Consider the following 72,089-nt stretch of genomic DNA (forward strand, 5'->3'; position numbering starts at 1 on the left):
AATTCAGCCAAGGTCTCTGTAGATTCGTCCTGTGGGGCTGGTGCTGCTGCAGCTGGTTGTTTCCTCTCATAGGGCCAGAGAGTGGCTGGTCGCCGTGGACCTACATCTGCATTTGAAACTTTTACTATCAATTTTGGGATGAAATAAAAACAAAAAAATAAATAAATTAGAAAATGTTGAAAATGATTTTACCTGAGTCATCCCATTGCTCTCCTGGTGGAAGAGCCATGTCTAGGTCACCACGATAATCTACCCCAGCATAAGGAAAGTCCTGAATAGCAAAAACTTGGTTCTCCAACCAATGTAAATACTCAGGAGTGCATCGAACGACTTCTGTCCGCTCCTCAGGATGACGGGCCATAACTGCAACCCAACACACCAGTTTGGGCTCTCAGGGAAGTCCAGCTCCAATAGTGAGATGCTGTGGGACCAACATTGGAACCCTCTCCAAACCAAAGCTCACAACTAAAGCACCATATCCAAAGGTCTTCAGTTGTCTTTTCTTTGCTCTAGTCAGTTGGCCTTTTATATTAGCCAACACAGCATCGCACTAGTTGAAGATGGTCCCTCGAAAGCAGTCTACTGCCATCCGCATTTGGGATCCAGTGGCTATATGTAGTGCTACGCTTCCGCAGAGCCTGGTAACAGTAAATGCAATCACTTTCAGTTTAGGAAGGGATACGATTTTGATATCTATCCCTTTGTCTCTAGTTTGGTCCCGAATAGAGTCAAATGTTCACCCCTCTTAGGCAAACCAATCAAAAATTAAATATCTTTCGGCTCGATTTCGAGTTGGTGACCACCAATAAAGAAGCATTGGTCCTGTATATTCCATCTGTCTACTAGCCACTGCAAAAAGTCCACCTGTACCCTCATTCCAGGTATGGCCCAGAATTTATATAAGTCGCATGCCTTCAATGCATCAATCGAAGGTTGATGATTTATCGCGATGAGATCTACATCCTCGTGGTCCTGTTCTCGCCAATCAAGCATGATGTATACCCTACATTCAATAAAAAGGTGAATTAGAATATCTAAAATCAAAATTTTTGGTTGAAATTTGAGAAATTTAGGTTTAAAAACCTTTGCTGCGGGGACTGCACCCTCTCTGTTAGGGACAGTGCGTGGGTCCGCACTCTGCCTTCATGGCAGGTGCAGACCCCTGACTTTTTTCCTTTTACGAAAAAGTCAGGGTCTGCAGGTTACCTATGATATGCCTGCGGACCCGCACGCGCGGGTTTTTAACCTAAAAATTCCTTAAAAAACGAAATCAAAGCCTAAAAACAAATTTGAAACAGATGAAATGAAAGTGTAGGATGATGTAGATTACCTGGAGGAGACGGCATTCGATTCCAACGGACAAATTTTCCACAATCTTCACGGGAAGTTTCTAACCAAAAGCTCTCTTTTCTCACTCTGAAGTCAAACGGTAAAAATGAATTTACAAAAGCCCTTTTTATAGGCTTTTTTGAATAAATGAGTTTTTAATTTGTTTATTTTTCACTTTAAAGAGGTAAATTTTGCAGCATTTTTATCTATTTTAAACACGTATGAGTAATGTTTGAGTTTTTGTGCAGGATAACGGATTTTTCAGGCAAAATTGGTCATTTTCGACAAAAAACATTAGAGTCACCTTTAAGCTTTTTTCTAACTCCTAAAACATGAAAAGATTGCCGAGTTTTTCTTTTCAAGCTCGTTAAAATGGAACTAAAAAGACGGTCCACTTATAGCTCTTTTCTAACCTTAAAAACATGAAAAGATTTCTAGATTTTTGTCGTTTCAAATTCGATATTGGTTATAAAACGACATGTCATTGATTGCTATTTTACCTTTTTAGATCAAAGGCGCTAATTATGAAAAGTACTCCTTTGTCGTAATGATCAAGCAGTTCTCTCAAGTATTATTTTATACTTTTTCGGGCTTGGGAGACACAAATTTACGAAAAAGGACAACCATGGAGTCTTCTTAAGTTTTTCAGACTCTCTAAAATTGAAAAACGCTGAGTTTCTCCTATACTGGACTCGTTAAAATTTAACAGTAAAGGACTTGTTTAATTACAAACAGGAACGGACCACTCCTTCTTAGGGTTTGTATTTAAACTAAGTTGGACTCATCCGAAGGATGAGCTTATAATCAAGAAAATGTTATCCTCCTCAAGCTTGTCAAAAAATAAAGAGGTACTTGCCAGAAATGGTGGGGGAAAAGAGAGAAAAATGAGCTTGTTTGTCATACTTTGTAACCACTCTTGAACACGACACTTTTATTCACCTGGGTTGGGAAATACTTTGCCTAATAGTTGATCAAACCATATTGAAAGTCTTCAGCCTATTTCTGGGTATTAACTTTGGGTCAATTGTCACCAAACCATCTGCTGTGTCGTTATGTGTTCAAGAGGTCAGTGCAAATAAACCATTCATCTGCAAAATATCTGTCATCCATCTTGACCATCCCTAAATCAGTCCTTGCAACTAAATTTCTTCAAACTTGATCTATGATTTCATGTTGTGGGCTTGCCTACGACGGATTGCTTTCTATCGAATTCAACTCATTATCTAGAAAGATGATCTAGAAATAGTCAGTACCTTGGGATCTGCATGCCTCAATGGCAAGTTTCTCACCTTCGACGATAGGTTGCATCATTGACCTTCGATCAAAGGATTCTGTGACATGTTCGACATCAACACATCTATTCACATCTCATGGATTGTACTGAGTACTTTGAGAGCCATTGACATTACTGGTGGTTTCTCTCACACATGTTAACAGTTTACATCATTGACTGGTAATCAAGTGGTTTCTACCATGTTCGACTTCGACACATTCATTCACATGGTTAGAATCGTACTATTTCGGGAAGTAGAAATCAAGACCCTGGATCTAGTTTCCACCATCCTGGATGCAAGGAATTTTGTATTCATTATACAGTGGACTATTCATAAACAGATGGCTGCGTCCATACTGTGTCTGCATGTGTCTATACTTGTGATGTAGTACAAGATCATTCCTATATCAGAGCAGTAGTTAGTTTTCTAGTCAGTTTTGATCTGAGTATGGGAATGCCTACCTCAGCGATGATATGGTCTCATATATATATTTTGCATTGAACGTTTTTACAGGTTCCAACCGGGCTCTCCACAAGATGATCCTCGAAATTATAAAGTACTTCACTCTTCTTAGATGATAAATGAAATCCTCATCTACTACAGAATTCACACTTTAGGGGGCAATCTGTTACACAAAATATTGTCACCATGACTATTTGCAGTCAGTATGGGTCTATCATCATTCATACTGTCCTCTTTAGCAAGTCTCAAACCTCAGCTCTTCATGTCAAGCTTTGAAAATGAGAGAAAGACCTTAAAAATCAATAAATCTCTGGTTTTGCACTTTCTCTCACTGTTACCTGCGGTCCCGCACCCCTTGTTCATGACACCTGTGGACCTGCCCGCTCTGTCTCTAAAGGAGTGGGTGCGGACCCCTGTGAAAGTTAAAAAGGCGCAAGTTTATTCTTAAAAACTCACTTTGGGTTAATTCTAGATGATTCTAGAAGGAATCTTGACTTGGATGGTTCGCTCCTAGGTGGTTCATGCATCCCAAAACTGAAGGAGCTAATCCCTTGATGAGAGGAGCTTATCCCTTTGAAGGAGGGCTTTATCCCTTTAAAGGTGGACCTAGTAACTTCCCTCCATTGCACTGTAAATTAAGGCATTGGGTTGGTTGCTAGAGAGGTTAGAAGTTGAACATTTTTTAGGGTAAATGCTGTTGGAATTGAGACTTCCTAGTTAAGCTTGAGAGGAGAGATCACATACCTTTTGGCTTCATTGGGAAGAGAGTGAAACTTGTCAAAGTAGAGGAGACTTCTTGCTGGACCTTGGGAGGAGCTTGTACAACATCAAGTCACCAAGGTTGTAAAGTTCTTCTTTGATTTAAGTTAACACAATCATATTCATTTTTCTCAACGAATTGTCTTATGTGATTTGTTTCATGAATTTCTTGATCATCATGATAAGTATGCTTTATTATATTGGATTTTCAGGTGCTATTTAATGTGTGTGCTTGTTTTTGTTTGCAGATTATCTACAAGGGAGCTCATTTGGATCAACGGAGCGTGGCTTCCACAAAATTGCATTGGACCCAAGGTAGGCCTAAAACATTTGTTTTCCTTTATTTATAAATTGCATATTTATAGAAAGATACAATTTGTTTGGTTTGCTTGTCGCTAGATATCTTTAGATACTAGGGAGGTCGGTCTTGTCCGCAAGAACGACTTATCCGGGCCAACAAAAGAGAAAGATTAGATTCCCATATAGGTTATGTGAAGGAGAGCATCTTCTTCACCTTTGTCCTCTTATAGATAAAGCTTCCAAAGTTTTGGAAAACCTTACAGCTCCTCAAGCCCAACTCCCTATTGGTTATCAAAGACTTTCGTTTGACCCTCTCCTAGTTGGTAAAGAGATTGAATTGGATTCATCTCTTTCCCATCCTACTCTTCCTGAGCATGACTCTCTTGTGTCTATTCTTGACCAACCATTGGTCGAAAAGAGTGTCAACTTGGCTTTGCCTTCAGTTGTTCACTCTATTCCCTAAGAGAGTAGTGATCATACTGATCATGTTCTTCTCATCTCCTTATATTCTCATGAATCAAAGAGTGGCCCTCCCATCCTAGTTGTTCAGGAGAGTCCTTCTCCTATTCCTGTAACGCATGGGGGAAATCATATGATACCCCCACCAAGTAGTTTTGTCCTTTCTTTTTATTGGATTCAATTGACTACTTTCCACCTTCCTTCTTATGTGCCTTTCCAGATCATAGTACAAGCCTATAATTTCGTAGTACATGGCACTATACTAGATGAAGGCACATTTGTTAGCATCATGTCTTCTACTACTTGGAAAGTTTTGGGTTCCCCATAGCTTGTGCTAGTCACCTAGAATCTATTGGCTTTCAATAGATGAACCATTTAGCCCTTAGGGATCCTTCCAAAATTCCCTATTACTTTGGGAGGAAAGACTATCTATATATACACAATGGTAGTCCAAGGTCCCTTAGATTTCAATCCTCTCCTTGGACGCGACTAGGTTTATGTCATGGGAGCTCTTGTTTCTTCTTTTTTTTGTGGTTTGTTTTCCACATGAAGGGAGAATAGTGACCATTGAGCAATTATCGTTCATTAGTCACCAAGTGCTTCCTTTGCAATCATCATCCCCTATCAGTTCTTGTTTGCAAGAAGGACCTTCCCTGCCATAGGTCAATTATGTGGCTACCCGTTCCGTGTCCACATCTGTTGATGATCACGTAGACGGCATGGTACATTATGTATTGGGGGCATTGGAACATGGTCTGTCATTTGTACCAGTTGACATGTTTTCCTCCCAGAGTGTAGCTCTCCATTTAGTGAGGACCTCTTGGGGGCCATGTTCTCATATGGTCCATGAACAAAATACGAGGATATTTCTTTTTCTGTGTCAACCTTGTTAAAAAATGAAACAACGTGCAAGGATAGTTTGTTCCTGTATCAACCTCATTAAAAAATGAAACAGATGTTATGAGGATAATTCCTGGTCTTGTGACAACCTCATTAAAAAATGAGACAAGGGGTCCGAGCATAGTTCCTTGTCTTGTGTTAAGCTCATTAAAAAGTGAAACAAGGGGTGTGAGCATAGTTCCTTGTCTTATGTCAAGCTCATTAAAAAAATGAATCAAGGAGTCCAAGGAAAATTTCTTCCTGTATCAACCTCATTAAAAAATGAAACAGATGTCCGAGGATAGTTTATTCCTATATCAACCTCATTAAAAAATGAAACAGATGTCCGAGGATAGTTCTTTTACTGTGTCAACCTCATTTAAAAATGAAACAACCCCCTTTTCCAAATTGTGTCTTTGATTAAGATCTCGTAAAATCCCAATCGAGTCTTTCCTCGATCTCGAAAGTGAACCTTCATTCCATCCACCTAGCTGAATGAAATGAAGCCCAGGAGGCATGTACCTTGAATTGATTCATTATGATGGAGGCATGCAAACTTATCCCAAGCATAGTTTATCTTTGTTTCAAGCTTGTGTAAAATGAAACCAAATCCAAGCATAGTTTATCTTTGTTTCAAGCTTATGTAAAAATGAAACCAAATCCAAGCATAGTTTTTCCTCATGTTTCAAGCTTGTGAAACATGAAACTAAGTATACTCAAGAATAGTTTCTCATGTTTCAAGCTTGTGTAAAAATGAAACCATTCCCAATTTACATCTCGTGATTACTATTTTTATCAACTAATTTCTACTAGTTAAGCCTTGATTGTTTCATTCCATTGCCACCATCTCTTTGGCTGATCATATGCTTTCACTTGGTTGTTTTTCCTTTCTTGAGGAACCGCAACAATGAGTGGTTTTGCTATCTAGCCTCTTACCATTTCAGTGTTTTGAGCAGTTCCACCATGCCCAGAACCAATTGCTACCCTTTATACCACTCGTTCCTGTAGGACGAGTCACCTTTAAGCTCTTTTCTCGACTTGTAAAAACTCAAGTGAAAAGATCGCTGAGCATTTTTCCCTTTTTGTCTCATTAAAGAGATTAAAAATGGGGGGTATGCATTAAGCTCTTTTCCAACTCTTAAAACATGAAAATATTGACGAGCTCTTGTTGTTTTGAACTCCTTAAAGGCTATGAAATGTCATTTACCCAATATATGTTTACCCCATTTTTGGGCTGGGATAAACTATTTACGAAAATGATACTCCTTGGCTGACATGGTCAAGAGGTTCTCTCAAGTATTGTTTTCTACTTTTTTGGGCTCGAGAGAAAAATGTACGAAAAGGGACCTTTGGAGTTTTCTTTTCTATTTCTTTTCCAAACTCTTTAAACGTGAAAAAGATGTTGAGTTTCACCTTCGTCAAACTCATTAAAGGATTAAACGACATAGGACTTATCATTATGACGATACCGAGATACTCCTTCCTAGGGCTCATAAAACTTACTAGGTCAGATCCATCCGAAGGATGGACTTATATTACAAGCATATGCTATCCTCATCAAGCTTGTGAAAAAATAACTAGGATACTCGCCAGAAATGGTGGGAGAAAATTGGACGTATTTCATCAATTGTATTTCACTTGAGGTAGCATGTTGCTCTTGAGCATTCACACTCATCTATTGTTCATGTTGGGTTTTGGACATCCTCACTCTTTCATTTTCCTCCCTGGGTTTTGGGTTATCCATTTTAAACCTCTCATACGATCTTTGTCACGTCACCATGACCTATAATCCTATGATGTCAAATGCTGCCAAAATTTGGAGTTGTGTCATCCATATGTTCAAGATAACTCTTCGTACCTGTACATTTTCTGATCATACGTCACCATCTTGGATTACTCTCATTCATTGTGTTTCATATTTCATGTCAATGATGAAGCATTCATTATGACCTTCCTTCGACAGATCACTTCCTGTTGACTTAAGCTCATTATCCAAGAAGTTGATCTAGAAACTTTTTTCTAGTACCTTAGAGCTTGCATGCCTCAATGGCAAGTTCTTCACACTTGATGATAGGTTCTCATCATTGGCCCTCGATCAAGTGATTTCACAGGTGTTCGACTCCAGTTCCTTATTCACACTTCATGAATTGTACTAATAGTACCTTGAGAGCCATTGACATCATGGGTGGTTTCTCTCACGCTTGTTAATAGCTCACATCATTAACCAATAATCAAGTGATATTCTGGCATGTCTGACTTCATCACGTATATTCACATGTTAGAATTTGTACTTTGATCGGGTTGTGTTGGAGCGCAAGACCTTGGGCTTAGCTCACAAAAGTCCAATTTGCGAGGAGTGATGAGTCATTCATGATTATACACATGATTCTTTAGATGGATGGCTATGACCATACCGTGGGCCTTTTCGTTTTGATCCTCTCTATGTGGATGGTTGCAACCATACTATGGTTCTTTTCATTTTGATCCCTTAAGTTGAATGGTTTCATCCATGCCGAGGATCCATGCACATGATCCTTTTCTTGATGGATAGTTGTGCTTATACCATGGATTCATGTATTGTTATATGCCTCATGTTTATTAGGCATGACTATTAGATTTCAAATACGTACATGTATGTTTGAGTTGCAGGTCTTCGAATGCTGGTATTCCAAGTCCTCGCTCCATCTTAAAGCATTTCAGCCATCGCTCTCAGCTCTGACTTCATGCTTTAGGGGTCATCTGTTACACAGTAATTTTTCACTCTCATATCACTCCACGTTCCTGATCTCGGAGAACCCTAGTAGTGACTACTATGTTATACTTTCACCATGAAACCTATGCTATTGCATCCCTTGAAGTTTGAAGAAATAATTCCCCACTCCCTTCAGAACATTTCCAGAGAATCCTTTTTCAAACTCAATTTTTAAGATCAATTCTCTTTCCCAGTGTCTCACCCACGCTGATGGTAGAAGTTTACACTATGACCCATGCTGATTAGTGCTACTGTAATCCCAATAACCATGCCAATCTACTTCTAGAATTTTTTATAAAAGGAAATGGAGTTTCAAGTCTAGAAACTTCTAGTGGCAACGCTGGATGTTCATTTGGTTGGATAAGGGCCAAGAACTCCATATAAGGAGAATCTATCAAAGATAGAAAGGAACCTCCAATCATCCTACAAGGTGAAAAAGACATTCTTGTAATCTTGGGATCAAACTTCGGTGTAGGAGGCAGAGGGGAAGGCAACGAAGGAGGCAGAGCCAAAGATGAACCAAAAAAATTAGAGTCAAAACCATCATACTCTGGAGGAGAGGAATAGGATGAAGAGGATGAAGAAGACAAATATATGGCTGACCCAAATCTTGAATGGATGACTCAGGGACCATTGGCTCTACCGGTTGTTTCACACAAGATGTCGAGGTGAATAGAGGGAATGAACATCGAGTTCGACCTTGGAATCATGATAAAGGTGGAAGACCACTTAGACAACTTCTACCTATAACTGTAGACCCTTGAGGTACGTTATGATGATGTAGCATGTAGATTGTTCCCATGTACCTTGGTTGGTCATATTTCTTGGTATCACAGCCTTCCAATGAACTCTATACACCACTAGGTTGTATTCAAATGCATGTTCCTTGAGAAGTTCACTGATGACAAGACCCCAGCCATCCTACTCAAAGAGTTGGGAAGCCTCAAGATGGAGGGAAAAGAGAAAGTGAAAGATTTCAATCAGATGTTTACACATATATTGAACAAGTTCACAGTAGACACTAAGCCTCATGACTCCATCAGCACTGATTACTACACATCTGCACTGCCAACCAGCATCGTGTAGTTCGTTAAGCGAGTCAGGAAACCAACACTATTGGAAAACTTTGAAGAGGCTATCATTGTTGAGAAAGACTTGCATGCAGTCACAGTCACCAAGGATGACGAATCAGTGAAGGACTCCAAGGATGCGAGCAAGAAGTCCCAAGCAATGGAGAGAAAGGGTAGAGACAATGAAGCAATTGACATTGAGACCCTCACTCGTCTCGTCAAGAGATTTTCCACTAAAATGTCCAAACTCAAACAACGTAGAACATACACATTTGCAAGCAGTCACCCGCCTTGGCAGAGACAGGCAAGTAGCACATCAAGCAACAACCAGTTCGTTTCAAAGACTACGCAGAAGCCTGTGTTCCATCTCGAACAATTTGCAGATCTGAAATTTTGTTCTTTCCACAAATAATATAATCCCGAGAACCCTTGTTCAGGCTAGAAGCGATTCACAAATGCTTTTTACAGTCGTACACTCGATGCGGGAAGAAATATACAGGAGAAACTAAAAGACATGGAAAATGATGAAGAGGTTACACCTAATGAGCCATCAAGCTCTGGGCATGTGGTGAACATGTAACAGTGCTCGTACACGATGTCAAAGATGAACACTAAGAAGCAGCCCCGAAAGCAAACTGATGATTACAATCTTAGGAGTAAATGGAATCCCCCCACGCTTGGGGAGATGCAAGAAAAGGTTAGACTATTGATAAGGAAGACTAATCCATTAGCTGCCCCTAAGCAAAAAACACAAAGCAAGTCTAGGAAGACAGCGGCAGACAAAAGCACATCCATGAGCAATAATCTACATAACACTCTACATGATAACACGAACACTCATTTTACCCCGAACACCTCGGTGAGTCTTCCACCTTTCGATTACAACATTGTTTATGATATGAAGAAAACTCGGGAAAACATCAGCTTGTTTGAGTTGCCTAAGATCCAGAGCTAGCGAGATATCCTGTTGCATGCATTGGGATAGACAGTGACAAACAATGTAGCCTCTACTAGTAAGGGAGAAAACACACCTCCCAGATCACTTTCAACTATGCTCAATACACTCCAGATGGAAGAAGAAAACTCAAGGTATCCTATTGCATGCATTGGGATAGACAGTGACAAACAATGTAGCCTCTACTAGTAAGGGAGAAAGCACACCTCCCAGATCACTTTCAACTACGCTCAATACACTCCAGATGGAAGAAGAAAACTCAAGGTGCCCTCCATTCCTGCTATCCTTTGAAATTTTCAACTACAATGTTTAAAATTGTTTGGTTGATTCCAGTGTGGTAGCCAACGTCATGCCACTCTCCATCGCTAAAAGGATCAATGCAAAATGGACCAAGACATCCGTGTGAATCATCCAAATTGATCAAACATCGGTACCACCCATTGGTGAATTACGAGATGTGATCATTCGACTATATCATGACAGTCGATTCCACCAATGCATCAACATAGTGGTTATGGACATCCCAGAAGCATATGCTCTATTACTCAGTAGAGACTGATCCAGGAAGTTAGATGGATACTTTGCTACAGACTGGTCTCACATGTGGCTTACATATAAGGTCAATTGCAACCAAATCTGGGTAGAATCTGAGAGGTACATGATGCATAATGTCACTCCCATCAATGGTGAGAATGAACCGTTGGCCTTCGTAGAACTCATGTTCAGCAACTGCCTCCTTGAGACAACATTAGGGTGTTATCCTGCATGGCCAGCTCCAATCCCACAAGACACGCAATTGGGACTCCTTCCTTGCCCAACTTATGGTAATGAAACTTGTACAACACATTGTACCAATAGTAGCAATAGTAGTAGCAACAGTAGTAGCAGTAGTACTAGCACATCAAGTGGTCTGTGTACAGATGAGTTGTGGACTATGTACTTTGACAGATAAAAGACCTAGGACGGTTTTGGAGCTAGGTGTGTTCTGATCAACCCTTGCAACAAGAAGCATCTGGTTTCAAGTCGCTTGGAGTTCGAGTGCACGAACTATGTAGCATAATATGAAGCACTTGTGTTGGGCTTGCAGAAAGCCATTAGCCTCAATGTGGTCGTGATCAAAGTGGTAGAAGATCCATAGATAGTGGTACGGTAGGTACATAACACCATTCACTATTTATCACCACATCTCAAAAGTTACCAAGAAGAGGTATGGCGACTAATCTCAAACTTCCAAGCATTTGATATCATTGTTGTATCACGTACGCATAATGCAGCTATCAATGCACTAGCAAATGCAGCCTCAAGAATGTCACCGATTAGGGATAGATTTACTATTGAAATTTTGTACAAACCATCTATACCAGACGACATAACTAACTTACACATTTTTAATGATGATAAACAAATACTACATTTTATGGCCAATGCTAATGTCTCCAAATATGCAGTGATAGATGATGATGAGCACGAGCACTCTCTACGAGCTGAAAATGGTAACATGAAAGGCCATATTATCACAAAAGGTGTGGCATCATTGTAAAAGCTATATGACTTGCAAGAACGGTTATAGGGGCCAAGGAACACCAAGACCCATAGTTCCACCATGAGGCACGAACTGATAAACCTGGGAACAGAACAGGATCTGAAGTTTGTCAATCTTGGTACATGTTTTACACAGCAAGAGAGGGAAGCCTTTATCCACTTGTTCAAATAGTACCGAGATGTGCTTGTGTGGATGTATGATTAATTGAAAAATTATGACACGTGGATCATCCAACATATCATCCCAAGTAAAGAAGGGGTCAAGCTATATCAGCAGAAGCTGAGGAAAGTACATTTGTCACTTGAACCACTCATACAGAAATATCTTACTAAGTTGTTGGATGCACAAGTCATATACAAAGTTTGACATTCCACATGGCTCTCCAACTTTGTTCCTGTACGAAAGAAGTCTAGGGAAATATGCTTGTATGTTGATTTCTAGAATGTAAACCGCGCCTCGGACAAAGACAACTACCCCGTGTGGTCCATGGACCATATTTTACAAACAATATCTGGGGCACAGATGTTCTCTCTCCTTGAAAGTTTCTCAGGATACAATCAGACTCTAGTTACAGTACGTAACAGACTCAAAACTACCTTCTGTACCAAGTGGGGTACATTCGCTTATAGACGAATGTCATTTGGGCTTGTAAACACAGGCACAATATTTCAGCGCGCTATGGACATCGCCTTTTGCAGACTCATTGGGCAAAGCGTGGTAGTATAACTTGATGATGTGATAATGTTCTCAAGAAGACGAGAAGACCACATGTTAGTGTCAGTCTTTGAAGCCTTCCATCAGTGATAAAATATACTCTTAAAAAGTGGTTTTAAGTTGTCCAGATCAAAGTTTGTCATTTCAGTGAGTCTTCAAGAAAAATTTGGTCACTAGGTATTAGGTCTAGGGTTTTCTCTTACTCTAATCAAAGTTTTCTAAATGTTGGTCCATGTCACCATTCAGCTGAGTGTACCATCATTCAGAGGGTTTTCATCATCATGTCAGGTTCCAATGGGTCATTTTACACGTTGTTTATGCTTCAGTTGTGCCTAGGTAAGGTTCATTTCCCTCTCCTAGGGTTTTGAAGGCAATTTCTCTTGGATGGTCAAATCATCAGTAAAACTTGTATCCTGATGTTCATACACCTTCCTCTATCCTTAATGTACCTTATTAAACACTTCCCATCACTGATATCCCTCAAATTCCTCATTTTCGCACAAACCCTAGTTTCTTACTACAACTTGACAATTTTCTAGGCTAGGCCTGTGTTTTGCCCTTTTGGACCTCTTCCCCTCACTCAATCTCTAAAATTCCACTTTCTCCTACTTCCTAACATCCCTCCATACTTCCAAAAATTCTCTCAAGAATTTAGAAGCCCCTTATCCCTTTCATTTCACTTCATTTCGACAAATCCCTTATTCCACACAACGAGATAGGTTTTACTTCAATGATGTTTCTGAGCAAGAAAATATGAATTTGGGAAAACTAAGAGAGGTTTTTGTCCATAATACTCCAAGGAAGAAAAATCACCTTCACTCTTTACGCAGGTGTCATGGTTTTAGATAAAAGTCAAAAATACAGTTGCCTCAGCAGAAATGATGAACCTCTGAAGTGACCTTCGAAAAATCAAGTTTTCTCCTAGATTGGTTGGCCAAATGAATTTCCTGATGAGTACAATGAAAAATAGACACAAATAGCTTTCCAATGAGCTATTATGAGCTCAATTTGGGGTTGAGGAAGACCTTCAAAAGTTAACTACAACAACACTCTGCCTTGAGGAAGCCTCATTTTTCACATTTTGATCGGTCTTGGGATATTTGACTTTTGACAAGGCAAATGAACTCCAAATTGAAAAATTAAAGTTGGTTTGGAAATTAGACTCAATAAGATTTCAAACGAGCTATCCTGTGCCCAATTTGGACACCAGAAAGGCCTCCAAAAGTCTCCTACAAAAAGGCACTATGCATTGAGCTGGCACTACGCATTGGGCAGTGATGTACAGTGTAATTTTATAACTAGTGCTACGCATTGGGGCAGTGCGGCGCATAGGGCTAAAAAAGCCTGAAATCCATTCAAATCTTCCTCCAAAGCTCCAAAATTACAAATTCTTCATTCCACAAGTAAGTTAATACCTCCATATTGTCAATGTATGAGTTTCCATCAGTGTTTATGGTGTTTCAATAGGTTAAAAACAAAACCCTAGTTCCTTGCAAAGTTGTGTTGAGAAAATTGCCTCGGATTTACAAAATTGCAGTTTCGTTGTTGTATCCCCATTTTCATTTTTCTCTCACTACACTTCACTCATTTCACTTTCCATCTCTCCTTTCATTCACACTCACCTATCCCCTTATTCCTAAAACCAGAAACCCCAATACCTAATCCCACTATTCCCAAACCCTGATTGCTATCCCAAAGACTAAATACTATTCCCTAAACCCTTTCATTCCCCAAAACCCTACAGATAGCATCAGATCCTCCCCTCATTAGTCCAACTCATTCATGGAGCTCAAAAACATGAAAGCAACCGACAAGCTGCTAAGAGAAGGAAAACCAAGTTGACAACACTTGAAAGGGAAATTTGAGCTGAGTGTGAATCTTGGCTTGAGAGACAAACATGCACTTATAGAAGATGCTAGAGAAGGCCAACATCTAGAAAAACATGTTGAGGAACATGGAATACCACTACTTGTCAAGAAGTATGGTTTGCAAAGCAAGAATCAAGATTTTGAAGGCCAAGTTTAAGAAGGCATTGAGGAAGCGAAAAGAGAAAGATAGACGTCATATCTTGGCTGAGGCTTCCTTGGCCCAACACAACACTTGATGAAAGACACTTAGCCCAAATTTCAAGAAATTTGGGACACTTTTTGCAATTTTGGAATTTTTTCCTTAAAAAACAGGTTTTCTGTCTGATGCGCCACGCCACCTAGCGCTCGCTTTTGATGGGGACCTCCTTTTGAGGAAAACTCAGAATTTTTGGATTTTTCATGGAAAAATATGCATGCTCACAAATGGCCAAGAAATTTTGACAGGTTTTAAGCTTCCAAAAAGGTCAAAAACACCTCACAAATGACCTTTCTGCCCCTTTTTGGACACACAGGAAGCAGTGATGGGAGAACTCAGTTTTGGAGGGGTAAATGGATGCCAAATTCAAAAATTCCACTTGGTCTAGAAATTAGACAGATAGAAATTTCCAACAAGCCCACGTGGAGAAAATTTGGACACCAGGAAAGCCTCCAAAATCGGCTGCAAAAGGGTGCTATGCATACGGAAATCAGTGCGGCGCATTGGAGGAATTTTGCTCATTTTTGGCCAAAAACTCTGTTTTTCGCATAGTTTTTTTCATAGTTTGACTTTTTTCCTTATAATTGTCAAAATCATGATGTAATTTAATGTGACATGATGTATTTTTATGTAATTTTGCTAAATTTTCACTCATAGAGGTAGATTCATCCATCAAAAGGTATTTTGCAATTGAATGAATCAGTTTCCTAGTTTTTAGAGGCAAGCTGTTCCACTACCTACTTTTTAGTTCTCAGTTTAGATTTTTTTGGAACAGCTCCTAATATTATGAGCTCGATCCCTATAGGCTAGGATGAGTTGTTGGTTGCCTATATCTTGTAATTTTTCAGTCATTAGCATGGTTGGACTTTTGGGAAAGCTTGGAGCTTCATTGTATACTCATTTCAGCATTTTGGCTAAGGAATAGACCAGTGGTTTGCAGCACTTTATGGGATTCATGTGGCATCTTGATTTGGTATTGTGTTTTATTCTATAATTTTAAGTCTACATGTGTTTTATGTATGTCATCATATCTCTTTTCTTCATCTTAACTAAATCAAACAAGGATAAAGGTAGAATACATTGAAAGTGCAGTGTTGTACCTAGGGTTTGTTTAGTTATCTATGTTTTCAGCTGTTTGAAAAGGATCCCTAAGTTTTTCATGCCCTTTTCAACCTCTCACCTGTCTAAAAGCTCTCCATCTCACTCAATTTTAAGTACCAAACCATTTTCCTACCTTGCCCCATAGAGATCTCTGCAAAACTGAGTCTCATTCCCTGGACCCAAATCTGCCTTTCACATTTGAGCGAACAAAACATCATCAAATTCAATAAAACACCTTTCTACACATACCTAGCCTAAAATTAGTCATTACATCAGTCATCTCAAGCTTCATAGGCCATCTTTTCTGAGATTGACAAGGAGAGATCCCTCTCCAGACCTGATAGGGCTAGCTACCAGGTTAAGCATGGTTTGATGTTACCCTAGATCCTACCTTTCTCAGCCTGAGGTAGATTTAGGCACTAACACCACATACGCCATCTTAAGAAAAAATTTGAGTGATGCCAGAGATATAGGCTTTCCTTGAATCCCAAGAAGAGCATATTCACTGTGTCGAAGGGGAACCTCCTTGGACACATTGTTGTCAAGATCAAGATCAAGGTGGATCCAGACCGGGTCCAAGCCATCACACAAATTCCTCACCTAATCCACAAGAAATCCATGCAATCCTTCTTGGGCAAGATAAAGTTCCTCCGGAAGTTCATCTCAGATTATGCGCAGATAGTTAAGCCCATGCAGGACACGATCAAGAAAGATGTAGTGTACAACTGGGCTAAGAAAGAAAAGTATGCATTCTCCCGAATCAAGCATGCCATTGTAGAAGCACCTGCACTCTATACCCATATTTCAAGAAATATTTCCTACTATACACCTTCGCTTCCGATAACTCACTAGCTGCAGTACTCACTTAGAAAGAGAAAGCTAATGATGAACATCCCATCTCTTTCATGAGTGCAAGAATGCAGGGACTAGAGCTCAACTACCCCACCATTGACAAGCAAGCTTCTGCATTTTACAAGGCGGTGAAACACTTTAGGCCCTACTTACTGAAGAGCCACTGCATAGTCTCCATCCCCCACCTAGCAGTCTACACATTGATAGTACAGAAAGAGCTGGGAAAATGACGTACAAACTAGATGACAGTCTTGCAAGAATATGATCTTGAAATCAAGTTAGTGCACACAATCAAAGGACATGGGCTCTATAGACTTGCAACTGAAGTAGTGCACACTCTGGATAATGAAGAAGAGCTCGTCAGTTGGGAGCAGGAGATTGAGATGTATGACATAAGGCGAGCAACACCCACGGAAGACAAAACCTCTTGGTATGCAGATGTATGCTAGTACCTTGAGCACAACACCATACCCTCTCACATTTCTATCAGATAGAAGAGGGCATTGCACTTGAAATGCTTATCCTATCAGTCGGTGCATGGAGTGCTTTATAGAAAGCACAATAATGGAGTTTTTCTCAGGTGCCAGGAGGCACATGAATCAGAGAAGGTACTTCAAGATCTGCGTGACAGACCCGTCAGGGATCACTTTGCGGGAAATACCACTACACACAAGTTTATGCGAGCTAGTTTTTACTAGCCCACATTATTCAAGGATGAACATACCTATCCTCGCAAGTGCCTAGTCCGTCACTGATGCACCGACAGAACATGAAGATCAACAACCCCACTGTACCCTCTTGCAATGACCGAACTATTCCAACAGTGGGGCCTAGACATCGTTGGGGAAATTTTCCCCCATTCGTCAAAACAACGCCTCTATATCCTAACAACAACTGAATACTTTACGCAGTGGATAGAAACAGTTCCGTTCAAACAAGTGAATGGTTAGGAGGTTGTCAGCTTCCTCCAAAAAAATATCATCTCACGTTTCGGCATTCTGGTGTCACTTGTTTTTGATAATGCAACTTATTTTTCGTCTTTGAAACCCTATGAATTTGCATTACAGAGTGGTATTGTGCTAAAGCATTCATCGAATTACTACCCACAAGGAAATGGTCTAGTAGAGTCCATGAATAAAAACCTCATTTGCGTAATCAAGAAGATCGTTTTCTCTTAGCAGCGTAACTAGCATACTGCCCTAACGAATGCACTATGGGTTGACTGTGTAACACCTAATATATCTTTGAATACCTCACCATACTTCCTAGTTTATGGTAAAGAAGCCATCCTCCCACCAAATATCTACCTGCCTGCACTTCACCTTTCCCAAGAATCCCATGACAAGCTTTGCCAGCTAGTTTAGTGTAGGATGGATGCTCTCCATAATCTTCGAGAAGAAAGGATGAAAGAAACAGAAAAATTCACACTCCACCATAACCATATCAAGAGTCTGCAGGGAAGGCTAGCTTCAATGTGGGTGACTTAGTTCTGAAATGGGATAAGCCCCATCAATACAAAGGCAAACATACGAAGTTTCAGTCCCTGTGGATTGGCTCGTACACAGTTGTAGAGCATTGGAAAGGTATGTTTTAACGAATAACTTAGTGGTGTTTCAAGCAATAGTTGTAACCTTTTCTTTGTTATAAAATAAGGAGAATGTAATGAGAATGAGCACGAATGACCCAATCACTAATAGTTATCTTCTCTATGCAGGAAAAGACAAAAGTAGGAAGGCACGGTGCAAAACGAGAGTTCCATGAGGAGATAACGGTTGTCCCTCCAAAACCAAATAAAATCCAGACCAGGGCGAGTAAATCAAGGCAGATCAATCCGGGACGAGATGAAGGACTGTCAGTTCGGAAGGCTAGGCAGAGAAAAGAGAGGAGTTAACAGTTTAACAGATCCCTCAGGATCTTTGATCCTGAGGGATCGTTACTTTCAATTATTTTGTTGTTTAGTTAACTCCGCCATTACTTGTATAAAAAGGGGCAGCATCGAAGACTTCGGGGGACTTTTGATTATCTTGTATCTTTACTTTCTGTTTACAGACCTCACAGTTGGTTAAACTCAGACTATCGAGTCTCTTTGAGACTTAGTTTTGTTGTACTATCATTGATGCGTTAATATAATATATTTGGTGTTACTTTCTCCCTGCATCTGAAGTAAGTTACGGCGGTGTGCCATTGGAAGCTAAGGGCCTGGCTCCAACGGACACTGGCTGATTGTATCATTACAGTTTGGCTTTGTGTGGTTTGTTTATTGTTCTTAATAATCTGATATACTTACATGCTGTTCCATACTCGTTCATCAGTAGTTTTTCCTTTTGTAAACCTTTGTAACAAGTTTACATCATATTTCCAGAATTGATCACATAACATTGTTCTGAGCTGTTCACTTCTGTTACAGAATTTATAAGTGGAATGTTTTAGCTACATATGGTTGGAGTGACGATCATAAGAAGATGGAATTAACGTTGTGTGTGGACTACTGGTGATCATTTCAGATTATGTGTACATATGATTGACGTTTCCTGTTTATGGTGGTTTGCTGTTCCATTTGATTAAGCTGTCTACTTGTACAAAAGATTGCTCTTTCTTTGTATGTAAGTTGATGCCAAGAATTGAGAGTGTTGAACTCGCGAGATTTAGTTTCTTTACTGCCGTTCCTTTTACTGCTGTTCCATTTCTGAATTGCCGTTCCATTCTGCTTTCTTGTTGTTCCTTTTTACTTGCATTCATTGGTTTGGTGTGGGAGGAGGATCAAGGCTGTCATGAGACACAGCAGACGCTATTATGCTCCCAGATCCATGATCCATACTCTAATTCCTTTTCCTTCATCGGTTTCTAGAGGGATGGGTTACTATTTCCGTACCCTTGACTGATAAAGTTGCCGCGTGTGATTTCTTTATGCAAAAGTAATTTAGCCATATCTTAGCATCCGTTTACTCTTGTATTTCTGAGACCTATACTACTAAGCATTACTCTGACAAATAGCCTCAAATTGAGATACCCTTTACAATAACAAAACGCTCCCAGATTGACTTGTAATACGAGATAACTAGAGGTGAAAAAGACCCTTGTTACAGCTCTACATTTTGGCGCCGTTGCCAGGGAAAGGGTATAGCCATTTGTCTTTTAAACAGGGTAGTGTACGAATCTGCTAGGGGAGGGTTGGATTTTAAAAACGGAAGGTAAGAACCTGTGTACGGAGCATGTAAAATCCCTGCTCCACCGTCCGCTTTCCTAGTAGAATTGATTGGTTAAATAGGATTTAGCAGTTTAATTGGAGTGCATGACTAAGCAGAAAAAGCCAGAGAAAGATCAAAAGCCTCCATCCAAAGCCAAGGGGCCGGTGACCCTTGGACGAACGACCTTCATAGACGAAATCTATAAGAAAGCCGAATCTCAGCCATCAGTAGGTTATAGGAAAATCAATTCTAAATAGCCTACTAGTTCCCTTCAGGCCTCAGGATCACCATCTGAAGCCTTTGCTGAAGTGCACAGTCAAACAGAGGAGCAGGACTTTCAAGAAATTGAAAATTTGACTCCTGGACTATTGCACGAAGGGAATCTTAGTAACCTTTGCGAAGGAGGAGGAGAAACAGGGGAAATCGGGGAACCTAGATCTCCTATTGAACCAGACCAGCCTTTAAATAGCCCGGATAAAGGAAGCGCTGCAAAAATCCTCGTTGAAGGAATTCATTCACCTCAGACAGTTGGGACCATCATTATCCCTGATAAAGGGAGTGTTGTCAAAAAAATCCCTGTTAAGACTACCCCTTCTCAACCAAGGAACACTCTCTTGGAAATTCCTAAAGATTATTGGCATATATTCGATCCCATGGCGCAGAATCAGCCAAACACCCAGACCTCCACATTGCAATATCCTATAGTAGATTCTGCAGCAAATGCGCCCATGAAAGCTATCCATCTCCAGCATATCCCCACATTTCATGGCCTTACATCAGAAGATCCGGATGCATTCTTGTTCGAATTTGATGTATTATGTAGAGGATACGATTACACCACCGATCCCAAGAAATTAAAATTGTTCCCCTCCACATTAAAAGGGGCTGCTTTAAGATGGTTTATGGGCTTAGGTGGTGGGGTTATTAACAATTGGGATCAAATGAAAGAAGCCTTTTTAAAGAAATATCAGGATTACTGTAGGTCAAGAGAACTAAAAGATGAAATCTTTCAAATGTCAGCCAGACCAAACGAAACTCTAGAAGAATATGTGGAACGTTTCCAATATAACTTGCAAAGATCTCCCTATGCATCGTTACCTCTGCCTGATAACGTGTTGAAAACTGCATTAATTAGAGGTATGAAAGAACAATGGATTGAAACGTTGAATATTATGGGGAAAGGAGACATTTATCAGGAAAATTTTGCTGATATCATTGATCTGTGTATCAGGAGCTCAAGAGGCAGCACGAGGATAAAACCAGCAGAATATGATCGCTTTACCAGAGATAACAGAACATCAACAGAGGGAGTAACACGTGTGGAACTTGGAAATTTGCTAGAAAATTTTAAAACTGATATCCTGGGGACATTAACTACACAGCTTGATATTGTGCAGGCTAAATAGAAGCAAGCAGAGGCAGAACAGAATCTAGCGGTTTTCTGCCCTCGATGCAGGAAGAAACATAGCCACAAGGAATGCCCGCTGGATACAGTCCAAATATGTGCTATTTGTACCAAGGACCACCTGACTGAAAGCTGCCCCTCACTTCCTGGTTTGAAGGCAGTATACAAAGAAGCAGAAGAGGAGCCAGAATCAACATATTTTATTAACCAGCGTCGTCAATGGCAGCCTAGGCAATCTGGTATGTTTTCAGACCCCTCCTCTTCTTTTCAACCCCCGCAGTTCAATGCTCAGCAACAGAATATGTGGCAAAACCGGTCTCAGCCCCCGTTTTCGAATTGGTCACCTCAAATGTTTCCTACTCCGAATCCTTGGATGACCCAATTTGGTTGGCCAAACTTCCCTTATCCCCCACCATATTGGCAGAATAATTCATATCCTCCGCAGTGGACCCCTTCTACTTCGCAAGGTTCACCCTGGCAGACAAGCTGGCCAAAATCGACATATCAGCCAGCAGGATCAATTCCACTCCCTCAACCAACTCTGCCAGCCTTACAACAAAATCCGCAGCCTAATCTGAGACCGCAGCTCCCAGCCCAACCCAACCCCAATCCAAATAATAGACCAGTTCAATCTCTTCAAATTATAGAATCCTCAGAGATTGAATCTGATCTGCGGGAGTGCAATGATCTTCAGTTAAGATCTGGGCGAATAATAGAAACTGAGGGACATAGAACAACTCACATTGAAGATCAGTTACCTATAGAACAGCCGTCACAACAGGAAGATGTAAATAAAGACCAGGCTCATTAGCAAGTAATTACATCTCCTCCACCTTTCCCAGAACGATTGGCCATTCCACGACCAACACAATATCCAGATTTTGATATTCTGGGAGAACTACAAAACTTGTATATAAGAATTCCATTCCTTCAAGCTATACAGGATATCCCCATATATGCAAAAACCATAAAAGACCTGTGTAGCAGAAAATAAAAAAGAAATGTAACCTCTAACCCAAGAGTCCAGGTAGTCGGCACCTTATCCGACCTCCTATCAGGAAAAGAAACACCAGTTAAATACGAGGACCCTGGAAACCCAATTGTCACTGTTCAAATCTATGGGCAGACCTTGACCAACGTCTTAGTTGATCTAGGGGTTGCAATTAACATCCTGACAACATCGACTTGCCAGAAGCTCGGAATTACATCGGTAGAACCTACTTCCACTTTGTTAGAACTAGCTGACCGATCAGTAATTAGACCAGAAGGCACCTTGTATGATGTCATGGTTTCAGTGGATTCCTGGGAATATCTGACCGATTTCCTGATAATTAATCCGAAAACCCGACTAGATGGACATCCGCTAATTCTAGGTAGACCGTGGCTCGCTACTGCTGACGCCTACATTGGTTGCCGGCAGGGAAACATGACCATAACCAGAGGGCCGGATATCAAAAATTTAATCTTGTACCCTCCAGCGCAGCCAAGCATCACGATGATGAGAACCAACCTGCGCCCTGCCTCATATATCACTGACAATATTAGACCCCCATTAACAGTCCAGGAAGCGCTAGATTTCAAAGATCAAACGGAAGACGATGCCATCAATAAATTCATTAATCAAACAGAATCCACATCGTATACACAATGTTTTATGATAAAAGCGGCATTTGATAACAAATTAGAGGAGGATCCTCTGAAAGACGAACATGACCAAATTATACTTGTGACTTCTGTCGCTAATAGCAAAGTAGTGCAAATTGAACAGGGGAAAACTTTAAATATTAACGCTAATCTGACACCAGATCAAGAGACAAAACTCATCCAGCTGTTACGAAAGTATCAGGAGGCATTTGCATGGGACTATCCCGATATGAAAGGGATTGATCCCCAGCTATGCACACATCATATTTATATCGAAAAAGATGCAAGACCTGTTCGTCAACCGCAAAGAAGACTCAACCCCCATTTAAAAGATGTTGTAAAAGCTGAGCTTCAGAAACTTTTAGATGTTGATTTTATTTATCCTATTTCTGACAGCAAATGGGTCTCTCCACTTGTGGTAGTACCTAAAAAGAACGGGAAATGGAGGATCTGTGTGGATTATAGAGAATTAAACAAAGCCACACAAAAAGATCACTTCCCTCTTCCATTCATAGATCAGGTACTGGACACCTTAGCAGGCAAGAAATTCTTTTCTTTCTTGGATGGCTTCAGCGGATACAATCAGATTCAGATTGCCCCTGAAGACCAGGATAAGACTACCTTTACTTGTCCCTGGGGAATGTTCGCTTATCGAGTCTTACCTTTTGGTTTATGTAATGCTCCAGCCACATTCCAAAGGGATGTTCTTAGCATCTTTGCAGATTTAATTAATGATGGATTGGAAGTCTACATGGATGACTTCACACCATATGGAGATGACTTTGATCCAGCTCTAGATACTCTCGAAAAAGTCCTACAGCGCTGCATCGCTACCAGACTTTGCTTGAGTCACGAAAAGTGTTACATGATGATGACCGAAGGACTCATTCTGGGACACTATATTTCAGCAGCTGGTATTCAGGTAGACCCAGCTAAAATTCAAATACTTTTGCTTATTCCGACCCCCACTAATCAAACAGAGGTACGCAGTTTTCTTGGTTTTTCTGCGTATTATAGACGATTCATACAACATTATTCACATATTGTCGCACCTTTACATGCATTAACTGGAAATGTTGACTTCTTATGGACAGAGAAATGTGATCGAGCCTTCAAAGAATTAAAGAAGCTGGTATCTACAGCTCCAGTTCTCCGAGGACCTAATTGGAATTTACCATTCCAAATTTCAACTGACGCCTCAGACACAGCAATCGGTGCAGTTCTGGGCCAAGAAGAGGATAAAAGACCATACGCCATCTATTACATCAGCAAAAATTTGGCTCCGGCTGAATTAAATTACAGTGTCACCGAAAAAGAATTTTTAGCTGTGATACACGCTGTTAATAAATTTAGACACTATATTACAGGCTATCCCGTTATTTTGTATACAGACCATTCTGCTATTAAGTATTTAGCAAATAAGCCTGTTACAAATGGAAGAATAACCAGGTGGCTGATCCTGTTACAGGAGTTCGATATTACAATCAGAGATCGACTGGGGAAGGAGAACCCTGTAGCTGATTTCCTCTCACGAATACCAAAATCAGTTGAAGCAGCAGCAGTCGAGGACCAATTTCCAGACGAACACTTATTTGCTGTCGTTGTTCAGACTCCCTGGTACGCTGATGTTGCTAACTATCTTGCAGTAGGTAAGCTTCCAAAACATTTAACCCCCAATGAACGGAAGCAGATTGTTCAGAAAAGCAATCGATTTTCGTGGGTTGGGGGCTATTTGTTTCACAGAGGAGCAGATATGGAAATCAGAAGATGTATTTGAGAGGACGAAATCTTTGATATCTTGAAAGCCTGCCATGACGGGCCATGTGGAGGACATTTTGCTGAATGAAGAACAGCACATAAAGTATTACAAACGGGATATTACTGGCCTACAATTTTCAAGGATGCGAAAAAATTTGTCCAGGCCTGTGATAGCTGTCAGCGTGCAGGATGACCTGGTCCAGCCGACGAAATGCCTTTGCGGCCTCAATTAGTGATCGAACCTTTCGAACGCTGGGCTCTGGACTTCGTCGGACCCATCAACCCGCCATCAAACCAAAGAACCTACATTTTGGTGGCAATTGAATATGTTACCAAATGGGTTGAAGCAGAGGCATTGCCTAGAGCTACAGAAGATTCGGTAATACAGTTCTTGTTCCATTTGTTTGTACGTTATGGTCTTCCGAGGGAAGTAATTACAAATGGAGGACCACAATTTGTGGGGCATAAATTAGCTGCAACACTCAAAAACTATCGTGTCCAGCATAAAATTACTACCCCATACCATCCTCAGGCAAATGGGCAAGTGGAGAGCAACAATAAGGTAATAGAGTCTATTTTGACAAAAACCGTTGCCTCACATCGGCGTGATTGGGCCGCCCGACTACCCGAGGCACTGTGGGCTTATCGACCCACATGGAGAAGCACCACTGGCTATTCACCATATCACTTAGTGTTTGGAAAGCAACCCATTTTTCCTATAGAATTCGAGATCCAAACGCTGCGAACGGCCCAAGAAGTCGGATTGGATTTAAGTGAAGCACAGAAAAATCGATTACAGCAAATTAATGAATTAGATGAAATAAGGTTCTCTGCATTACAGAATACAGCACTCATTCAACAGTAGCGAGCCAAATGGCATGATGCGCTTATCAAAAACAAGATATTTCATGAAGGAGACTGGGCTCTGTTATATGATTCTAGATTTCAGGATTTCCCGGGGAAGCTTCAGACTCGTTGGTTGGGACCATACGAGATTCAAAAAGTCCATGACAATGGGACCCTTACTCTGATCACAATCGATGGGTCTGGATATACATTTAAGGTAAACAGCCACCGAGTTCGTCTGTATCGCAAACCGCTCACTCGGGAATCTTTTTGTCAGCAGCTACGCCAAGATACTAACATTGAGATTATGGGCGAGGAAGCAAAAACTTCCTCACCTATAGATCAGTAAGAAATTCATCTTTTATTACCACATATTGTATATAAGATTGTAAATTTTGTATATATGTTTTTAGTATTTGTGCGTGCTGTTCCTTTTCAAAAGGAACAGCACTTGAGTGTTTTTGTTGTTCCTTTTCAAAAGGAACAGCACTCGTGTGTTTTTGCTGTTCCTTTTCAAAAGGAACAGCACTTGTGTGTTTTTGTTGTTCCTTTTCAAAAGGAACAGCACTTGAGTGTTTTTGCTGTTCCTTTTCAAAAGGAACAGGAACAGCACTTGTGTGTTTTGCTGTTCCTTTTCAAAAGGAACAACACTTGTGTGTTTTTACTGTTCCTTTTCAAAAGAAACAACACTTGTGTGTTTTGCTATTCCTTTTCAAAAGGAACAACACTTTTGGGTTTTTGCTGTTCCTTTTCAAAAGGAACAACACTTGTGTGTTTTTACTGTTCCTTTTCAAAAGGAACAGCACTTGAGTATTTTTGGCTATTCCTTTTTCAAAGGAAACAACGTTTGTGTGCTTTTGCTGCCTTTTTTTAAGGCAATGCATCAGATGAACTCCTCCTCACCCTCCCTTTCAAAAAGGAGTAGTATGCTCTTGTCCCTTTCATATAAAGGATGTGTTGTCCATCCTCTTTCCAAGGCCATAAGTAGCAGCTATACATTTATGCACTGAATATAAAAGTCAGGATATATCGAGATCATCATATCATAAATCGCTATCTTTAATAGCCCTAGTATTGATGCAACAACAAAGGAAGGATCCACACACTCATCATTTTTGTTGTCATGGTCTCACCTCCTCTGCCTTGTTGGAAAATTTCATCATGTTGAGTTCCTACAATTTTCTCTATTATTACTTGGAAATAAGAACAGAAGATTTATATCTTCCTATTGGGATGACAAGACTTCTTCCGCCATTCCCACTCTTAAGGAGGGCTGAACCACCCTTATGTGTAATTACACAAGAGCAAAGTCTGTTTCAAAAAAAAAAAAAAAAAAAAAAAAAAGGCAAAAGCAAAATAAAAAGAAATTATTTGTCAAATGCAGGATAGGGGGTTTCATTAAAGAACCAACCTACTATGATCATAATATTGGAAGCGAAGTGGCATTCCCATCATGGCCACCACACCAGGGATATGGTCCAACGGGTTCACTACATAAACAAACCTTGGAACAGGGGGTCTCATTACGAGCCGACCTGCCCACGTTTCGCGCCTCTCTGGTGAATGGCATCATGGTTATCTGGTTACCAAGCCAGCATGATGGCCTGCATTTTGACAAGAATTGCTCTTCAAAAATACACAAAGGACCATGGTTCCAGGGTGAAATAAACAACTCTGCCAAGGTTATGAACACCTGTCGGCAGCAGAGCTCTGTTAATGGTATCAGAGTCGTAATATATACACCAATTTGGATCATATCAAATACTTCTTTCTATCCTAGTAATAATTATATCTTACACTTTGATGGATACGTCGCATGAATATCTATCACCACCAATCATGGCAAAGGTATTGACTATGACTACCTCAGACCTTATATGAGTGCCAGACATCCTATCCTCCTATTTTGCATCACATCACGCAGGCTTATGCAAAACGCGATCTACCTTTTGCCTCGATCTCGGTATTTCTTTGTCTAATCTGAAACATGGCAAAACTCTATATGCTATTCCTTTATGACTTGGTGACGGGACGGCGGCTCCTCCTCCATTTGACGGCTGGGACAGCCTATCATATTGCGAGGGGGGAGGTGACCTCATTACTCCGCCGGCCACGTGTTAGCACATCATTCGGAAATGATATGGTACGAAGGTACGGTATGGGTTAACGGCATGACAATGCTATTTTTGCAAAAAGTTGTTATTTACAATCAATTTTCATGCATGCTCTGTGTTTTTTTCTTGCTGCGATTACGTTCTTTGCGACAGGTAATTGTTGTTCCATCTAGGATCCCGAAACAGAACCATGGGAGGCAAGGCTATCAGAAGCGAGCCTAGTGAGCTAGTAGTCTCCGAAGCTGCTCGGGAGATCCTAGAAAGGGCGGGGTGGCTAACTTATTTTAGCCGCCTGCGTGAATCAAATGAAACTGTGGCCATGGAATTCCTGCAGAATTTACAGGAAGAACACTCCGTAGTAGGTGGGAAGCAGATAATGGTCACGAAGGAAATAATCGCGGAAGTAACAGGATTACCAGCCTCAGGACCAATATGGACGATAAAGAAAGAGAGGTTGCAAAAGATCATAGAAATTTTCCAAGACGAAGGATAGAATCTAATAGTGAAGGGAAAAGGAGTGCTGCCGGCAATGCTAGGAGAACCCTGGAGCGAATTGGCAAAGGTGGTGCAGAGCTACATCACCTGCGAGGGGCGAAAAGATGTGGTAAGACCGCGTCACCTTAAGCTCCTGGTTGTGTTAAAAGGAAAATGTTCTGTGAATCTCCCTGCATTGTTAAATTCATTACTGCATGATGCCTCTCGGAGCCTGAAAAAGGCACACCATGAAGACGCAGTGGTTAGCCACCATGGGTTGATCCACCTGATAGTGAGCTATAGTCTCACTCAGCAGCAGAGTAGCTGGGGGGAGCTTATTACAGCAATTGGAGGGGGAGTGGCATCACCATCCCCAAAGGCTAAGCATCCCGCTAGTACCTCTGAAGCACCCAAGGAGCCCAGAGAATCACCAAAACCCAAGCATCCCTCGGATACACCCGAGCAACCCAAGAAACGCACGGAGTCAGTAAAACGAAAACGTTCCTCTAGAGCATCTGGACATGCAGAAAAACATAAGGAACTGGCCACAGAAGAGCGTGATGCCTCGAAACGTAGGCATTCCTCTGGCACGCCAGAACAATATGAAAAACGCAGAAAGGTGGTGGTGGAAGAACAGGTGGCTAGCACACCTGAACAGCCCGAGAGGCCTAGGAAGTCAGATCGGTTGGCAAGAATAAAAGGCAGGCTGGAGAAAATCCAGCTAAGCATTGACCAGCCGATCGAAATAACAGATGAGCCACCAGTGCCAGAACAGGAACCCTTGAGGGAAAATGTGGAACAAATTGAGAACAAAGCAGAAGCCGAGGAAGGAAATGAACATTCTGACTCTGAGGCCGAGGCCGACTATCCGGAGGCAGCCACTGAGCAGCCAATTCAGGAGGAGGAGATGGAACAATTGGGGGACAGCCCTCCACAGGTCTCTGTGGAGGAAGAAGAGCTGGCCACCATCTTGGCCAGCCTGGGAAATTATGCTTCACCTTCCAGTCCAGCAGACCCTCCTGAAGGACCCTCTGGGGAAGAGACGCATGAAGAATTGCATGAAGAAATGGCAGGAGGAGAAAACCTCCCTGTTGTTGACAAAGAAAATGTAAATACCAACCGGGAACAATCTGTTCCCAAGACACCAGAAGAAAACCCACCTGCTGATGACGTGGAGAATGAAAATGCTTGTCGGGAACAGTTCGTTCCCAGAATGCCAGAAGAAACCCTCGATGAAAGAGGAGCAGAACTGAGGGCCACTCATGCGCCCACTGCCGAGGCAAGAGAAATTAAGAAATTGAGAAAGAAACAGCAGAGACTGATGAATATTATAGCCCAGCTTCGGCAGAAAATTCGAAGTTTGAACACCAGTCTGAGAATAAGAAGGACCATAAGGAGAAAAAGAAGGACAAATGCAGCAGGGTCCTGTCATATGAGAAGGCAAGGGGCTTATAGGCGTCTCGTAGGTCAATACTCCGCTGATAGACCTACGACTGTTCCAACCAGCACTGAGGAACAAAATGCTGTTCCATCTGATATGGAACATCAGAATGCTGTTCCTATTGACGCTGAGGAACAGACTGCTGCTCCAAATAGCCCATTGGGACCAACTGCCATTCCAATCAAAACCGAGCCGCAAGACGACATTCCATTTACAGAGGGGCCATCGTACCCCTTTATTCATGTTAAGAAAGAAAGGGAAAGCAAAGCAGTCCAAACTGAGGCACCACCTTTAGGGATAATTCGGGATACGAATTCCAGGCAGCGAAACGTGAAGGTCCAGGTAAAACTCCCTGCCTCTGAGAAATCATGGAAAAAGGATCCAAAAACCAAGGCCTTGCACCACGAGATGAAGCAAGCCCGACAGGAGGCTAACCAGCTAAGGGAACAAATGATCCCTCGGGAAAAATACGAGGAGTTGCAGCAGGAAGCTGAGCAGTTAAAGGAACAAATGATCCCTCGGGAAAAACATGAAGAACTGCAGCAGCAACTGTGGAACATGAGTCAATTAGAGAGTCAGGCCTTTGAAGGATGGCAGAAGGAACAGGAAAAGGTTGCCACGGTAACACGTCGACTAGATGCTGTTATTAAACAATTGGACACTTTATGTTCGCTGTATAATGATGTTTTGACTTGCAGGACCCCTGCAAAGAATTATGCTTTATTTCTCCTTGAAAGATACTTAAGATTGAAAATAAAAGCTGTCAAGGCAGGTGCCCCTATTCAGATTAATATTGTTAATGATTTTATTGATTATTGCAAACATTATGGGGTTAAGGTCCAACGGTTACTATGTGAATTATATTTGCACAATATGGTGCTTGAGCAGGAAACTGATTTAAACCCTGGCCCTTTCGTGGGAGATATACAGCTACAAGCCTTTGTTTCATTTGGGGTCAACTAGTTAAAGTGGCTCAGGGCTTACAATGCCTTTCAGAGGCAGGAGAACAGCCTAGATCTATGGGTCAGGGCCGAGCCTAGAGACCCAGTTCACCTATGGCAATCACACAAAAGCCTTATGAGAACCCCGGGCGTCATAGAACTGCTAGGACCCATGCATGAGGATTTGATCCGAGATAGCTTGGAATACTTTCTGGCTATTAAGGATTCTGCCCTGGATGCTGCCAAATTCCGCTATCGGATTTCTACCCCAAGCATCCAGCTCAGGGAGCCATTCAAATACGAGAATTTTGAGCTGGCTGCTGAACAGTTGAGCCTTTATGGCCAGCGCATTCTGCAAGCTGGGCCGTCTTGGTTAGGATACCGGTTCCGTAGCACAATTATTTGGCACCCTGCACCTGGGTACCAGGCCTTGTATAATATGCCTGCAGATCAATTGAATCAATTCTTTGATAATCTGGTTGCTCACCATGGTTGCAGACCTCCTCACGAGGTGCCCTCTCCCGCCTATTCTCTTACCGCTCTCCATGTTAATTATAACGTTTTCATGAGGCCATGAAACAGAGTAAGCCGGGGGGTGTGTAGAGCATTGGAAAGGTATGTTTTAACGAATAACTTAGTGGTGTTTCAAGCAATAGTTGTAACGTTTTCTTTGTTATAAAATAAGGAGAATGTAATGAGAATGAGCACGAATGACCCAATCACTAATAGTTATCTTCTCTATGCAGGAAAAGGCAAAAGTAGGAAGGCGCGGTGCAAAACGAGAGTTCCATGAGGAGATAACGACTGTCCCTCCAAAACCAAATAAAATCCAGACCAGGGCGAGTAAATCAAGGCAGATCAATCCGGGACGAGATGAAGGACTGTCAGTTCGGAAGGCTAGGCAGAGAAAAGAGAGGAGTTAACAGTTTAACAGATCCCTCAGGATCTTTGATCCTGAGGGATCGTTACTTTCAATTATTTTGTTGTTTAGTTAACTCCGCCATTACTTGTATAAAAAGGGGCAGCATTGAAGACTTCGGGGGACTTTTGATTATCTTGTATCTTTACTTTCTGTTTACAAACCTCACAGTTGGTTAAACTCAGAGTATCGAGTCTCTTTGAGACTTAGTTTTGCTGTACTATCATTGATGCGTTAATATAATATATTTGGTGTTACTTTCTCCCTGCATCTGAAGTAAGTTACGGCGGTGTGCCATTGGAAGCTAAGGGCCCGGCTCCAATGGACACTGGCTGATTGTATCATTACAGTTTGGCTTTGTGTGGTTTGTTTATTGTTCTTAATAATCTGATATACTTACATGTTGTTCCATACTCGTTCATCAGTAGTTTTTCCTTTTGTAAATCTTTGTAACAAGTTTACATCATATTTCCAGAATTGATCACATAACATTGTTCTGAGCTGTTCACTTCTGTTACAGAATTTATAAGTGGAATGTTTTAGCTACATATGGTTGGAGTGACGATCATAAGAAGATGGAATTAACGTTGTGTGTGGACTACTGGTGATCATTTCAGATTATGTGTACATATGATTGACGTTTCCTATTTATGGTGGTTTGTTGTTCCATTTGATTAAGCTGTCTACTTGTATAAAAGATTGCTCTTTCTTTGTATGTAAGTTGATGCCAAGAATTGAGAGTGTTGAACTCGCGAGATTTAGTTTCTTTACTACCGTTCCTTTTACTGCTGTTCCATTTCTGAATTGTCGTTCCATTCTGCTTTCTTGCCGTTCCTTTTTACTTGCATTCATTGGTTTGGTGTGGGAGGAGGATCAAGGCTGTCATGAGACACAGCAGATGCTATTATTCTCCCAGATCCATGATCCATACTCTAATTCCTTTTCCTTCATCGGTTTCTAGAGGGATGGGTTACTATTTCCGTACCCTTGACTGATAAAGTTGCCGCGTGTGATTTCTTTATGCAAAAGTAATTTAGCCATAGCTTAGCATCCGTTTACTCTTGTATTTCTGAGACCTATACTACTAAGCATTACTCTGACAAATAGCCTCAAATTGAGATACCCTTTACAATAACAAAACGCTCCCGGATTGACTTGTAATGTGAGATAATTAGAGGTGAAAAAGACCCTTGTTACAGCTCTACAACAGTCCACGAGAAGCTTGGCCCACACACGTATCATTTGCGATCACTTGAAGAGAGGATTGACAACCTTCCTATCAATGGCCAAGATCTCAAGCATTATTTTTAGTAGGTCGGGCCGCGCCCATGCCATGTACATAGTCTACTTGTTGCTTGTTGTTTTCATTTGGTTTATTTTGCTTATTACCTTTGCTTTTGCTTTGTTTGATTCTTCTTACTATTTTTTTTTGCATGCATTTTGTTTTCTTCATATATTACTTTTTTTATTTCCAAAAATAAGTGTTTCCAACTACTACATTCTAGCTTTTGAAAAGAGTATGTGGCTGAAATTTGAAGAGACTTGTGACATGACAGCACTTGGCCAGTCTTATGTCTATCTTCTCTGTGCTTGGTTGTAACTTTCCGCTGATGAAGTCTTGACAGAAAATAAGAACTATCTGCAAGAGAAGTTTTGTTCCAACCATGAACCTATGTCCACACTGGGAAGCCCCATGCATGTACTCAACCTTCTTCTCTTTGTGTTCAAGCTCATCCAACTAGTAGAAACAGAGAAGGGGAAAATCTAAATGAGCAAACCTATGTCAGAGGTCTTACATGCTTCTCTGAAGGAAAAACCTCTTATACTCTCAATAAGTCAAGATCCCTCTTCCATCCCAAAAATTAATAAGTGCCTATGCACAGTCCTCTTAAGAAATACAAAGGCGAAAGAAGAGAAAGTCTTCCTGCGTAGAGAGGTGAAGCATGCAACTCAAATGAGGTACTGACTAGGCTCGTTGGCAGTGGAGAAATGTGTGTGTTCCTACGTGACTTTGATAGGGTACTTTCCAAGCCTGCTGGTAGCGAGAAACACTAGATATGAAAACTTATACTCTGAAAATCATCAACTCGCGAGCTAAACTACACTTCCCAGATTCGAAACACTGAGATCTAAGTTGAACTTTTGATTGTGTTTGACTGAGTTGGAAAAGGGTGAACCATGTATGTCCATGGGGTAAGTGGGGAAATTCAAGTAACCCACACAATGACTCAATGCTCCTGGAAAGACCAATGCCCTGCGCTAGCAGTGAACTGAAATAGAGAAGTTGAAGTTCTACCAGTGTGTCACCAAGTGTTGTAGTGGCTACAACCACCCTCCAAAATTTTGGCCTGCACCAATTTTGGAGCCTCCCTTGAGAGTTTCACTTGATGAATACACACACTCAGGTTCACTCCGTGAGCTCGTGTGAGTCTTTTCATCCACCTTGCTTGTTCATTTCATTCAAGTTTTTGCATGCTGGTATCTAAGTCATGCTTGCGACCATGTTCTAGTTATGCTCAAAGTCTTCACTTCATATGTACTTGTTGTCTTTGCTATGAAATCATCTGTCACACTCACACACGGAGTCACATTCGTTGTCATGCAAGCGTCCTCTCGATCAATGAATGATTAATCACAAGTGTCACGCTTGTCACTTGCACTGTCGATTAGTCATGTTGAACATGTGTGTCTGGATGGTTTGGGTCGTTTCATTGTCAAGTCGTGTGAGTGTGTGTTTTATGATAAGCTATGTATCTTTTGATTATTCACACACTTAGTCATTTTGCTGAAATTCTAACGACAAGACTCTCCTCTGATAGTTGGACCATCATCCCGCTATCAACTTGATCGATTATCAACCAGAACAGTGCAGAAGCACCAAGCTAGTCTTTTCAATTTGCACTTCTCAAAAGCAATTCAATAAGATTTCATGTTGGCCACTCGGACAGTCGGACCCGACAGTCACCTCGGGACTGACTCCCCTCAAAAATTGTGTAGAGGCCACTGACCTCACTTTCTCAACTGACTGAGGAAATTGCGCAGACAGGCTAGAAAAACACCAAGTTCCCATCCCTGTCTCCTTCATAAAATTGCGCAGTTTTCCCAGTCGTTCATCCAGACAGTCGATTGGCTACTCATCCAAGAAATTGCGTAGTTTTCATGAGAAGGCCTTTTATTGTCCATAAGTCTGTTGAGCTCAGAAATTTTTCAGAGATGATTAGTAGGCCATCCTCCCGGCCTCAGTGCATTTTCCCTTGCTAGTAGCCCCTAGAAGCAGATGGCCAGTTCCCTCCAACTGCTACCAATGTCTCTAGCAACCAGATGGAAGTTCCCTCTAGGAATTGCGTAGTTTTTGCTACCACTGACCCCAGAATCTAGTTGTAAGCTCCCTCTGGGAATTGCACAGTTTTGGCTACCAGTCTCCTAGGCAATTCCCCCAAAAAATTGCGCAGTCCCTGCCTACTGACCCTTCATGCATCCTAACTTTCTCCTTTGGAAAATTTTACAAACCTGGTTGTCCGGCCCCCGCTGCCCATTCATTCTGAAAAATGCACAGAGCATGACTACCTTTCCTTCCTACAACCCAAACTGTCCCTCCAAAAATTTGCACAATTTTGTCTCCCAGCTGAGCCAGACCTCGCAGACAGTCACTGTCAACTCAGATTGCCTGTCTTCATCACTCAATGACTCTTGCATAGTTTTCATCAGCAGTGCCCAGAGCCATCATCCCGCTTCACAACCTTGTTGCCTCTCCCGGTCACCTACATCCGAAATGATCATATGTCATGATAGACTAGGAGGTTTTGGATTTAATGTCATCTAGTCTTGAGTGACTGCAGGTATAGGTACACCAACAAACATGGCAAGACGACGAATGGGATGAACGAAGGGAGAACATGTAGAAGGATAGGTTCACCAACATATGAATGAACGATGCATGCGAAATGGACGAATGTGACGAACATGCACCTTCGCGAACATATGAGCCTGTCAAGCCTCCCAACATGCAAGCAAGGAACAACATGCAAAAGCTTCATCAAGTGAACCAAGGACCATCGAAGGCTCTACACACTTCCCCATGTGAAGGTGAAGCTATGATACACCATGAAGACATCCATCACCCAGCAGCACTGTAACTCAACATGCACTCTAGCAGCAACATGAATGTACTAGCAAGTCATTCCAAGTCATGTCATGGATCGTGTCGCCCACATCTCCACTATGGGCTATGTTGTTAATCAATGTGATGTAATGTGGAAGTCCAAGAGACCCACTTATTCAACAAAGAGTCACGTAAGTCGAAAATTCATGGAAGTCAAATGGTCATGAGGGTAGTTGAACAACCACAAGGGTCAGTTTCACCCTTGGCTATAAATACCCCCTCATTTGTACATGCAAAGGAATTTTCACCTCAGCTCCTCCCACATAGCCAACAGAGTCTGTAATATTTTCTATAAGGAGTAAGAAGTGGCTCCAATGCCCCACACTGGGGGTTAGTGATGTATGGTGTAACGATGTGTCTTGGAACTTTCTCTTATTTAGAAGCATGCTACAGGCTAGCATGTTTTCACACATGTATTGTATCCATTGTAAGACTGATATTTAACACTTGTGATGCATGTTGCTTTAACCTTTTTTCTACATATGAATTGTTTCATTTGCTATAATGCATAATCTATTAATGGAAATGTGTTGTATATGTTGTTAAAATTGTCTCACTCCTGTAGACTGCTCTCTTGAACATCAGACAAACCTTTCACATGAAGCTTGTCATAACAACCTTTGCACTCATTCAGACTCATCCATTGAGTGTTATACGTATTATCTTACCTTGTATGTTGTGACTGCTGCATCCGTGTGGACTTCTCCAGAAGTTTTGCATGCTCTATTGTGTTGTGTGTTCCTAGCCGAGTTGGGACTACATCCCATCCAACTTGAAACTCACTTTCACCATCTCCCCCTTTTACAGTGAAATAACCATTGACACGAGTACACTTACACTCACTAGGCATGCAAAACTCACTTCCCAAAGACAAACAAGACCACTCCCTTGTGTTGACAAGCAAGAATTGAGGCAAATCCTTAAGATAATGGAAACCGAGCCATCATACTAGATTGGACTCCCACACCAAACGGTGTGAGGTCTAGTTGGGACTTCATACCAGGGTGATCCTCTGAATGTTGGCAGGTCCAACACCATCAACAAATTCCTAGAGGATTGGGATGAGTTTCCCCCAGTCAGCATCCAATAATGGGGAAAATACCCATGCATGGGATTTTAGAAGTTATGAAATGGAATATACTTAACTATCATTTTGTAAGAGGGGAAAACATCACTCCCATAATTACCAAAAAAATAAAAAGGGATAATTCTAGTTGGACTACCATAGGATGGAAAATTTCCACTAATTTGACCACCAAATCCTTAGAAATAATTTCCCCCCATAGAATAATTTAGAAAAGGTAAATGTCAACTTCCTAGAGGAGGATTTAGAGTAGGATCATGTCCTCCCACAAACAAAAACCCTAAAGGATAATTTTGGAATTCCCTAATTTATAAAATAAAGGATGTAAAGATAGTAGAAGAAGTTGAAGATATTTTGGAATTCTTTTTTATGACATTCCAAAAGAAAAGGAAATCACAACATACAAAGATGTAAGTTGAGTTCCACCACTCATACTAGGAGTGGGGGTAGGCCCAAAAATTGTAGGGATAAAACTAACCATGTGAGTAGTAGGAATATGAGTGTTAACTCCCTATCCATTAATGACAAATATGGGGTATGGAAACCACAAGTGCCATTAGTGTGATCATGACTACTTATATGTAAACTAAATAGAAGGGGAAGGAAGAGGACCCAACAAAAAAAAAATGGAGTTTCAAACCCAACAAGAGGGTTGATATTTAACCCAAAAGTATCAAGGATATGTTTGATTTCAACTAGACCAATATTATCGTGAGGAATAGATGAAAATAAGCTCGGAACATAAATAAATTCATCCAAGTCATAAAGAAAACCTTAAACTTCAAGCTCATCCTCAATTCATGTCCCCACTTTGGGAGAGTTCACTTCTGAAGGATATGGTTCCATTGGCTATGAATGAACCAGTTTCTTCCAATCTACACCTTTGCGAAATATGCTTGACCATTTTGGGAGAAATACCATATACCCTTTTACACTAATCTAGTAGTTTGTTAGCCACATTGAATACGATATTTTAAAGTTAAAAACCCAAAGACTCCCTAAGGTATACTAGGATACTCAATAGCACACCACTATAAAAACACTAAAGAAAAAAACATAAACTACTCTCCAATATTATTGCTTATGGTGATTAGGACTTGACACTTTGAATAAGTAAGAGTTGATAAGGGGCTTTTAGAGGAAAGCTTGGGATTATTAGAGTTTAAGTATTACCAACAAAGTTGTGAGAAATAGTTACATTGACGTCTTGATAGAACCTTTACTAGTGCAAATACCCTTTCGTTGTGGGGAACCCTATAGGACCATTGTAGTAGTTTTGCAATATCTACCATAGGTATTATCCTTGTAGTTACCTAGGAGGAAACTAAGATAGGAAACTAAGTTTTCAACTCGTAATCAGTGATTGGGTAGACAATCATTAGCCGAAACATGCACATGGTTAGGATGTCTTCATGTCCAACTTTATAAAGGGAAAATACAAAGTGGACCATTCCCAATAGAAGTCCCCATGCATACAATAGTCTAGAAATGTCATGATAAGATAGAGATGGGGTATCTCTGTTCCCTTGGAAGAATGTGAACTAGTGCTTTACTCCAGTGTTAGAGAGGCTTCCTTGGAAACACCTATAATATGTTGTAATTTTTTCATTCATTAATAAACTTAAGTGTTTATTTGGAGATTTAACTCTCCAAAAATTATCCAAGACCCTAAAAACCTTAGACTTATTTGTGTTCTAAGAAAAAATTAAAAGTATAGTGTATTTTATAATTCAGTGTTCTCTTTAATGAGTTATTTTTTACTCAAGGTCATGGAGGTGAAAATAGTGGTGTTATATAGACTAATAAATCAATTATAATAATATTGAATAAATATGCAAGTCCTCACTCTTTGATGATAAAATTGATTTATTTTTATTTTTTTTAACTCTTGTAAAAGAAATCTATCAACTTTTTCTTTTAAATGAAAAAGATTCTTCTCTCTTTCAAAATTTCAAACATAAGTACCTAGCTTTCCAAAAATTTTGAAATTCTCTAAAATAATTATCTTCGCTATGTAATAAGACAACTAATAATGAAAACATGGAGTTCAAGATGAAAATGTTTGTTGAATCCTTTTTCTTGTCAAATATGAATGGAATAACAAGATGAAAAGAAACAAATTATTTAAATTAACAAAAAAAAATATCTTTTCATTTTTGTAAAAGGAACAAAATAAAAAAAAAAGAACTACATACCCTAATGTGAAACAATAATTTCTCCTTTCTCCCCCAATCGGGGTGTGACAGAGAAGAGGAAGTGGGTCAGAGGCAATGAGAGGTGGAGATGACAGGGATCATTCACTCGAGCGCAAGGACAAAGAACACATCGGGATGCGGGGGAAGAGGACAATAGGAAGGGAAGGTAGAAGGATAGGGCATGGAAGAGGAAATCCTCAAAAGAATACATGTGTGCTTGAGAAGGTAAGGCAAAGAGGAAGGCCTGGGACCCAGCGAGCAAGCAAGCATATGGAATCCAACAAGTGGTAAGAGTACAAAGAAGAACCCATCGTAGGAGCAGCTGGAGGCACAAGGGAGTTAATGACGGACAGAGCTGGAAGCACTAGAGGGTCATCATTCCGAGGAGTAGGAATGAGGTAAAAGGCGGATGGATAATTAGGAGGATAGGTGGGAGGTGTGACGAAAGGTAGCAGGGACAGCAGGTTAAAAAAAAAAGTTAAGTGAGAAAGAAGATGGTTGCATGTAAAAAGAGAGAGTGAGGGTAAGAACAACGAAAGGTGATGGACACAAGATGAGGACACAGGCGAGTGGATGTAGCTATGTCATCTCAAGTCGATGGTATGTATTCATAAATATCCTTAACATTAGAATTATAATAATGCCAATTTCAGTGGTACTGGGGAAAGAGACTTGGGAAAGTCAGGACTTAGAAAGAGTCAAAACCACGGTTTCTTGGAACACTAATTGGGTCAGGAACAAAGATGAAAGGCAACGAGAAGTAAAAAATAAAGAAACACCTTTGAAAAAAGTGCAGAGAGGGAAGGAGGGAGGCTGGGGAGGGAAGAGAGAACCTGGTAAGGGAGAAGGTAGAAGGAATATAGCTCCATCCAGGTGGCTCCTTAGGCAAGGAGGGGATAATTTAGGCAGATGGTATAGAGGGGAAACTACCCTGGAGGCCATAGTATCTCAGATAAGGGATAGCTAGGCCACTGAGAAACCTAACTAGAATATCCAAAATAAAACTGAGAGGATAATCAAGGGCTCAATTAGAGTGAAGACAATAGAGAGGAGCAAGAACGGAAAGAAGAAACCTCATGCAAAACAGAATAGGGACAAGGTCTCCTTTGTAGACTTCGCAATAGGTCTTCTAAGGTAAACCATCCGAGAGAGGGTAGCTGGGGTGAGATGAAACTAAGAGAATAAGATTTGAGAGGCTGCAGAATGCTAACCTAATAACTATTAGGGGGGAATCTGAAGGAGAAGAGAAGCAAACTTAAGCTATCAGGACTTGAGCGAGAGACCAAACCTGGAACACTTAAATAAAAGATATAATGGGACGTATACTTTCAGATTACTAATACTTCTTATGGTATTGTTTTAGGTATAATTATAATCTGTGTACAACACAGTTTGGAGGCAAGCAAGCATACAAAGGAGAGAAAATTGGGCGAAGAAAACTAAAACCATGACAATATAAGAATGGCGAGAGACAGAAAAGAGGTGGATAAAAAGAGCAACAGAGGAACAGGAAAAGCAAGGACACAGACCACCGGTGGGGTGGGAACCTCTAGCAGAGACCAATGCAAGTGATGCAAGAAGACAGGACAAGAGCATATGAAGACCCTTATCGATGCGTACATGGCTAGTAATCCACCTGAGGTTAGAGCGCAAATAGCGGGATGGGAGAGGGAACTAAATGACAATATCACCAACCAAGATATTCCCACAAAAGAATGGGAAGACATGGTACAAGACCCTGGGAACACCCGCAGCCACCACACTCTATTCAGACAAACAATCCAGCAATATTGGGTTATGGAGAATGTAGAGGCTCAAGCTATGACTCTCAACAAAGAATAGGTAGTAAACAAAGAACAGGAAGCACAAGAGAAACCAAAATGAAGGAACCCATTAGAGAGAATCTCCTCAGAGATATAGCAGCAATTCATATTCGAAACTACGAAAACAACCTAGCACTGAGTAGGATAGAGCAAAGCCTGTAGGACATGAGAAGAAGTGAGATGTCGGGATCCAGCACTAAGGCCCCAACCCCGATGGAGTCCTCGGACAAGGAGTAAAATAAAGTTCTAGATAAAATATTTTTTTATGCAGAGTAGCTTTTACTTTGCAAAGTTGATATTCAGTATAGATAAAATAACTAATGTTGTAAGGATGATAGAAAAAGACTTGTTTAAATTTTGGACAGCTTTTAACACTGACAGGTGGCCAACCTAGTTTCCTACAGGCAGGTTGAGACCACTTGTTACTATTGGAAAAACTCGATTATTGTTAGTTAATACTAATAGAGAAAGTACTGCCAAGATTACAAAAAAAAATCATTTTTAAATTTCTTTCCAAGGTAAGAGATGTATGGAAAAGAGGAATCGATCTCACAACGAGAAATATGAAACTTCAAGAAAGGTAAAAACACACATCAAGAGTCACTAGAACCAAGAGAAATGAACCTTTCCAAAAATATAACTCTTTTTAGAACCAAAGGACCTAACCCTAGAAATAAAGGAAATTTTCTCATATAAAACCAAAATGAAATTCAAGAAGGCTTACTAAAGCTTCCAAAAACTAGCATATACACCCAACATTCGGTAAACACTCAAATAGAGATATGAAAACCATGTATAAATTCCTCCTATAATCAAGGATGTGGAATTTTTTCTACATTTAGGATATAAGTGAGTATTTATTATATCCTTAAAAACCACCCCTATGATCCTTAGATGATCCACTCAAAAAGTCACTAAAACTCCATAGATTTTCACTTAGAGAAATTAATTTTTGTACACAATCATGCCTATCCTTAAAGGCAGAGTGCAATTGGTCATATGCTACACCATTACAACATGAAATGAATGTGGGTTTCGCCGCTACTTGACTACAAGCATCCTCTTAGCCTTCATAATTGATACTCACAAGGGGAATATGCATGGGATAATAATCACAACTCATGCACGTCATCCTCAATTGGCCTTCTAACTCGAACTTCATCCAATTAACTCAATATTTCAAGCTTATCCATTCATCCCAAAATAGGCCATCCTCCACTATATAATGAATGCTATACCAATGGAAAGAGGAAAAATAAATATTGTAAGTTTATGCTATTGAAATTTAGGTAGAGGCTCAAGGAAGAACTAATGCAAGGAGCTATAGAAGGCATAATCTTGGTTGAGGTAACTTTGATAAATGTTGTATTTTTCATATTGTTATTATATAATGTATCTATGTGGTTTTGACCTCCATTAATTATTTTTCATTTCATGCATGTTACATTCATAATTTCATTTCCAACTATTCACATGAATGATAATTTTCATTTGATAATATCAAGTAACTTGGGGATTTATTGTTGCTAACAATTGGTTTCCAATAAGTGTTTGGTTTTGATTGCTGTATCCTTTTGTGTAGGAAGCGAGTCACAAGAGCTAGAGCTTAGATCTCAGGATCTACATCAACAAAGGCCAAAATAGTAGAACCATCGCTAAAAAGGTATGCCACTAGTCACTTTTTTTTCATGCTTTGATTGATTGCCTACTTCAAGATTTTATATTTCCATATAATGTTCTACCCCCTCTCTACATTGAGCTTCAGGAAAACGTGTGGGAGGGATTGTTTATATACGAGCAATTGTTTATCCATAGTATAATTGGAAACTCCATTAGTGAAACAATTTGTTTTCTTTCTCTAAGAGCTTGTTTCACCAATGGAGTTTCCTAATTTAATGTACCTACTAAAAATTGATTTTTCTATTGTCTTGGTCTTTTGTCTCGCATATGAAGTTTGAAATTTTTCTACAATGTTGCATGGTTGCAAGCAACATTCTCAGTCAAAAATTATTAAACCCAACCCAGTTTTAAGTTTCAACAAGTGTTCATTAGTTTAATGCCCAACCACATATATATCTCATACAAAGAATGCATAAACTAAACTTGTAAATTAAAATACTTGAATATTTTTACGAAACTGAAGTGGAAATAAATAAACACACCATAAAATGACATAATATTTTTTGAAATGCCCCTAGAAAAACCATGAAGTAAAAACCATAAGAGAGATTGATATTTTATTATTTCTTGAGCCCATAGAAAAATGACTTTTACAACAAACTATTTTCAACAATAAATACACCAACTTATCTTGAAACCCCTCTAGATAAAAAAAATAAAAAATAGTTCCAAACAACTCCTCATTTCTTGTTACATATTTCCTCAAAAGTTCTATTGTACAAATACCTCAAATCCTATGTCGTACGACCTACATTTAATGGGCCTATATGGCCTTGAATAAATGACAAATTTCTGCATCAATTTATGTTAACTAAATGACAAAAATCTACCTCAATTTTTTTGCATTGTATAACCTATTCTATGGATTGTATTAATGTTGAAACCTATTCCTTTATTTACATGTCCTCCTTGGAAAATATGCAAACCATGGATTCCTTCTCTCTTTTTCCTCAACTCTCTATTTTCTCTCTCTCCTCATTAATTTCTCATAATGAATGTCTTTCCTTATAAATTTTCTTTTTATAATTTCTCATAATGGTATTGACCTATCCCTAAGATCTAGTGGTTGAGACTGCATCTTAGACAAGATTATCAATGGTTGTGTTATAATTTCTCTTTATTTTTCTCTCTCTCCTCATTAATTTCTCATAATGAATTTCTTTCCTTAGAAATTTTCCTTTTTATAATTTCTCATAATGGTATTGACTTATCCCTAAGATCTAGTGACTTGACATTGCATCTTAGCCAATATTATCAATGGTTATGTTATAATTGTTCATTCACACAACTTAGGGCACCTTAAGTCACTTTATCATTACTTTTATAAAAAAACCACTTTAGCTTTAAATCTTGTAAATCCACTTTAATTTTATATCTCATAACATCACTTTAACTTTATATGTCATAAAGTTAAATATTTCTAAGGACCACTTTAAACACTCTTCCACATTCTAGAACCCATGTTATGTAACCAGCTCACAAAATAGAAGAAAAGATAGATTAATGACTTAAAACTTAGCCTCTTCGAGTGGGAAACCTCCTTTACATTACATAAATGAATAATTCTTGGATTATTCAAATGATAAGACCTCCTTGGTTTATATAGGAGTCTAAGGGGTCACAACATAATCTTAGCCTACAAATAATGTAAGGGCACAACACTAACAATAGTGGGATTCTATGGGGCACAAAAATAACAATAGGGGGCAACACTAACAATACAATAAGGGGACTACATTAGTATTATAGGGACCTAACATTCCCCTCTCCTTCAAAACATTGTTGTCCTTAATGCTTGAGTAGTTATTGATGCTTCTGTATAAAATTCTCATCCTCCCATGTTGAATCTTTAGCGGGTAAGTTCTTCCACTTAATGAGATACTCTAAAATTAATCGAATTTGTAGTTGTCCTGTTCTTGTTTTCATGACTACTTCAGGCTCAAATATTATTTTTCCTTCTTTGTCAAGTTTTTGAAACATTGTTTGAACTTGGATCTTGTCACTGATAACCTTCTTTAAGCATGAAACATGGAAAACTCAGTGTACTTGGGAAGATGCAGGAAACTCCAATTTGTATGCCATGTACCAATATTGTGCAACACCTTGTAGGGACCATATTACTTAGGTGATAATTTATTATCGTTCTTAGATTTCTCGAGGGACATTTGTTTGTATGGTTGTAGCCATGAAAATATCCAATCACCTACATCAAAGCTTCTTTCACTGTGATGTTGATATGCCTATTGTTTCATTCGATTCTGCGCCAGAGTGAGGTTATCCTTTGGAGAACTTGTAGTTGATACTCGATGTGATATTCCACTAATTGAACCTTAGAATTTTCTCTTAAATATGATGTGATGGATGGTGTATGATATCCATAAAGTTCCATAAACAAGGTCATTTTTGTTGCAGTATGGAAGGATTCTTTATTTCATGGCATTTTCTCCTTAAAGTTTGATGTAAAAATAATATTTCCTCTATTTCCTAATCATTAACAGTTTAGCAAGACTAGGCCTCCTTATGCTATCTTTGCTTGAGCCAAATGTGGTTTTGGCTAGATTTTAAAGAAATTATAGAAAACCTTTTGTACATCATGTTGTTTAACTTACTCTTATACATTAGTTACCTAGTCCTAACGATGTTTTCTTCTTTTGAAGAAAAGTAATCGTAATTTCATTCATAGTTAAATGATTAAGATGCATTTTTTAACTTCAAGAGTGTATTCCTATCAAAACAAAAAAGAATAATAGAGGATAATTGATCACAATCCTCCTAAAATTGTACGACATAAATACATCACCATACTAAGAAAAACAATGATTAAGAAAGAAACACTAAACTAAAGTGTTCAATAAAACTTTAATGATGAGACCATATGTGATATTTTAAACAAAAACATCTAATAAAAATGGTGATTTAACCACTGTAACATAGGAAACAACCATTTTCCCGGACCTATGTTGTACCTTGTCAAAAATTGATCCTGCGAGATGGAATTGCATCCAAATTTTGAAAGAAGCATGTACAGGCTTGCATTTTATGGGGAAAATGAGTAATATATACATAACATCCTGAATTCAAAAACTAACATCCACTGGCATCAAAATAAGGTCCCTGAAAGGGAATGGAGAAATTCATCTTTTTATTGAGACGAAAGATTTCCCCACATCCTACCTCAGGCTCTTCCTCAATCCTCACCTTTTCTCTATTTCCTACCGTCAACGCAAGTCCACTTTCAATTACAAAGAAGGAAGCTAAAATTGGCTTCCATATCCCTAAAGCATTAGAAATTTTATTTTCAGGGGATCTAATCTAGTCAGCAATAAAAAGTAGATAAATATACTTCTTGTGCACCACCAAGGTCTAGAGATTTTTCGTGGAGAGCAATGATAAGTCTCGATATTGCAATAAGAATGCTACAACTCCCAAGGCTACCAACTTCAATTATCAAGCCGAGGTTCCTACGAACTTAAGAGGTATCAACACTATAAATTCAGCATACAATATTTCCTTCCTTTTCTGTCATGATGTAATGGAGTGCATGTATTGAAGTCAAATCCTAAACTATTTGTAGAAAATGAAATGCTCGAAATGGAAACCTCAACCTATTTCAAGAAAGAAAGTACAATGAAAGAAACCTATTCTAATTTAATAGATTAAAGATCATGAACTAAATTTAAACCATTAAATTTCAAATAATTTAGATCCATTAACCAATTTCATTGGATGTTGCAATCAATAAAATAATTATTGTATTACCCATTTCATAAATATGTCCATTAGCCCAAATCGCCGAAATGTTTTGCATGGGTAAAGAGGAAAGTCCTAAGTGGTATATAGTATTCACTAATCCTTTATTTAGAGCCTAGGGGTCTTGATTCAAACCTAAGGTACAATAACCAATATTTTTGAGTGAATCTGGGCAGGTATATGCATGTTGGAAGGCTACTACAAGGTTTCCTGTAGTACTACTACAAGAAACAACAAAATTTCTATAACAAGTTATAATTCATCGAATGACCAAAAAAATAAAATAAAAATTGGATGTGACACAATTTTTTATTTAATATGATGCCTTAAGTCTTCATTCCAAGTGGAATCACTCAAAAAGACCTTTGTTAACCCATGCTAAAAAATGGCAGAAAATTACTAGTCTAAAATCTAGAAATTTGAGAACTAGTGAGCTAGTAAATCTATCAAATTCCTAACCTAATCAAGTGAAAATTAAATGGGGTAATTTTTTTTATTAACTAGAATGTTATTTTGATATAATTCAATTGGAACCAATGCGATTGAAGCTCGTTAGCATGCTATAAAAGATAGCAGAAATTTATTATTATTTGCCACAAAGGAGTTCCAGAAATCTAGATTTCGGAATAACGAAACTAATCCAAGTAGATCAATGATTACTATGAGCTTACAAAGTTCTTACAAGTATTAAATGGTGTTTTTTTATCCTAAAAAAGGGCTTACATCAACCATTTAACCCAATCATACAACAAGAAATCATTAATACTAAATGCACAAATAGAAAGAAACAAGAACAAGAGATGCATGTGAATAAGAAGTTGAAGGAAGAAAAGTAAATATACAAAAGGGCTTTGGATCTCTTGAGATGGAAAATTCGAAGGACAATTAGATTCCTATGAAGGAGACCAAGATTTAGAAGCTAGAAATGGCACCAATCTTTATTATTTCCATCAATACAATTACATCCCTGCAAGAAATGACAATGAAGCTGCAAAAATACGAGTTATCTCCACAAGAAGACTAATAAAAATCAACCCCTAAAGGAAAATTCGACTTGGTACTTATAAAAAATTATTATGAATCATTCCCCATGAAAGTAGTAAGATTTCCCCACCAAAATCCATTGATTAGTGGATCTGGTTCCTAATACTAGGAATCTGCATTAAATGGCACGGAACACATTCCTAGATTTTCTCAATCATTGGAACTCCAAAGTTTGTGCCATAATTCCATAATTTCTTGTTGATTTATTATTTAATATTGATCCTCCTGTAGTAGGGAGCAAGTCCCTAAATTATCTCCTCCTTCAAATCTTCATAATCTGCCCAATATTCTCACAATATTCCAGAAAAATAAATAATATTAGGCACAAATATGCAATTATCCATAAAATTTCCTAATGAACATATTAAGGTTAAAAATACATTGTCTAATGCAAAAAGAGAGGTTTAATGTGCCGAAGGATGGTTAAATGGGCCTTAATTTATGTCTAATTTAGAGGCACGGCCCTTAATTTACATCTAATTTAGAGGCCCATCAAGCAGTCTCAAAACCACTTTAGCTTACAATTCCTTTGCAAATAAAGGAAGTGTTTTTAAGTCCCAACCCCCCTAGGCCTTTAGCATTGCGATATTTTCCCATCTGACCCATAGAAGGAAAAATTCCTCTTTTTTCTATCCCATAAGAATATGCAACATAAATGGCAGATAAAATTTAAGACACCTTTGGGGATACATGATAAGAACATCCAATATATAGGGATTATATTCAAAATATATTTGATAAGTACCAACCTACCAAATCTAGATAGCCACCAAAAACTCCGCACCTTTAGCCTCATTTCAATTTTTGGAATGAGCCATTGTGGGTCTACTTTTTTGTAGTCATTTGGATTGAGGTGAAATCCAAGGTACTTCAGCCCTTCATCGAAAATATTTATATGAAAAGGAAATTTTGTTTTTTCATTACATCCACAATTACAACAAGGGAAGAAATAATATATTTATGATCATTTATTTCCATACTTGACGCTTTCTGAAAAAGTTGTGGGGTAGATATTATGGTGTTGATTTATTTTCTAGATCTATCAAAAAATAAAATAATATTGTCCACAAACAGTAAGTGAGTAATCGTAATATCTTCAGCCATAGAAATCCCCTTCAAATCAAATCACCCATTCTTTTGGCTTCTAAAAGAATCCTGCTAACGCTTGATGTTTTTTGGTTATGGCAATGAGTTGGTACTGAGAAATCCTTTGTATTCTTTGTTGTTGATTGTCAAGGATGTCTTAATCAGTATGCCATTAGTTAGATCAGAGATTGGTTATTTGTTTTGATCATTTATTTGGCTGCAAGGGTTTAATTGGTATTCTAGTATCTAGTTATTTAGTTTGAGCGTATTCAGTTATTCAGTGTTTGGTTTCAAAGAGGTTAATGGTACTCAGTGTTTGAGCTTAATGGCTGTTGTGGGTCCATTTTGAAAATTGGATGAAATGTGGCATACAAGTTTTTATGGTTGATTGAGATAGGTGCATCTAGTGTGAAATATTCTTAAATGTGGTCCACAGAAATACTGAGGGTTGTAGCCTTCAATGAGGGAGTGGTAGCTTCCAGCCGGTAGAAGCCAGTAAACTTGTTCAGGGAGTAGTAGCTTCCTTTTAGTCAGAGCAAGAGAATTTGTGGAGGTTGTAGCCTCTTGCATGTAGGATCCCATGTACTGGTAAGATTCTACACCAGTATAAGATGTAAGAATATTTTATTTATAATAAGAAAGGAGACATAGACGACAACAACAATGGTTTTCTCCCAAATTGGCTTTCCACCTAAAATCTTGATGTCCCTATGTGTTTATTATGTGTTATGTTGTATATTCTCTTATATTTAATATTACTGATGGCTAATGCATAATGAATGGATAATGATATAATTATTCAAATAACTATGTAAAATTATGAAAAATCAAGTAATTTTAGTGTACACTATTTGTGTTCATTAAAAGCATGTACAAATGTGAGTTTCTTGAAGGAAGGTCATGTATAAAATTTTGAATATGTAAATGAAGATTAATTGAAATGAAATATTGATTCACCCCCCACTCTCAATATTTCTACCAAAGGGTTTGTGGCTCTGATGGGGTTAGTTGGTACGTCAACTTACAATGGTCATACTTTTTCATACAATATTTGTTTCACGCACTTAGTAACCCATTAGAAAGGTCCATCTAAGAATAAAACATTTTGAGTGGACCCAAGAAAGATGTTACAGCTTTTCCTCAGCCCCTTCCATGTTAAAAAAACATTGTTTAGGGCCTCAAAATGGCCCTAGAACTTCAAGACCTGAAAAATGTAAAAAAAGTTACCAAGATGGGGAATTGTGCTTAAGATATTGGAATAGAAGGGTATCCATCGATATCCACCTGGATCAGTCCTCCCCATTAGGAAGAAATTATCTATGTTGCAATAGTTGAACTTGGCCCTAAATGAGCCACTTGCCCTTGTGCAGGAGCTTCCCTGCCTTAACAACCTGATAAAGTTGGATTCTATGTTGGCAAGTTCCATTAACATGTGTGTCCATGATTTAATAAATGGTTTCCTATTAAATGTAGCTAGGTTTTAGCTTTGATGGTGTCAAATATTTGGCCATATTTGATGTATCTAAAAATGCTGGAAAGTATGGCCAAAGGAAGTCCACATTGAAAAATGGGTGTATGCCAAGGAAGGATAGAATACTTAGCTCAAAATAATTGTCGCTCACAACCTTGGTGATGGTGTAAGTCCCATAGAAAGGTGGATATATCTTTCAATTGGGTCCTATAAGGTTCTCTTCTAAAAATGCAACCAAATCGTATCGCCCACCTAGAATTTATGTGGCACTCAGTGTTGGTCATGGAATCTCTCATACTTAGTATTGGCTTTCTATAAAATCTCATGGACCTATTGACATACGTGTTGAATATATTCAATAAATTTGGTGGATTTTTCATCCTCAGAGTGAACATGGGAAGATTCCACCTATGTGGATGCAAGGGGTAGTGCTACATTAACAGGACCCAATGGTTGTAATCACAGGCCCACCTAAAAAGGGTTGTGGTTGGTCAAGCTATGGAGTGCTAGTCCGAAATTACCAACTGATGCAATTAATTATAGGTATGAATTATCATTATGAAAAAATTTAAAGTTTGAATTGAAGAAATGAGCAACAAAAAGAAAAATAAACAAGACAAAGAGGTTGATAATGGAGTTCACCCATTGTGGGCTACGTCTTTGGGTCCACTCCCAATGAGGAACTAGTCCATTATGAGATTTAGAAATTCTTAATACATCCAATTGGTCTCTAACCTAAAAATAATTTTGTCTTCAAATTTACTACATTTACTATGGTATTCCAGAAAACCACCTCTCACTCTTGAGTTGCCAAAATCTGGCCTCAAAACAACTATTCCTTCAATTTTCAAAGTAAAACAACACCATAAAATGAATTGGTTCCAAGCAATCATTTACAAATAGACCCATCAGTGTAGTGGTTAAAACATTTGGTTTAAATAGAACAAGTCACAAGGTTGAACCCGTGAACCATTAATGATTCTTTAGGCTATACAAGATTTACAATTCAAATAGAATATTATCGGCCTTCCATACGAAGTTTATAGTTGGCGCATTGGTTATGTTGTTTCTATTTTAGCGCAAAGGTTGCGCGGTCAACCCCTGATGACTACCAATTTTAACCCCTAGATAAAATTGAAAGTTTAAATAAATATTTTTCAGTTCATTTCCAATTAAATATTGTTGTTCCAATGGTAAAAAATTGTGCTTGTTGCGGGGAGGTCAGGGGTTCAAACCTGACCAACCAACCTTTTCGTGGCATAGCTTTTCCAACTTTTATCCAAACTAGTCATGTTGAGGTTTCCATGAGACATCCTTTGATTGGTCCACATGGCAGAAACATCAACCTTTGCATAGTCAACATGCTATGTCACCTTGCCACATCAGCAAACTTGCCATGTCAATTTTATAGCAACATCCATAAAGTCTAGTTAGCATTCCACATCAACATCTGTACTACCACTTATCATGTCCATACTTCCATCTATCACCATCCGTACTACCATTTTAGCATCCATACATCCATGTCAATTCATGCAAATACTTCTTCTTGTTTGAGAAAATCTTCACTAGGCCATAAATTTCTCATACAATGTTCATTGGAATTTTTTCAAGCGTTGTTGGAAATCTCTCAATGATATCTTCAACATGGAGACATTTTCATCAACATTTTAGACCATCAACTTTTTTTTTTAGTTGTAGATATCCACCTAGATAAATCCTCCCCATGGAAGCTTTTGGACCAGCAAAAGTTTTAATTTATTCAAAAAGTAAGGGTACCACTTCCCCACTTGTATTGTATCCATCCATTGTTCTCAGATAGTGAAAAATTGATGAAGAATATTCAGAAAGCCCAGCTATACAAAAAGACGAAGATTTCATCTTGGAAAATGAAACAGTTCTTGAAGAAGAGTTTAATGAATACCAGAGGGGTTACATGAATGCTTTGAAAACCTAGTAGCGACAATATTCACTCAGGAGTAGAGAAGTTCCCATCAATCCAATTCATAAGAGGAAGGAAGTGTCACCGCCAAAGAACTATTCCCCAATAGCGCAGAGAAAGGGAAAGGAGACAACTGATCCTACCACCAGCAAAACATAATCAAGCAATGAAAGATCAAATCAACTTATTGTGTCAAAGGAGAAGACTAAAAAGAAGGATGATCCAGTCAAAGAGGTAGAGAAAACATCAACCTTTAGCTTAGAAAATGAAATTTCTAAGTTAAAAGTGTCAATTCCTTTGACTGGATTAATGAAGAACAACAGCTATAAAGGTTAGGTGTCTAAGATTTTGAATTTCGATCCATTATATGATATGGTAAATGTGGAGGATGATCATCCTAAACTTATCTTTGGGCCAACACTAGAAGGTCAGTCTGAGGATAGTGATGTAGCTCCTTTTTACATCAACCTTAGATTGCATGATTTTGTATTGCACAATGCCATGTTCGATTCAGGATCCTCTCATAATCTCATGCTTAAGGCAATCATGGAAAAATTGGGTCTAGATATCATTCGCAAGTACCATGATCTATATTCCTTTGATTCTGGTAGGGTCAGGTGCATTGGGCTTATTAAAGATTTGGTTGTCACTTTAGATCAGATTCCCGCGAAGAATGTTTTGATGGATGTGGTTGTGGCAGATATTCCTCCTAGATTTGGCATGCTTCTTTCCAGATCTTGGGGAACAAAACTAAAAGGGACATTGCAGCTTGATTTCTCCTATGCTACTATTCCCATGTTCGGTCAGTTGAGGAAATTATACCGGGAGAAAAAGATGAAGTACATGATCACTAGCAAGGAGAAAACTCTAAATCATCCAATGAACTATGTATATACTGATTTGGAATCTTTTGTTTTATATTCTGATAGTTTTAATGATGTAAATAGTCAAGTAGTTGAAGTAGAAGATATTCTAGAAATCACTGGAAATTTTAGAGTTGTACTAGATCAAGAAAGATGAAAGCTTGATAGTACCGCTGAGCAATCAACCTTTTGACAACAACAAAAAGTTGATGGATAGTAAGCAAAAGAAGAAGAACAAACAGAATTTCAGCATTTGGAGGATGAAGCTGGATTGTGGAGCATGGATTTTGATGGTGCGGTAGGTAGGGAAGGTGCTAGAATTGGCATTTGGATATGCAACCTTGCATTTCTTCCAAACAAAGTGCCAAGTAATGTAAGGGTTTGTTCATATAAATTAGCTTTTGATTGTTCAAATAATGACGCTGAATATGAAGCTTTAATTGCCGGTCTGAAAATCCTTGAGAAGTTAAATGCTAAAATAATTTTAGTATATGGCGACTGCGATTTAGTTATCAAGCAAGTGAAAGGTGAATACCAAGCTAAGCATCCTCACATGCGAGCTTACCGAAATGCAGTGTTATATATTTTGAGATTGTTTCCAGAATACACTTTAACATGTGTCCCTCGTGTTTAGAATATTATTGGAGATTTTCTTGCAACAGCTGCAAGTAATTTGAAAATTCCAATGAATTCAAACAATAAGTTTGAAATTCATGTACAACATCGCCCTGCTGTCCCAGGTAACCAAAGATATTGGAAAGTGTTTCAAGATGATAAAGAGATTAAAGAATTTCTGCAAAATGAAGGCAAGTACAAAGACACTTCTATAGATGGAGAACATGATGATGGTGAAGCAGATATGGAAGTAAATCAGATGGAAGTTTTGCAGCTCAAGGACAATGTCATTCCTCAAGGTCTAATCCCTTTAAAGGAGTTGTTTGATCAAGATGATGTAGCCTGGAAACTGAGTTTGACACCCACTAAGAAAGGAGTTGAAGATGTAAACATTGGATCAGCAGAACATTCTAAAATGGTCAAGTTATCAAAAGCCTTGCCTCCATAGGTAAAGGAAAAATACATTAGTTTATTATCTTCATTTACTGATGTATTTGCTTGGGACTATTCAGATTTGAAGGCATATGATAATAGTATAATTCAACACATCATCCCGATCAAGCCAAATCAAAAGCCTTTCCGACAGAAGCTAAGAAGGATAAATCCAAAGCTTCTGCCCTCAATAGAGAAGGAAGTGAATCGATTATACAAAGATGGTAATCATTCCCATAAGATTTTCAGATTGGATTTCTAATTTGGTACCCGTGTGTAAGAAAACAGGTGAGATTCGATTATGTATTGACTTTAGAAATCTAAATAAAGTGTCTTTGAAAGATAACTATCCATTTCCCAAGATGAATCACATACTTCAAAGAGTAGTTGGAGCATCCCACATGTCGCTACTTGATGGGTATTCCTGTTATAACCAAATTCTGGTCCATGAGGATTGTAGAGATAAAATAGCATTCACCACTTTGTGGGGAACTTTCCATTATGCCAAGATGCCATTCAGATTGAAGAATGCTGGTCAAACCTTTTAGCAGGCCATGGATATTGCATTTGAAAATGAGAAATATGTTATTTTAGTTGTTTATCTTGATGATTTGATAGTTTTTTCTAATTCAGATGAAGAGCACCTTTATCATTTGAAGATTGTATTTCAACGGTGTAGAAAGTATGGCTTATCTCTCAATCCAAAGAAGAGATTATTTTCCATGGATGAAGGCAAGCTTCTCGGTCATATCATATCCAAGGAGGGCATCTGCATCAATCCAACTCGATCGAAAGCTATTTAGAAAATTAATTTTCCACGAAGTAAAAACGAGATCTAGTCATTCAACGGTAAGATGAATTTCTTACGTCGCTTTGTGCCAAATCTTGCAGAACACTTAAGGGAAATCACAAACATGTTAAAGAAAGATAGTGTAGTGAATTGGACCAAAGAAGCCATCAAGTCTTTCAATTTGGTAAAGCTAGCCCTTTCTTCAACTCCAATTTTGATCAGCCCGGATTATTCCCAAGATTTTCTTTTGTTTTCATTTGCTTCGAATCATACTATGGCAGTGGTCTTAATGTAGAAAAGAGACCAGCTTGAGAAACCAATTGCTTTTTTTAGTAGAACGATAAGGGATGCATCTTTAAAGTACAATATTATTGAAAAGCAAGCTCTTTCTTTGGTAAATGCATTGAAATATTTTCGAGTTTATATTCTGCATTCTCATATCCTTGCCTATGTCCCTAACGCTGCCATTAAAGATGTCTTAGTGCAAACAGATCCGAAAGGGAGATGGGGCAAATGGATCGTAGCTTTGTTAGAATATGATGTGGAGATCAAACCAGCAACGCTCATCAAAGGACAAGGGCTGGCCAAACTTATGGCGAAATCTAATTTTCATGCCTTGGACATAAATATCATTGCTGCTATGTTTGAAGACGATGAGGAAAGTTCACTTGTTTAGGTAGCTGAAATGTTTCTTCTTTCTCCTTGGTACTCGGATATTGTTTATGTGCTCCAACATCTCTCACCGCCACCCAGATTGGCTAAGAAAAAAAGTAGGACCCTGAAATTAAAGGCTGCAAAGTTTTGTATAATGAATAATGCACTCTATTGGAAAGATCTTGGTGGTGTCTTGTTGAATTGTTTGGTTGAAGAAGAAGCAAAATAGGTTACGGATGATTTTCACAAAGGAGATTGTGGAGGTAATCTATTTTGGAAGACAACAGCCAATAAAATTTTGAGGGCGAGATATTATTGGCCGACCCTCTTTTCTGATGTGTACAAAACTATTACAAGCTGCCACGAATGTTAGATTTTTCAAGGTAAGAGAAAATTATAGCCTTTTCCACTCAAACCGGTTGAAGTAAGTTCTTTGTTTCAGCAGTGGGGTTTAGATTTCAATGGTGAGATACATCCTACTTCTTTAGCATAGCATAAGTGGATCCTTACCGAAACATACTACTTCACTAAATGGATAGAGGTGATTCCTACTCGGCAGGCCACTGATTCGGTAATAATTCAGTTTCTTGAGAACAATATTTTGTCACGTTTTGGTTGTCCTAATAAGTTGATTACAGATAATGCAGAAGATTTGAAATCTAAAAAGATGATTGATTTTTGCAATAAGTATAAAATTACCTTGGGCCACTCAACTGCATACTATCCACAAGGTAATGGTTTGGCGGAATCCTTGAATAAATCTTTAGTCAACATTATCAAAAAGCTGCTGGAAACAAACAAGAAAAGTTGGCATAAGAAATTGGTCAATGCACTATGGGCGGATAGAGTAAGTCACAAAAAGTCAATAGGTATGTCCCATTTTGAGATCACGTATGGTGTGGACATGGTTATTCCTACATCTCTCGTAGTTCCGGTTGTTAAACTTCTGCAGGAAGTTGGTAGTGAGGAAGATCATTTGCAGTGGAGAATCAATCAGATTACCCATTTACAGCAGACTAGAGAGGAGAGTTTTTAGAATACCTTCAAGCTGCAAGAGACAATAAAAAATATATATGATCGAAAGGCAAAGGCAGACAAGTTTCAAATTGAAGACATATTACTGAAATCGGATGCCCGAAACGAAGACAAAGAGAAACACGACAAGTTCAAGAATCTGTGGAAAGGACCTTTCAGAATTGTTGCATACTGGGGTTAGAATTATTTCTTGCTGAAAGAAATGGATGGAGAAGATTGTCCACGTGGGCCGGTCAATGGTCGGCTGCTGAAACGGTACCATCTCTGAAATATTTTCTACTGGCATATCTATCATTGTATATACCATTTTATTTTCTTCATCGCAAGTGTGTATTGTAATCATTCATTCAGTTTGGGGCCCAAAGTGAAGGCTATAAAATTGAAGGTTTGATTTCAGTTTTGGTTTGGATTGTTTGTCAAGTTTTCAGTCGATTTTAGTCTTTAAATTGAGTCAGTTTTGAGTTGGATTTCAGTCCTGAAATTGAGTCAAATACTGGTTTTGGTTTGTCAAAGTTATTGAATCCATAGCCCAATGGAAGAAGGCATTGTCTGCTTCCCAGAGGTTTGTAGTTCTTGGCACCTCCAAGGAGCTACCATCACCATTGGAGCCAATGTTAGTGTCGGTATCTTCATCCCTCCATCAGTGATCAAATTCTCTTGTTGCATTGCATGTTAGGTGTCTCACACAATCAACTGCATTCCATTAGGGTCATGGATCATCTGATGGTAGTCGAATATTATACATTTTCCCTCATGTTATCTACCTGCTAGCCCATTTTCATACATCTAGATCATCTGCAGTCATTTTTTGTCTTTAAATCAGCAAAAGTCAATTTTAGGGTTTTAGGTCTCATTAGGTCTAGGGTTTCGTCAATAAGGTCTTGTCAATGCTCAATAATGGTCAGTAGGCGCATGAGGAGGTCAAATAAAGTACCAGCAACAATAATTTCAATAATCACATGCTCAGTGGTTGTTTTTTCCTCAAAACCCTGTTTTGAGGAAAAACAAAGTTTTTCTATGTTCCATGTACAAATTTGATGTAATTTCATTTTTTCCCATATGTAATAATTTCAGAGGCAGCCCTGGTCACCTTGCCAAGCCTCTACAACTCCACCACCTGCAAAAGAAACAAAAATTCAAAGCATTCAGTCCATCAAAGGCAAAAAGTAAAGCAAACTACCCAAAAACAGAGTTTTAAAAAGCAAATGAAAGTCAAACATTAGCAAAGTGGGTTTTCTTGAATGAAAAATTAAAGTCATTGTAACATAAAGTGTTTTCAATACAAAGGAGGCTCATTTGTGTCTACAATTGAAGGTTAGCAAGTGTATTTGTGTTTTAAAACCCAAGAGAACGATTTTTGTGCCAAAACAAGGAAAATCGCAGGCGCAACACACCTCGGTTAGAGCGTGGTGCACCCATCCAGCACGACACACCAGGCACTAGTTCACAGTGTAATTTTACAAGGGGCGCGACACACCTGTGAGGTGTTGCAGCGCATAGGCCTACAAGGCCCGAAAACACTCACAACTTCCTCCAAACTCTCAAAATTGCTAAATTCTCCATTTTCTAAGTAAGTTGATGCTCCCTCATGGCCAATGAATGAGTTTGTCTTTGTCTTCTTGGTGATTTAATAGGGAAATATTGAAACCCTAATTCCTTGCAGTTTGATTAAAAAAAAAACATTGCATAAGGTTTACATATTGCATTTTTTGCTGCTAAATCCCACTACTATCATTTTCACTCCCTCACTCCCTCACTTCATTTTCTCCCTCCCTTTTCATTCATATTTACCCATTCCATATTCTCCATATCCCTAAACTACTAACCCTAAATACCTAATCCCACTATCCCAAAACCCTAGTCAAATATCAAAACCCTAAATATCATTCCCTAAACCCTTATATTCCCAAAAAGCCTATCAGCAACATTCCCAAACTCCTCATAGACATTCCCTCCACAGTCCCTCATAAATTCAAATATTTGGCAAAAAAAACCTATTCACACCATAAAATCTCTTCATACTCATCTAAGAAAACCCAAGCATTGGCAAACATGGAGTCAGATTCTTCCTATGACAAAAATGAGGAAACAGTCAGTGACTCTTCTAGAGAAATTCATGCACTAAGGAGGCCTCATAAGAGTGGAAAACATAACCAGGAGGAGCCTACTACACTTACTGAGCTATTGGCCTGTCCTCTTGTTGTCACATGCTTCCAATATCAAACTTGTTATTAGTTTTGTGAGATGGTGGAAAGATTCAAATACCACCATGAGCTGGCCAGACTGTTTATGCTCCATCTTCACAATGGCCAAGTCAATTTGGCAGGTTTGACATTCACCTGGACACCTGAGACTATTGCTCAAGCAACCGATATTCCGAATGTAGGTGAGCAGTGGAATAAGGGGAAAATGGTAGATAGAAATCACTATGAGCCTTATATCAAGGCTGGTTTTCAGAGACATGTCAATAGAGTTTTCCCATTCAAGTACCTATAGGACACATATGCTCCCTTGATGAAACTCATAATTAAATATTTCACCTATGAGGGCAGATTTTCTCATCTGTACACCTATCATATCAGACTGTTGATGCACTTTACTAGGGTGAGGATGATGGACCTCCCCTATTTCATTTGCCGGAACATTGAGAAGATGACCACATTAGTGCAAAGGAAGCCTCCTCATCAGTAGTATAACATCATCTATCACTTTGCACTAATCAAAATTGTGGTTTTGCATCAACTTGGTTTACTGAATGTGTCATGGGAGGATTTCATCTCACATGAGGTCTTTACAGGTCCTCAAGTGCCCCCATTAGTTTTTCATGAGGTAGGAGAGCCTTCACATCAGCAGGATGTTCATGAGACACAAACCATTAGTGTGCTAGTGTTTGTCACATACGAAAAGGGCACTAGAATATTGTTTGCAGTAGCAAAACGAGTACTATCTCCACCCGGGGTGGAAGGGGTCTCATTTCCCCCATCAGCAGAGTAGGTACAGGACAAGGGTAAGAAGCCCTTGCATGATGAGGAACCTTCAGGAGGTCAAGAGGCAGATTTCATTCTTATCTAGGATGATGACACTGATTTGAGCTGAAAACTCAAAGAGATCATTCAGGAACAGCAAGATGACATTCATCATTTGTCCCTCAACCTAGAAAGAGCCAAATGGATAATCAATTATTTGGAGCAGAGGAACAAATAGCTTGAGGATCAGCTCAAAAACATAAAGGCAAATCGGCAAGCTACCAAGAGGAGGAAGATCAAGTTGACAACACTTGAACAAGAAATTCAAGCTGATCATGAATTTTGGCTTGAGAGGACAAATTTGCACTTGGAGAAGATGCTGGAGAAGGCCAACAGAGAGAAAAACATGTTGAGGCACATGGCATACCACTACTTGGTGAGCAACAAGGTGTGCAAAGTGAGAATCAAGGTTTTGAAGGCCAAGTTGAAGAAAGCCATGAGGAAGAGAAAAGAGCAAGATAGATTCCAGATCTTGGCTAAGGCTTCCTTAGCCCAACACAGCACCTGATGAGGAACACTCATCCCAAATTTCAAGAAATTTGGGAAACTTTTTGTCAATTTTGAATTTTTGGCCTAAAAAATAGGTTTTTCTGCCCGGTGCGCCGTGCCACTTGGCACGCGCTTTTGCTAGAGACCTCCTTTTGAGGAAAACTCATCATTTTTGGATTTCTCATGGAAAAATATGAATTCGTTCACATGGCCAAGAAATGTTGATAGGTTTTGAGCTTCCAAAAAGGTAAAAAACACCTCAAAATGACCTTTCTGCCCCGTTTTGGACACATAGGAAGCAGTGTTGGGAGAACTCATTTTTGGAGGGGCAAATGGAGACCAAATTTAGGAATTCCACTTGTTCTGGAAAGAATACAAGAAAACCTTTCTAACAATCCCACTTGGAGAAAATTTGGTACAAGGGAAGGCCTCCAAAACTAGCTCCAAAGTAGCGCGGTGCACAGGATGAAATTTTCTCATTTTGGCCAAAAAACTCTGTTTTTCGCCTAGTTTCTTCACAGTTTGACTTTCTCTTTCTAATGGTCAAAATCATGATGTAATTTAATGTGACTTGATGAATTTTGATGTAATTATGCTAAATTTTCACTCATAGAGGTAGATTCATCATGAAAAAGTAGTTTGCAACTGAATGAATCAGTTTCCTAGGTTTTAGAGGCATGTTGTTCCACTGCCTATTTTCTAGTTCTTAGTTTAGATCTTATTGAAAAAACTCCTAAACTCATGAATTTGACCCCTAAAGCCTATGATGAGTTGTTTGATGCCTATATCTAGTATTTTTTTAGTCATTGGTAAAGGTTGGATTCTTGTGAATGCTTTGAGCATTATTGTACACTCATTTCAGCAGTTTGGCAAAGGAATAGACCAGGGTTTGCAGCACTTTATGGGATTCTTGTGGAAACATTGATTTTATATTGTGTTTCCTTATGTAATTTTAAGTTTATATGTGTTTTATGTATGCCATCATCTATCTCTGTTCATATTAACTAAATGAAACAAGGATAAAGGTAGAATTCACTGAAATTGCAGTGCTCTACCCAGGGTTTGTTTAGTTATTTATGTTTTCAGCTATTGGAAGAGGATACCTAAGACTTTCATGCCCTCTCGAACTCCTCACCAGTCTAAAATATCTCCATCTCACTCAATTTTGAAGTGCTAAACCATTTGCCTACCTCGCCCCATAGAGATCTCTGCAAGACTGTGTCCATTCCCCGGACCCAAATCTGCCTTTCACATTTGAGCCAACAAAACAAAATTAAATTCATTCAAGCTCCTTAGCTCACATACCTAGCCTAAAATCAATCTTAACGTCAATCATCTAAAACTTCATTGACCGTATTCTTTTTATATTGACAAGGAGAGAGCCCTCTCTCGACCTGGTAGGGCATAAAGTATGGGAGGTTCATCATCCTTACTCTTGTGAAATGCATCAACAACCTGATATGATATCTATATAGGTAGGAAAACCTCCCTTCACAGGTGAAATACTTGACGATGAGTTTCATGAGAGGATCATAAGTGTTTTGCAAGTATTTGAAAGGAAAAACCCTGCTAATTTGCCTATGATATCTAGCCTTAACGTAAGGCTCATAATGTTCTCTGCCCACATACTGCCCCTTATTCCACTGTTCACCTACATTAGGGATGCCTGTTGCTGCTGAAATGGTGGCAGGTTTCAAGGTGAAAGAGACACCAGCAAGGTTCACTTGGCCATTGTGGAGATGAATAACAAATAACCTAGCAAGATCATGATGAGATTTCACCCTCTCTACCATTTCACAAAATTAATAACAAGACTGGTGTTTAAAGCTAGTTATAGCAAGAGGGCAAGCAAGTAATTCTGTAAGAGTGGTGGGCTCCTCCTAGATGATATTTCCCCCTTTGTGTGGCTTTCTTGGCACATGAGGTTCTCTGGAAGAATCACTAAGAGTTTCCTCTTCCCTCTCATAATTTGAATCTGTCTCCATATTTATGAAATTTGAAGTGAAAGCAGATGAGTATGAAGAGATTTTGAAATATGAAGTAAGTTGTGTGTACGAGGCAATGAATGCTTGGGGAATAGGAATTTGGGTTTCTTTTGGGAAATGAGGGGAGTGAATGGTATTATGAATGTGGAATAACGATTAGATAGTGAAGTGGATGTAGTGAAAGTGTAGGATGTTGGAGTTAGGGTTTGGGAATAGGGTGTAGGGCTAGGGTTTGGTAAATGAGAGTGGGGTTTGGGGAGTGAAATTTTATGATCTAGGGAGAGGGAATGGGATTTTACAAACTCAATATGAATGGAGTGAGAAAGAAGAGAAAATGACCTTTCATAACTTACAAGAGATGATTTAGAAATTAGCTAGGGTTTGTGTTAATCATTTAGCTAGGGTTTGCTATAAAGGAAACCAAACACATCCAAGCCACCAAGCATAACTTTCCTGAGCAAGGAGGAGTGATCTACTTACTTGGAACATGCATCAGTTTGTTTTTTAGGAAGTTTGGAGGTGTCTTGAGGAGATTCTGGCTCTTGTAACAGGTGCGCAATGCTAAGGAACAGGTGCACAGCACCGGACCAAAATTCAACAGAAAACCTACAACAGGTGCACATCGCTGGTCTAATGTGTAGTGCCAAGGCACAGGTGCGCAGTGCCAATAAGTTGTCTCAATTTTTTGCCTGTTTTGTCTTCTTTACTCAAAATCGTGTTTTATCCTTTTGGCTCTTTCAATTTCAACAATGAAGACATAAAACACATAAACTGGCTTTTATATCCCTTCTCATTTAATTTTTCATTAACCAAGACCCACTTTTGTAATGTTTTACCAACTTTTGTAAAATGCTCTATTTTACTTATATTCTAACTTTTTCCTTTTTGCAAGTGGACTTATACATTGAACTTTTGTAATGGCAGGAGTTGACTTTATCACCAGGTCACCAGGAACAACTATTGACTACTTATTACAAATAGAAACAATTAAATTACAAAAAAATTTTACAATAATGGAAAAACTCTATTTTCACCTCAAAATAGAGTTTTGAGGTAAAAACGATTTATTGAGCATAACATAAGTAAATTTATGATTTTATGAACCTCTTTATCCTTCTCATGTGCCTGTTGAAATTTTATCTAATTTTGGAGGATCATGATGACAAACCCTAAGACCTAGTGAAACTAAACCCTAAAATTGGTCTTTATAAATGAAATGAAACAGGATGACGACAAATGACTAAAAAAATGTGTAAACAAGTCAGCAGGTGAACGTCATGATGGAAATTGACATGAAACCACTACCATCAGTTGATCCATGACCTAATGGAATGAAGCTGATCAAATGAGACACCTAATATGCATGCAAAAGAGCAATTTGATCACTGATGGAAGTGTGAAGACACTGACACTCCAATAGGTGCGCAACGCCACTAGCACTATGCTTTTGTTGTGGACACTTTCTTGCAAAAAAATTTATATTTTTGGAATCAGCATGGAAAAATATGAAAGCTCAGAAATGGCTAGGAATTTTGGACAAGTTCTAGCTCTCCAAAAGGGAAAAAAACACCCAAAAAGTGCCCTCCCTGCCACTTTTTTGCCACACTGGAAGAAGTCTTGGGAGAATAAATTTTTGGAGGGGAAATGGACTCAAAATTCAGAAATTCAAGTTGTTCTAGAAAGTAGACTCGCCAAGCTTTCCAACGAGCTATCCTACACCTGATTTGGTCTTCGGGAAGCCTTCCAAAATTGGCCTAGAAAAAGCGTTGTGCACTAAAATCTTGGCTCGATGCATTAAATGAATTTTGCCAGTTTTGCCTGATTTTCCAGATTTTTCCTAGTTTTCTTGGGAGATCACTTTTTCCTCATTTCTTGGTAAGTGTAAGCATGGTAAATGATGAATTCGATGTAATATGGTTGAAAATCACTTCATAAGGTAGATACATCAAGTTCCAAGTGGTTTTGAGCTGTAATGAATTGGTTTCCTTGGTTTTAGAGGCAAGTTGTTCCACTGCCTATATTCCTGTTCTTAGTTTAGATATGGTTGAAACCACCCCTTTTCTCATGGATTCGACCCTGATAGCTAGCTTGAGTAGTTTCCTTGCATATATCATGTACTTTTTGATTCATTTGGAAAGGTTGGACTTTGGCAGAAGTGTTGGAATCACTGAACATTTTGTATCAGCAGTTTGGCAAGGAATAAAACCAAGTTTCACAACTATTTTTGTGGAATTCTTGTGGCAGTGAGCTTATGTATTGTTTCTTCTTTGTAATGAGTTTTTTTTTTTTTTTTTTTTTATATGTATCCACATCTCTCTCTCTCTTCTAAACTAAATGAATCAAGGTGAATAGACAAAATACATTAAGTTTACAGTGCTTTGTCTTAGGAATGCATTTGGTTTTTAATGTTTCACTATTTGAAGAGGATTCATAGTTTCTTATTCCCTCCTCAACTCCTCAGCTGTCTTACTCTACCATCTCAATCCATTGCTAGTACATAAATTCTTGTCTACCTTGCCCCACAGGACATGACTGTATCCCTGAGTTGATTTCCTGGACCCAATCTGCCTTCTCCAATTGATCCAGCAACCAAAACTTAAAATCAAACCAGAAACCCTAATTTACGATACCTAGCCTAAAATCAGCCTTTATTTCAGTCATCTCAAGCCTTAGTTGCCAATATCCTAATTGAGATTGACAAGGAGAGAGCCTTCTCTTGACCTGGTAGGGCTAGCTACCAGGTTAAGCGTGGTTTGATGTTACCCTAGACCTGCCTTCCTTTAGCCTAAGGCAGATTTAGGCCCTAACATAGTGGCGACCATACTAGGGAAGAATTGAAAAATATTACCCCAGTAGTTTTAAAACACATTCTAGACTTTTGGATGATAGGTTTAGAATTCATTAGGCTGAAAAACTTGTAATTCCCATTTGAATTTTGGGAAAATATCAAACACACTGGCTTCAAGAAGATACACCAGGGCCAATCCTGATCTTGATCCTCTTCCCATGTTAGAAAATCCTAATCTCATTCCAAGAATACTCAGGCAAGAAAGTTCATCGAGTCTAAGACTAGTTTTCAAATCTCATTCATGCCCAGTCGAATTTCAATATCTCGAAGATCTCCCTTTTGATGAACACTTTGATCTATCTTTGTTTAAAACCAAATCTGAAAGTGTGATTGGTTATACTGTTTTAAATCCACAATTTGTTCAAGACCTTGAAACTGAAAGACCGAATAGCTCAATTGATGATTATATTTTGAATTCTATTCAATCATTTATTGTGGCTACCAATATCCCTGAGCTACTAGAATCAACATCTGCTACTCTTGGTTCATCTGCTGTCTTGTCTAGTTCTGAAGTTCATTCTCAACCTCAGTTTATCCCCACCCTTCCCATGCAACCCAGCATATATGATTAGAGATCTATCATCTCTTCTCCTCCTTCAACACCCCAAACACCCATCACATCGACTGTCATTGTTGTTATAAATCCTACTACTTCTCAAAGGCCGGTTTCCAATCCACCTCTAGTAATGGCTGCCAGATATGCACCTCTCGTTTTTCCAAAAAACTTGGATGTTATTCCTATTGATTACCGAAGTAAGATATCATTGTTTGATGCTACTCAAGGTATCACAACGCAACAACATGTTGACAGGATGAACGATTTCTTTGATCTTCATGAGATAGATTAAGAGAATGTGACCATGCGATTATTTGTGCAAAGTTTTGGAGGCGAGGTTCGAAAGCGGTTCAGAGCACTACCTGCGGGGACTATCAATACATTGCCGGTTCTTCACAGACAATTCTTGGATTGTTGGGAGGTAAAGAAAAATCCACTCTAAATTATTTTAGAGTATGAAAATATGAAGAGGAATGTTGGTGAAAGTGTTCAGGATTACTGTGTGAGATTCAATACTATCTATAATGCTATTCTAGTTGATATTAAGCCACTGATGGGGTTGGATTTGATAAAATTGCCCAATGGTTTTGATCTCGACATGGCATACCAATTAGGAGAACGAGATCTTGCTACATTGGAGGATATGCAGAAAATTGCAATGAGTGTGGAAGCAAATCTGCTAGCTAAGAGAGCTATGATGAAGACCGAGAAGAAAGTAACCATAAAGGAAGAAGCTTCTTCCTCGGATCATTTTCTTCCTAAAATTGAGAAAATGTTTGATAGATTCACAATTGCAGACAAGCCCGAGACATCAATCAGAAATCAAAATTTATGTTGTCAGCAACAACCACAGTTCATGATTAAATAGCGTGAGCAAAGAGCACAAGATCAATCAGCATAGCAGCAAGTAAAAACACCTCTACAGAAGAATTATCTACATGGCCCAGAGTTAGAGGATGATGAAGATCCAATAGGAGAGGAAAATCACTTTTTTACAGCAGATGGTTTGCCTATCTATATCAAGGAGGATGAGGAATATTCAGAGAGCTCGGTTGTACAGAAAGATGAGGATTTTATACTAGCCAATGAAACAGTCTTGGAAGAAGAACTAGATGAATATCAGAGGGGATATATGAATGCACTAACAATGCAACAAAGACAATATTCACTCAGTATTAGGGATGTACCAATCAATCCAGTCCAAAAATGAAAGGAAGTAGCACAACCTAAGAATGATTCTCCAAATGTTCATAGAAAAGGAAAGGAGCCAACAGATCCTACTTCCAGCAAAGTACAATCTACAAATGAGAAGACAAATCAGCCAAGTACAGCAAAGGAAAAGTCTGAAAAGAAGGATTCTCCAGTCAAAGAGGTAGATAAAATTACAGCCTTTAGCTTAGAGAATGAGATTGCTAATTTAAAAGTGTTGATACCTCTGACAAAATTAATGAAGAATAATAGTTATAAGAGTCAAGTGTCAAAGATTTTTAATGTAGATCCCCTGACTGATATGGTTAATGTGGAAGATGACCAACCCGAGCTTATTTTTGATCGTGCATTAGAAGGAAAATTTGAGGATAGTGAAGTAGCCCCATTTTATATCAGCCTTAGATTGCATGAGTATGGCCATTTTTGATTCAGGAGCATCTCACAATCTGATGCCAAAGGCAAATATGGAAAAATTGGGTCTCGACATCTCTCGTAAATATCATGATCTTTATTCTTTTGATTCTGGTAGGGTCAAATGTATTGGTCTCATTAAAGATTTGGTTGTGACTTTAGATTAGATTCCAACAAAGAATGTTCTCATGGATGTAGTTGTGGCTGATATTCCCCCTAGATTTGGCATGCTTTTATCTAGGTCCTGGGGTACAAAACTGAAAGGGACATTGCAATTAGACTTCTCCTATGCAACTATTCCCATGTTTGGTCAGCTGAGAAAATTATATAGAGAGAAGAAGATGAAGTATATGATCACAAGAAAGGAGAAACCTTTGAATCATCCAATTAACATTGTACATATAGATTTAAAATATTTTGTTCTTAATTTAGATAGTGTTTTTAATGATGTAAATAGCCAGTTAGTTGAAGTGGAAGATGTTCCAAAGATAACAGAAAATTTCAGGGCAGTATTGATCAAGAGAGACAAAAGCTTGCAAGTATTGGTGAGCAGTCTACATTCAGCCAACAACAGAAAATTGATCGACAGTAGCCAAAGGTAGAACAACAGGTAGAATTCCAACACTTGGAGGAAGAAGTTGGTTTATGGAGTATGGATTTCAACAGAGCAGTAGGTAAGGATGGTGCAGTAATTGGGATTTGGATATGCAGCCCGGTTTTCCTACCAAATAAAGTCCCAAGCAATGTAAGAATTTGTTCATATAAATTGGCTTTCGATTGTTCTAACAACGAAGCTGAGTATGAGGCACTGGTTGCAAGGTTGAAGATTCTCAAGAAGATGAATGCAAGGAGAATTTCAGTTTATGGTGACTCAGAATTAGTAATTAAACAAGTCAAGGGTGAATACCAAGCCAAACATCCGCGAATGAGGGCTTATTGTATTGCATTTTTAGATATTTTGAGGTTTTTTTTAGATCATACCTTGACATGTGTCCCTCGTACACAAAATGTCATTGTAGATTCTCTTGCTACAACTCCAAGTAATTTAAAGATCCCAATGAATCCAAACAATAAGTTTGAAATTCATGTGAAGCATCGCCCAACTGTCCCTGATAATCTAAGATAGTGGCAGGTGTTTCAGGATGACAAAGAAATTGATGATTTTCTGCAAAATGAAGGCAAGTATAAAGAGACATCTATAGATGGTGAGAAAGATGATAGTGAACTGGAAATAGAGGTAAATCGGATGGAAGTCTTACAATTGAAAGATAATTTCATCCCTAAAGGCCTTATACCTTTAGAGGAATTATTTGATCAAGATGATGTAGCCCAAAAGCCAAGCTTAGTGCCGACCGAGAAGGGCGTTGAAGATGTAAATAAAGGAACAGGAGAGAATACAAAGATGGTGAAGTTGTCAAAGGCATTACCTCCTCAGGTCAAAGCTAAATACATTAGTTTATTGTCTTCATTTTCTGATGTATTTGCCTGGGACTATACAGATTTAAAGGAGTACGAAATAAGTATAATTCAGCATATAATTCCTATTAAGCCAAATCAGAAGCCATTTCACCAAAAGGTGAGAAGGATAAATCTAAAGTTGCTATCGTCAATATAAAAAGAGGTAAATCGATTGTACAAAGCTGGTATAATCATTCCGATTAGATTTTCAGATTGGATTGCCAATTTGGTTCCTATGAGGAAGAAGACAGGTGAGATCAGATTGTGCATAGATTTCAGAAATTTGAATAAAGTTTCATTAAAATATAACTACCCGTTGCCGAAAATGGACCACATTCTCTAGAGAGTAGTTGGAGCATCTCGTATGTCGCTGCTCAATGGATATTCCAGCTGCAATCAAATTTTGGTCCATGAAGATGACAGGGACAAGACAACATTCACCACTCCTTGGGGGACATTCCACTATGCCAAGATGCCATTCGGTTTAAAGAATGCTGGAGAAACATTTCAGCATGCCATGGACATTGCCTTAACAAATGAAAAAATAGGTGTTTTTAGTAGTGTATCTTGATGATTTGACTGTCTTTTCAAATTCAAATGAAGAGCATCTTTACCATCTGAAAATTGTTTTTCAACGTTGCAGAAAATATGGAATATCACTCAATCCCAAAAAGAGCTTGTTTTCTATGGATTAAGGGAAGCTTCTCAGTCACATAATATCAGAGGAAGGAATCCGCATCGATCCTACTGGGGTGGAAGCTATACAGAAGATAGATTTTCCTCGTAATAAGAAAGAGATCCAAGCATTTAATGGTAAGATGAATTTCTTACATCGTTTTGTGCCTAATCTAGCTTAACACTTGAGGGAAATTACTAATATGTTGAAGAAGGATAGTGTGGTCAAGTGGATTGCGGAAGCTATGAAGTATTTTAACCTGGTAAGGTTGGCTCTTTCTTCAGCCCTGATTTTGATCAGTCCAGATTATTCATAGGATTTCCTATTATTTTCACTCGCTTCTGAACATATTATGGCAGCAGTTCTAATGCAAAAAAGAGATCAACTAGAAAAACCAATTTCCTTTTTCAGTAGGACAATAAGAGATGCAGTCTTAAAATATAACATCATTGAGAAGCAAGCTCTTGCCTTAGTGAAAGATTTGAAAGATTTATGGTTATATATTCTGCACTCTCATATCCTTGCTTACGTCCCTAATGCAATAGTTAAAGATGTTTTGGTACAAACAGATCTGGAAGGAATGTGAGGAAAATGGATCACAACATTGCTAGAATATGACTTGGAGATAAAGCCAACAAAGCTAATCAAGGGACAGGGTCTAGCATGGTTAATGGCCGAGTCCAATCTACATGCATTGGACATAAATCTGATTGCAACCATGTCTGAAGAAGAAGAAGATAGTTCATTGATTAAGGTATCTGAATTTTTTCTCCAATCTCATTGGTATTCAGATATTGTGTACGTGCTTTAACACCTTTACCACCACCGGGTATGGCTAAAAATAAGGTAGAACTCTAAAACTTAAGGCTGCTAGATTTTGTATTTTGAACAATGCACTTTACTAGAAGGATCCCAGAGGCATTTTGCTGAATTGCTTAACCGAAGATGAAGCCCGAAAAGTCATGAGTGATTTCCATAAGGGAGAATGTGGAGGTCACTTATTTTGGAAGATGACGGCTAAAAAAAATTTGAGAGTAGGGTACTACTGGCCTACCTTGTTTGCTGATGTTTATAAAACTGTCACAAGCTATCATGGATGCCATATTTTTTAGGGAAGAAGAAAGTTGCAGCCACTACCTCTCAAGCCAATCGAAGTTAGTGCACCATTTCAGCAATGGGGCCTAGATTTTATTGGAGAGATTCATCCCACATCTTCAGCTCAGCACAAGTGGATCTTGACAGCGACAGATTATTTCACAAAGTGGATTGAGGCAATCCCCACTCGGCAAGCTATAGACTCGGTAATAATTTAGTTTCTTGAAACAAATACTTTGTCACATTTTGGCTGTCCTAACAAACTTATTACAGATAATGCAACCACTTTCAAGTCCAAAAAGATGATTGAATTTTCCAGCAAATACAAAATTACCTTAGGAAATTCTACTGCATATTATCCGCAAGGTAATGGATTGGTCGAATCTTCAAAAAGTCATTGGTCAACATCATTAAGAAGCTACTGGAAACCAATAAGAAGATCTGGCATAAAAAATTGGTTAATGCACTATGGGCTGATAGAGTGAGCCAAAAGAAGTCAATAGGAATGTCTCCGTTCGAGATTGTATACGGTATTGACACGGTATTCCTGACATCTCTTGCAGTCCCAGTTGTTAAACTTCTGCAGGAAGCTGATAGCGAGGAATATCATTTTCAATGGAGAATAAGTCAAATGATCCATTTACAACAGACGAGAGAGGAATTTTTTCAGAATACGTTCAAGCTACAAGAGAGAATTGAAAAGATTTATGATCGGAAGGCAAAGGAGGAAAAATTTCAGATTGAAGACATAGTGTTACGATGGGATGCTAGAAACGAGGATAAAGGAAAGCACGACAAGTTTGAGAACCTGTGGAAGGGACCATATAGAATTGCTACATACAGAGGTCAAAATGCTTTTCTACTCAAAGAAATGAACAGGGAAGATTGTCCAGGAGGACCAGTAAATGGTCAGCTTTTGAAATGGTACTATCTCTAAGGAGTTTCCTGCTATCACATTATGTCATTGTACATACCATTTTATTCCTTTCATTGCAAAGTTTTCACTGTCACCATTCATTTAGCTTAGGGCCTGAAGTGAAGGCTATAAAGCTGAATGTCTGGCTTTAGTTTTGATTATTTAGTGTCAGTTTTTGAATTAGTCTTAGTTGAGTCAGTTTAGTTATGAGTCTTGAGTCAAGGTGTTTGTTTTAGTGTTCTGAAGTTATTGACTCCATATTCCCCAATGGATGAAGGCACTAGTCTGCTTTTCCAAAGATTTGTGGTTCATGGCACCTCCCAGGAGCTACCATCCCCGTTGGAGCTAATGTTAGTGTCAGTGTCTTCACACTTCCATCGGTGATCAAATTGCTCTTTTGCATGCATATTAGGTGTCTCATTCGATCAGCTGCATTCCATTAGGTCATGGATCAACTGATGGTAGTGGTTTCATGTCAATTTCCCTCATGACATTCACCTGCTGACCTATTTACACATTTTTTTTTAGTAATTTACTGTCATCCTATTTCATTTCATTTATAAAGACCAGTTTTCGGGTTTAGTTTAACTAGGTCTTAGGGTTTGTTATCATGGTCCTCCAAAATTGAATAAAAGCTCAGCAGGCACATAAGAAGGATAAAGAGGTTCATAAAATCATAAATTTACTTTTGTTGTGCTCAATAAATCTTTGTTACGTCAAAACAGAGTTTTGAGGTGAAAACAGAGTTTTTTCCTTTATTGTAAAAATTTCATGTAATTTAATTGTTTCTATATGTAATAAGTATTCAACAGTTGTTCCCGGTGACTTGGTGACAAAGTCAACTCCTGCCATTACAAAAGGTCAATGTATAAGTCCACCTGCGAAAAGGAAAAAGTCAGAATGTAAGTAAAACAGAGCATTTTACAAAAGTTGGCAAAACATTACAAAAGTGGGTTTTGGTTAGTGAAAAATTAAATGAGAAGGGATATAAAAGCCAATTCATGTGTTTTATGTCTTCATTGTTGAAATTGAAAGAGCCAAAAGGAGAAAACGTGATTTTGAGTAAGAAGACAAAACAAGGGAAAATTCGAGACAACTTGCTGGCGTTGTGCACCTGTGCCTTGGCATTACACATTAGACCGACGTTGCACACATGTTGCAGGTTTTCTATTGAATTTTGATCCGGCACTGCGCACCTGTTCCTTGGCATTGCACACCTATTACAAGAGCCAAAATCTCCTCAAGACACCTCCAAACTTCTTAAAAAACAAATTGATGCCTATTCCAAGTAAGTAGATCACTCCTCCTTGCTTGGGAAAGTTATTCTTGGTGGCTTGGATGTGTTTGGTTTCCTTTAGAGAAAACCCTATCTAAATGGTTAACACAAACCGTAGCTAATTCCTAAATCATCTCTTGCAAGTTATTAAAGGTCATGTGCTCTTATTTCTATGCTCTTCTTTCTCACTCCATTCATATTGAGTTTTTGAAATCCCATTCCCTCTCCCTAAATCATCAATTTTCACTCCCCAAACCCCACTCTCATTTACCAAA

The sequence above is a fragment of the Pinus tabuliformis genome, chromosome 9 (genome assembly GCF_031772625.1).
Source record: "Pinus tabuliformis cultivar Carrire ecotype Pingquan chromosome 9, CPIR1, whole genome shotgun sequence".
Taxonomy (NCBI): Eukaryota; Viridiplantae; Streptophyta; class Pinopsida; order Pinales; family Pinaceae; genus Pinus; species Pinus tabuliformis.